The 72089-nt window shown below is 37.8% G+C and overlaps 1 long non-coding RNA gene across 1 annotated transcript; it reads right to left on the bottom strand.

The window, feature by feature from the left end:
• Positions 1–13020: 13020 nt before the first annotated feature.
• Positions 13021–38817, bottom strand: LOC119865300. The gene is made up of 3 exons (XR_005376703.1): positions 38566–38817; positions 14834–16132; positions 13021–13190 (listed from the first exon to the last, which is right to left on the bottom strand). It is a non-coding gene; the product is annotated as an uncharacterized LOC119865300 (long non-coding RNA).
• Positions 38818–72089: the final 33272 nt, after the last annotated feature.

Below are 72089 nucleotides of genomic sequence, written 5' to 3'. Positions count from 1 at the left end.
CTTCCTAAATGTGTAACATCGATCTTTAGTCACAGTGGTAAGTGAGATACCAAGCAACAAATCCAAGAACTAGCAGTGCTAAATAACTAATTGCTAAATGAAAGAATGATAAAGTGCTAAGTAAATGCAGGTCCTCATATTAATATAACTTTTATCTGTAATGTAAAATTTTCCTTAACAGGGCTCATGATTTTAGAACTAACTGCCCTGCCACACACACACACACACACACACACACACACACACTCACTCACTATGGTCATTTTTCCCAGACACTGTTTGAATATATTGTAAACTCCTAGAAAGCAAGGACAGTATTTTTCTGCATCTTTTGTTTCCAGAACACCTCACAAAGGGCTAGGCATAGGACTGCGTTAACAGCATTTTTTTTAAGTACTTTTTAATTTATGTCACTGAAAAGATTTACAGGCTTATCACATTAGGAATCCGTACTCAAATTGAGCACCTCTTGTGCTCTAGATGTTCTAGGTCCTGGGCAAAAAAGCATTTCTGAGATTAGGCAGTCAGAGTGTTAATATTCGCTTTTATCTGAAATGTGCAAATGAGTGACATTTTATCAATTGTTCTGGCCTAAAGTTGCAAGGTTATGTTAAATCATTTTCATATTCGATAATAGTGTTTCCTTGAAAATGAGGAATATTATGGATGTTAAGCCCTTGCAACGTGCTCTGCATTATGAATTCTCATTATTTAATTCTGTTCTTCTCATGATCATTTTTCATACATTTCCATGTATTAATTATGTTCACACTGATGTTCTGAAATCACCTCAGCCAAGCTCATTATATACTTTGATGGAAAAGCACTTAAATCTAAATGACAATTTACATTTACCTTTCTAAAATAGATTGGTAATGATGTTAAGGACTTTTCCCTAAGTAGACACTAATTTTGAAATTCTAATTGAATTTTATATTTTGTCCCACAAAAAATAAGCACATCATTATTTTGGCTGAAATTACTGGGTATCTTGCCCAATTATTCATTGCCTTGAAACACAAGTTGCTATTTCTTCTCCTTTTGTCAATGGTTGAAAACTTTCTTCCACAAATGCCATGACTTGTGGGTGAATACTGAAGAGACCCAGGCAATCTGAGGATACCTAAGGCTTATCTGTATTTGTGTGTGTAGAAAGTTCAAAGGCTGAAGGTATTAGAACATTAATTTGGATGTCAACATTTATTTCATATGGTAATAGGAAGGCACAAATCTGTGAACTTGCTTTGCTAATTATGCTCCAATTGGCCTGAGTCCCTTTTCTTCTGATTACTTTTCAGTAAAGCCTTTGAAGAGCTTTCTGTTATTCTAGTACAGTCTAAATTGCTAAAGGCTGCTCTGAAAGACCTATAGATTTTGGCCTCCTCCTAATTCCCCAGCCTTATCTTGCATCAGTCTCCCCACATCCCTGCATGCTCCAGACACATTGTCCTTCAGTGGCTCTGATGAATGCACCATGCTTCCCACTACTTTATACCAAGTGTGTTCCTATAACCATTCCTCCTCCCTACAATCTTCCCCCCTTGCTCTCCTTTATATGGCCAACTCTCTTCAGCTCATTAGTTCCTGCCTAAATAGTATTTCCTCCTCACCTCCCAGACCACATGAGTGTTTTCAAGGAGCCAGTGTTTCAGGTTTGAATTTCCAAACTTAACCGAACTTAAGACAGTTTTGTCTCAAGATGAGCTGAAAGCAAGAAGAAAGAGCAGAAGAGAAGATCTAGAACATGTGGATTCTTTAAATGCTTTTTATGTCCTTTCCCCAGTTCTAGTTTTCCAGAAAACGAAGCCAAAGAAACAGGAACTGAAAAGGCGAAAGCTCCAAGGATGGAATCTGCCACAGATGAGCCAACAAATCAAACAGCTTCTCTGGGGTCTTCTGAGTGAGATGAATATGGTGCTCAGGAACACACAGTGGAGAAATGGCCCATGAAACTATTCCATCCAGGCAAATTATCAGTCCTGCCTGTCTTTGAGGTCTCCCCAGACCCCTCTGAGAACTAGGCTCCTTGCTATAAGTCATGTTGCGTTTGGGCACACTTTGAGTCCTACTTATGCCTAACATTTTTAGGCAGTGCCCTTGTCTGTCTTCATTTTAAATAGCTTACAAAAGTGAAGAGAGTGTGTGCATGTATGTTTAGATTTTGATGACTATAAACATATTTCAAATTTGTAATTTTCATAAATATTCCATATTCACAAATGACATTTTCCTACTGCTTCTGAAATGTAACTGTGATATCCCCAGAGCCCCGTGAGTAGATGAGAGGAGATGCTGCTGTGTTGAAGACTGACCTCAAGCTACAGCTGCCTATCTACCATACATTGCAGGCTTTCCTTATTGGCAGTGTCCCAGCAATTAAGTATTTTTAAAAAATTATTTGATGTCTCCTCCCAATAGTCTGTATACTTCATGAAGTTTGGTATCCTCTTATTTGTTCATTGCTGGAAGAAAATTCAATTCATTCATTGAACATAACAGATACTCGGTAAATATTTACCAAATGAGCAAATGATAGACTCACGTGGGGGAAGGGAACAACAAAGCAAATTCTAATTTTGTTCCCATGCTAGCTCTGGGCCTCAACATTATGTGCTCCTGAAATGCCTCTTATTTTCTTCTCTTGCTCCTCATACTCGTGTGAATTTTAATTCCCTCATCATGTACTTATGTAAATGCTCTATAACAGAAGGAAATAAGGCACTTATTTTTGTGACTGTGGAGGAACCACTTTAAATTGTTCCAAGTTTTCACATTTGGTCAAATCTTTACTGAAACCTGTAGGGATACAAGATCTTTTAGAATAAGTTGTAGAATCTTTGATGTTGATGTCATTGTTCCCATCCAGGCCAGAAAAGGTGATTATGAGTAGTGATTCTTTTATTTGCATATAGTGAAAGAGTCATATCGTATACATTTCATAGAACACAGGTGCTCCTTTGAAATGTAGAGTAAAAAGTAAATATTGTCTTGGATTAGAAAAATTATTTGTAGTAATACACATGACTGCAGAGATTTACTTATGAGACTGCAGACTACACAATTGGGCTTCCTTTTGAGATGAGGAAAAGGGAAGCACAGATTGAGCAAACAGCAAATTGCAGCAGACTTCTGATTAGCTGAAGATAGAGAATAATGTTATAGCATTGGGCTCATTTTGAGGTAAGCTAGCCTAAAACTTAGAAAAGATAGTTAGTTTAAAACATTAGAATGAGGAGCCAAGAGACATTCTAGGAGAAGTCTAAAAACTAAGCGGAAGAGATGAGTGAACTGTGTGAGTGGCAGTGTTTGTTCCAGTTGACTGCTCCGTATGAGAAAAAGTGCTCCCTGTGAATGGACAAGAAAGGATCCAGACGGGTCAAGCAAGGGCTATGAGTCAGCTCCCACTCTCCTTCTCGGGTGGTCACCCTTGTGCAGTGCACAAACCATGCAACCATAAACTGCAGCTCTGCTTCCAGTTTTAGCAAGACATGAAATAAATGGACAGAGTTTGATGGGAAAGATCCCTGTTGTACCTTGATACTTTCTTTACACATTTTTCCTTTTAATTGTCATGAGAGGCACTTTAACAGAATGAACAAAGACTTGGAATTTGATGTGAGAGAGAAGAACAAGATAAATCCCAAGTTTATCACCCATGAGTTCAGTGACCTACTCTTCTTTCTGAGCCTGGATCACTTCAACTACAATATCGAAATGATAGTGTCTTCATTAGTAATCTATGGTAAGAGCTATATAAAATGAGGTCTGTATTGTGCTTAGAACACTCTTTCGTACACAAAAGGTGCTCCATAAATCATGTTGTTGCTGTATTATTTAGAATTTTGTTTTTGTTTTTTGTTTTTATGGTAGGATTTTATCAGGAGCTTTGTTTAAAGAAGGATGCTTATCTGGATCTGAGTAAAACCACACAGATTGTCTTGCTCCATGCAACCCTAACAATCGGTGGCAATATATCAACATGTCAAATTAATTAAGTTAAAACATTTTCTTGAATACTTAACTAAGAACAAATAATAATGACAATTGGATGAATTGAAGCTTTTGGCTGATCTTTGACAATACCAAAAGGTATAACAAATTGCCCCTATTCATGAAGCAACCTGGATATCAAATGATCATAAAAATGCAAAATATACTCAGTCTAGGAAGGGATAGAGACTGTGACCATAGAGATGTCCACTTGACTTACACAACTGAGCCAGTATTATGACTGCTTTTATTTAAAAGTGTATTTCATAAAAGTAAATAAAGTAAAAATGTATTTCATTGTTTCTTCATTTTTTTCATGACATGAAAAAGTTTGTTTCACACACACACACACACACACTGCTTGTGTGAAGATAGAACACACTGAATGCAGAGGTGAGGGGGTGTGGGGCTGGTACTTTAGATTTCAGTCCTAGCTTCACAAGCAGTTATTTGGCACATGAATTTCAAGAAATAATTACATTAATCAAAACTCTATTTAATCTTCTGCATCAGTATTGATTTCACCTACACTTACCAAATTTATATTCTGCCTCTTTAATTGCCTACCTCCTACTGCTTCTCACTGCCACGGCCAAGAGCACCTATGGATCTGCATATCTCAGATACACTGGGCCTTCATTTTTGGAATAAGATGTCCCTGAAACTTAGATACAAGAAGCAGGAATTAGATTCATTTTTTTCTTATCCTTGTTTCTCATCAGATACCCTCCTGACATTCTTTGGTTTATCCTTGTGTTTATTTACATTTGCTGGATAAGTAAGTAATGATTGCACTCTATTTAGTTCTCTGGAAATTGATAAATTACCTCATTCTTGGCATGACATTTTAGACTACAAAAGTTAAATGGCAACTCAGATCTTCAGCAGCAACTAAAAAGCTAATATTAAAATGGTATGAGATATCAATGCACTGTGTCTAATTCAAAGAGAGAAAATAAATAATAGATGTAATAAAGGCTAACATTTACAGGAGCCTGAGTAGAATGTAAATAGTAATTCTTGTACTATTTATTGAAATGTTGTTGTTAGTCTGAAATTATTTCAAAATTTTAAAAAGTTTAAAAGACAATGCCAGATAAGATTTTAATTAATGATGACCTGTGACCATGTAAGACGGGGACTATGTAGTGTGATTTTGCAGAATGGGTGTAATTAATGAGGCCCATGGGTAAAGTACACAGTATGATCCCATAGAGAACATCCTACACCAAAGCCAGTCATCTTTAAAACACATTCATCTCAGCTTAGCAAATCCGGGTCAAGATCTTAATCATTTCAAAAACCCAACACTAGTCTTCCAAGTCACCACCAGCAAAATAAAATAAGATAAAACACAAAACAAAATAAAATATGAAGGCTTTCAAATAAATTTTGCTTTGAACATAATTCCAGCTAATATTAAATATCCTTGCTTCCCATTACTGAAGAATAGACCAAAGAAAAGCAACCCAATTTGCAAGCCATATACTGGCAGCCTCATCCATATCATACTTGAGATCAAAGTTTTTTGTGTTTGTTTTGTTTTGTTTTCTCTAGTTACTGGGCATTTTAATTATCTCGGTGGTCTCTAGGAAACCCACTAGGCACCCAGCACCCACAGCACAGCCATCCATTCACTCTTCTCCCTGCAGAACAAAGACATCTGCATTGAAAACAGCATTGCACAGTAACGTGCTGGGGAAATGAGTGTGCCCTCTGCGGAGTCTCTTAATTCTTTATTCACTTCAGCATCATAGCATTTTATGGCTTCCCTCGAGGGACAGCTCCAATTATTCTCACACTTTATCTAGGTTTCTGGAAAAACCTGTTTGAAAGTTGCCTTCCTACCCCATTTCCCCTGATGGTAGGCTTACTGGGGAATTCATATTGCCTTTACATTTTTATTTCTGAGGAAAAACTGCTCACTAGACATTTGTTTTCCATGTGGTTCCCTGAGAGAGACACACACACAAACAGGAAGACTATAAAATAGAATAGGATAAATTGGGACACCAAGATAAACATGTACTTCAGTTCTGATATCCTGACCTATTTTTAAAAGCTAAGGAAAGAACAAGATCTGTTCCTCCTCCTAAGAAATTCCATGGGAATTCTCTCAGTGCTGGTGTAATAAAGAGCATAAAGTAGCTCTCTCTATTCCTGGAAGGGAAGTTCAGCATTTTAAATCTCTGAAAGAAATGACTGTCATTGCTCTTTACCTCTCAGCAACTACCTCTTTTTTGTAGCTCAGTGATGGCAACCATCAGAGCTTGGACTGAAGCATAAATGAAAGGTCACTAAATTTCCAAGATTCCTTAATTTTTGGAGTTTTCAATTCAGAATATTTTGGGGAAAAAAAAACCAAAAATAAAATAAAATTAAAAAGGAGTTTGAAAGGTCAAATGTCCATTGCCTGATTTTATAGAATGATTTCTTTTTGAGAACAGAAAATGGGAATCATTTGGAACATGATTTTATTATCCTGATAGGAATGCAATGAAATTTATTCCAAAGAACACATTGAACAGGAAACCGGTCAATTGTTGTCAATCCTAGATTGCCCATGAACACTGGGGATGGAGAGGACAAAGCCAGTGAGATTCCAGGATCATCTGAATCCTTCTTTTGCTCTTTTCTTCTTGCTCCCCATGTTCCTTTCTGCTATGAGGTCTTTGAATATGCTGTTCCCTACTGCACACAATAATGTTGTAGTCAAGTTTGCCTTTTCCTTATTTCTCTTCTTGTACCTGTATTTAAGTCTTACCAATAATCCAAAGGATTGAATCAACAGAAGGGACATTTACTAATTCAACAACTCTTTATGTAGCCAACAATGGGCAGCACTTTCTTGGCATTTGTATAGGAATGAATGAGATGGAAGGCCTTTCAGTCAGCAAAGGAGACATCCACAGACATGAACTGTATTCTAGCAGGGTCAGTGCTCTGGCAGAAACATGAATGGAATGGAAAGTGACCAAACATGGGAGTTAAGAACTGGTGTTCTGGAGTAACATGGCCTGAGCTGAGTGCTATTCTGTCACTTCCTAGCTGTGCGACCTTGGGCAAGTTATCTATCCTCTCTGGGTCTCCGTGTACTCATCTGAAAAATGCAGTTGATGGTAATACCATATCTACCTCAAAGGATCACTTTGGTGATTAGATGAAGTAATATATATATAATATGCTCAGATGAACACCAGCAGGTCGTAGAGTTTGTTCTTATTACCAATGCTACAGGAGTTCAGAGGAATACATGACTAAATCTACACAAGAGACTTTTTAGGAGACCTATCATTAAATTGCATTTTTAAGAGCACACCAACGTAGAAAGAATAGACTTCTCTTTCAAACATCTTGACAATACCAGAAGGTATTTCCAGATCGCAGAGTGCCAATTCATGACAGCTATGTAAGTTCTAAGTTTCAACCTAATACTCTTTGCCTCAAGTTCTTTTCCTTACTCTTTAAAGAAATCATTCTTTTCTGTTTTTGAACAAAAGCGACCAAATCGTCTCAGAATTCCCTCATGAATGATTCTAGTTTTGGAGAAAGTATTTTTAACCACAATAGCCAAAGGTATTTCAGTGTAAGACGTCTGGAACATGTGCCCTAAATTTCCCTGGACTATACCTGGGCTTCAAGGGAAAGGAAGGTAGTAATCTAACTCTGCTTGGAACATTCTGGAAGAGGTCACATTATCAAACTAGTTGGAGACACTTGCTGAGAATGAAATGTGTCTGGCTGGATTTACTCACCATTATTACTCCCTGTGCATACTTAGGTATCTCAGACCATCAGCAAATAATTGTAAGTGACTTTTGGTCACATTTAACCAAAAAGTCATACTTGTGTATCAAAAAAAAGATAAATTTCAAATTGGTGAGTTCTCTTTCTCCTGGACAGAATCTGTGCCATATGATACATGAGAGATTAAAAGAAAACATATTGAAGATTTGAGTTACCTTAAGTTTCTGTAGAATGTAAGCATGACAAAATAAACGGAAAATTCCAAATATTTAAAGCATCAAGTTTACATTGGGATTTAAAGAAATCGAAACTAAATGCATGCTTTGTTTGGCAGAATAAAGCAACCTTGAGACAAGAGGGAGAATTACATAAAGTGATCAACCCTAGGATGAGAGAATAAATGTGAACCTAATGTATTTCCTTATAGAAATATTCAAAAATCACAGCAATATCATGTACCTTTTATATTCTCATAAACTGATAGCCTTTGAAATTATTTCTGTACATTTATGAATTCCTCCCAAATATCATTTGGAATGTTTAAAAAAATAATTAAAATGTGGACCTGGGAATGGCAGCATAAAAGTGCATTAACTGTTTTGTGATAAAAAATAAAATAAAAGGAATTTGAGCTAGGTGTCAAGTAAATAAAGATACTTAGCTAGATAGAAAGTGCTCAACCCAGGGATCCATTTATTTTTCTTTCATTCAAGAAACACACTTATTCAGGGCCCACTATGGGGTAGGTTTTTTTTTTTTTATGTAAGGTAGATTTTTTAAAAAGATTTTATTTATCTTAGAGAGAGAAAGAATGTGAGCACAAACAGGGGGAGGAACAAAGGGGGCAGAGGGGGAGGGGTGGGGTGTAAGAATCTCAAGCAGACTTCCCACTGAGCACAGAACGGAATACAGGGGCTTAATCTCATGATCCTGATAGCATTACCTGAGCCGAAATTAAGAGTCAGTTGTTTAACCTACTGGGCTGCCTAGGTGCTGTGTAAGATAGATTTATTTTAGTCCTCAGGGAGTGTGCCAGGAGGCACATGATTAATAGATGGGTGTGATGCAACTTAGGAAATGCCAAGGTGGAGGCACTTATCAGGTGCTATGGGGACTTTGGGAGGGATCAAACTCAACTCAGGTGGAGTAGCAAGATGATGTGGAAAAAAGTCCCAGAGAATGCAATTCTGAGCACCTACTCAGCTTGCATGATGAAGCATCATAAGCAGAGGGGGGTCTCCAGGCATGAGGAAAAGAAAAGGAGCAAAGTCCCAGAGTAGTGATCCCAGGATACATTCTGGAAAGAAAAAGTTAAGTCTGCCGAGAGTGCAGTATGGAAATGCAGTATTAAATGCAGGGCTTGGGGCAGCCCCGGTGGCTTAGCAGTGTAGCCCTGCCTTCAGCCCAGGGCATGATCCTGGAGAACGGGGATCGAGTCCCACATCGGGCTCCCTGCATGGAGCCTGCTTCTCCCTCTGCCTCTCTCTCTCTCTCAAATAAATAAAATAATAAGTAAATAAATAAATAAATAAATAAATAAATAAATAAATAAATGCAGGCTTAGCCAGGCGGTGGAATTCTAGATCTAGCCTGAAGCTAGGGCTTTAAATATATTAAGGAATGTCGATTGCGTCCTTCAGAGCAATGGGGGACGTAGAAGAACCAAGGAAATAATGGGAGGAAATCAGAAAGATTCCTCTGGCTACAGTGAGAAAAAAAAAATTGGAGAACAGGACATGGAGATAAAAAACTGGAGACTTCCTCCTTTTAAAAAATAATTAATTAAAAAAGACTTTAATTTTTTTGACTTTGAAATAATTATATATTACAATAAGTGGCAAAAATACTACAAAGAACCCGTGTATCCTTAACCTAGCTTCTCTTAACAGTGACAACTTACTTAACTACAATACAGCACCAAAACCAGAAAACTGATATTGCACAATACTATTAACTAGACTATGATCCTTACTCAATTTTTTTTTTTTTTAATTGATGAGAGACCCAGAGAGAAGGTAGAAACATAGGCAGAGGGAGAAGCAGGCTCCTCGCGGGGAGGTTGATGTGGGACTCGATCCCAGAACTCCGGGATCATGCCCTGAGCTGAAGGCAGATGTTCAACCACTGAGCCACCCAGGCGTCCCAACCTTACTCAGATTTTATCAACTTTTGCTTATCTATAGTTTTGTGAAATTTTATCAAATATTTAGGTTCATATAATGGCCCCACTGTTAAGATCAAATCCAAGTGATTTTTGATAAGGACTTGACCAAAGAGGAGAGATTCAAAAAACAGAACACAAACTCTAATAGTTAACAGCATTGATTCTGGAGCCAGAATGCCTGAAGGCAGCATCCCAGCTCTAGCACTTTATAGCTTTGTGACTTGGGATCCTGCATTTCAGTTCTCTTGTCTGCGAAACAAGGATAATCATAGTAATTTCTAGAAATGTAGTGAGAAGTAAATAAATTCATGTTTGTAACAAGCATAGAACCCTGGTCAGCATATGGTAAATGCTATGAATGTGGTATCCATTACCATTAAGTATAATCTAGAAATGGATGGGATGCAGAGGTGAAGAAAAAGTCAAGAAAAAAACAGAACATGGGCTTAGTTACCTGGTAAATGGCACTGATATCCACTGAGATAAAAGGATAAGTTTGGGAAGGGTGGAGTGAGTAAAATTTAATGTGCCTTTTTTACCCAAGTAATGAAATACAAGGGTAAGTTCAGTATTCATATAGGATCTGAGGTTTAGTGTAATGTTTGTGTCAAATTTTTATCCCTTATGAAGTGTAGCATGCAGATCATCTAGAAAGAAATATGCCTTTCATTTGGTAAGAGGTACTTTTTCTCTTGTCTACATGGTTTATTCAGAGTATAACATAAGCATGGTCACATGCAGGAGACTACATGGAATACAGAATGTGATTTGGAAAACTCTCAGCAGGTATGTCTCAGGGGAATTTGGTCACCTTCCTTTATCCTTCAGCTTCTATATTTTTGGCTGATATTCTCAGGAATCTTGATGTCATTCTTTATTTTCTCAGGTGATTCATGCTCCAAGAAGTGAATGTTTCACACTCTCTTTCTGCAGATTTAGCTGCAGTTATTAATTTGGTCTTGGAATGGACCACTGGGAGGTTGGACATCAGGGAGAATTTATCCCGAAAATGGCTTCCCTTTGGTGTTCACACTGTGGAGGACTGGTATTTCTTCATTTCTTCATTGTGTTAGCCTATGTTGGGAGATGGCCAATCGACACTTAATACTACATTGCCCTGCAGGCAGTGATTGTCCAGAGGAGTGAGCATGGGGCCAGGCTCTGGCAATCCCAATCCCAATTTCCTTCTGGAAATTTAAATCACAAAGAAATAAAAAGGGGATAGATCAATACTCCCTTCTGGAAGAACTCTAGAGAGAGGAATGGCCCCCACCTTGGCCATTCAGTCTTTTCTTTGTATCTGTGAGCTACCTCAGCCTCCTTTTGCTATATCCTTTTTTTTTTTTTTTTTTCCATTAGTTGGCATTTTTTTTTGTTTCTTGCAGTGGAAGAATCTTAATTTTTAAATCAATATTGGCAAAGCTGTACTGTTGTTTGGGGACTAGTATGGTATAAACCTGGAAATACTAATTTGACACTATGCATCAGTATTTCAAGTATAAATAAATAAATAAATATATATATATATTTGACTCAGCAATGTTGCTTCTAGCGATCATACCAGAAAAAAATGGTCAGACCAGTTCAGAGAAATATATGCATCAGATTCTCATCAAAATAAAGACTTGAAACTAAATATCCAAGAAAATGATCATTTGCTGGAAAAAAAATATAGGGCACAGCATATTACTAGAATATTACACAACTATTAAAATGATAATATACGCACATTTACTAACTGGAAATGGATCCCATAAAATATTCAGTAGAAAAAACAAGTATAAAATATATAGTATTGATCCAATTTTCATAATGTAGCATGATTATATAAATGTGATTAGGTATGTAAACATGTGTGTATGTGGGTATATGTGTAGCTGGAGAAAGAAATTTGAAAGGGTATATGTCACATTCCAAAAAATGGAGATTATTTCTGGATGATGGAATCCTGCCTTATTTTTATTTTCATCTTTATTTTATATTGTCTATATAACCTCCCATACATATTATTTATAATCAGATTTTTTTGAAACATGAAGTATCTCCTTTTATGCAGAAGTCAATACGTATTTTCTTTTGCTGCATGGGCATACTTTTCCCACAGTTGTTTTATAAAGAGGAGAGACATTTGAATATATAATATGCTCAAATAAGTCTTGTATAGATTAAGAAGATTGAACCCAAGGTCTTAAATGTGTCATAATTAGAGAAATAGCATATGTATTAGTTTTCTATGGTGGCAGTAACAAATTATCACAAACTTAGTGGCTTAAAACAACAGAAACTTATTCTCTCATAGTTTCAGAAGTCCAAAGCCACTAATACTGGGCTGAATTCAAGATATCCACAGAGTTGCACTCCCTCCTAAAGTTCTAGAGGGGGATTCGTTTCTTGGCTCTTCCAGCTTCTGGTGGCCCTCCAACATTCCTTGGCTTGTGGCCACCTTCCTGCTTCTAAGGTCACATCTCCTACTCCTCTTCTGTCTATAGTAAAAATCTCTCTTTCTCTCTCTCTCTCTCTCTTATATGGTTATTTGTGATTACAGAGTCCACCAAGATAATCCAGGATACTCTCTCTATCTCTGGATCATTAACTTAATTCCAGATACAAGGACCCTTTCTCAATATAAAGCAAAATTTACAGATATCAGGGATTAGAACATGATGTCTCAGGGACACATTTTTTATCCTACCACAATATGATATCCTAAAAATAAGAATCCCACCCTGAATTTGACAGGATTATTGATTATTATTAATGAAAATAAGATGCTGTTGCCACCACCATGCTGATATGCATATGGCCTATGAGCTAGCCTAAATGTTTAATGCAAGAGACAGATCTGATACCTGATTTATAAACCCAGTGCTTCTCATGTCCAAGAGAGGCTTTAGCCTCTTCCTTTCCTGAAGTCCCTATTATATTAAAAAATTAAGAAATACCAAAGAGCATTAGAAAAAATGACACATTGTACACATATCCCATGCTCCTCCTAAGAAGTCCGGTAGGAACTCTGTACGTTTGGAATTGACCATCCAGCTTTTGGACCATTATCTTACTCACAACCCTGTGCAGTGAGCATTTTCTTTTGGTCCAGTTAAATGTCATCTATAGCCACGGCTGGCACGATGCCATTTCACATCATAACTAACCTGGCCATTGTGCATCTCCAAGATGTCACAGCTGTCTAGAATCTGGGAGATGAAACCATAAACAGGTGAAACTGTGTCCAAGGAATTCTAAATGTAGAGTTGAATGAGTACATCAGGAAGCTGAGGAGAAGCCAGGCCTAAGAGAGATGAAAGGACAGAGTATGTATGAGGTCTAGGCTGTCACAGAAACTAAGATCAAGTCAACAGAACCTAGACATTAGAGCAGAGCTGTCAGCTCAGGATGTGGCAATAAGAGGCAGAACCTGAAGAAAGTCCCTGGAGCTGAAATATTGAGCAGTATTTCCTTTTTATCCATCCCTGTGGCTCAGTGCTTTATATTCATTCTATCACTGAACCTTAAACAACTTTGCAAGACAGACATTACCATCTTGATATTACAGATGATAAAACTGAGGCTTAGAGAGGTAAAGTAAACTTTCCAAAGTCATCTTAGGGCAGGGACTAACCCATGAGTGGAGAGGGAGATATTCGGGAGTGCCAAGTTGGCTCCAATAATCAGAATACTTTCAACTCCTTTCCTTGGGCCTCCCTAAATTTATGTTCAAATTACTACCCAGTCATGCAAAATGGGTAATAATTGGCCATCACATGGTTGGGAGAAAAGCAAATAAATGACAAATTAGCTAATTTTGTATCTGAGAATAGAAACAAGCTCTAATTGTGAGCTGTCTAGGTTTGTCCTGGCTCTTTGTCTCCATAGACACAGACTATACTTTCCAACTCTTAACCCAAAGCAATCGTATGCACCACTTCCCTGTGGTTTTCCTGCCAATAAAACTGTAGATATTCCTAGAGTGTGTACCCTTCTCTAAATATTTCTGTTTAATCTCCCCACAGCTCTACTCTCTTGTTTTTCTCAAGCTTCTGATTTGATATGGTTCTCTCAGCCGTGCCAGCATCAACCCTTCCAGGTAGGATTCTACTCTCTCTTTCTGGGCCTCAGGACCCCACATTCAGCTCTGTCCTGTTTTAAACACCCAAACCAGCAATCTAGTCCTTTTTCAGGAAGGGAAACCTATTAAGAACTATCATGGTAGAAAACAGTCCCCATCTCTTTTCCAAAGCAATAGGAATCTCTGCACTCACTCACTGGTCTGGCAAGCAGAAGAGCCAATTCTCATCTGTGATGTGTGGTAGAAAGAGGAACTAATTGCTACAACCCTGCTGCTGGACAGCAAAAACAAGGGAGATTCTAAAAAGTCATGTCTGCATTTAAATGGGCTGAAAGCAAAAATGATTCCAAAACCCAGACCAAGGGCACAGGACAAGTAAGAAATGGCAAGTGGGTCTCGAAACAACACCTGAGACACAAACAGAGGGCTTTGTGTGTAGTGTTTGAGAACAAGCCTGTGTGTAGGGATGGGGGTAGTTAAGGTCACTGTGCTGATTTGGACAATGAGAAATCTAGGGCCAACACTAATGCAAACTTCTTGAGTGACTTCATTCTGAGGTCTGCGGTCTGAGTCTGCATGGCCTTCCTGCACACCTCCTTGCTGTTCATCTCTTCTTGGAGGTGCATGCAATAAAGTTACAGAAATTCTTTACAGAAGCAGAATTGCTACTCCAGGCAAGTGCATGATGAAGTAACCCTTCTAGGAGGTGTATATTGTGTATATTGTAGGCTTTTTGCCAATCCCTGAAGTATTTTAGCTATAGAACATTCACTGGGGCCACAAGAATGTGTCTGGCTAAGGCCCATTAAAACAGAAAAAAAAAAAAAAAAAGACCTCCCCCCCACCAAAAAAAAAACTTAGAGTACCTGATCCTCTGAATAATTTCTTTAACAGACAGAACAGTCTACTAGAAGGAGAGTAGACCCATTCAAAGCCACCTTTGGTAAATCCTTTTGCAGTTTCCTTGTTTCTAATCCAACCAATGGACACCATCACATCTTGTTTTTTATATTTGTTGGCTTATGGAAAAGTACGCCGGCTCACTGACTGCATGTCTAGTGGATATAATTTTGACCAGCCTGTCTTCTTTCTTCCTTAACACAAGCCTGAAGATTGACTTTTTGCCTTTTTAAGTCCAGACATTTTTTAAGATGCTGTCACGCTGCTAGAGAAAGTCTAGAGGAAACAGTTCCCTGGAGAGGCATGCATGTCCTCCACTCAGGGAGGCAGAGCAGTCTCCTCGGAGCGTTTGTCCTCTTTGATCGGCCGAGAACTTCTCTGTGGTCAGGAAGAGAGGGCAGAGGTCTGAGACCATGGGGCCACCACTAATTCAGAGTAGGAAAAGGAAATGGTTTTCTAGCAGAGATCTGGCTGAGAAGTCTCAATCCGAGTCAGGTCAATGGCCACCACTTTTTTATCCTCTAAATGCCTTCCTTCTTAATTCCCTTCCCTTTTCAAAGAAGACGAAAAACAGTATTATGTTTCTGCTTGTAATTTCAAATTTAAAAGAACACCTGGCCCTTCTGCTGAGCTTGATTCAGACATCTGGTACAGCCATCAAGAAGCAGTGCCAGGGGCTGGCGGGATTCCAGTCCTCGTTCCCTTCTCAGCTTACTCCACACTTTCTAGGGGTTATCAGAGCATCCCCACGAGTGAAGAACAGTATGCACTTTCTTCACCCTTATGAAGTGCTTACTGTGGTTTCTGCAAGTGGCAAATAAAAGAGCAAGTATTTTAAAAAGCATTTTATGTTTATAAATTTCTTAGGTTGAAGTCTCTAATAAGGTAATATCATGATGGCAGCGTGGATCTCCCGGGGCTGCCAACGGTCTGCTTCAATCTCAGAGGCACAGTTGTGATTTGGGATAGATACCTTCATCCCTAGGTTTCGTCACTTAAACATAGTCCTGGAGCATTGAAAGGAATTCTGTTTGGAAAGAGTTCTTGATTCCTTTCACTTCCTGTTTTTCTAAGGTCTGAAACAACCAGTAATTAAAAGGAAAAAAAAAAAAAAAAAGCTTCAGTTTCTACTTAAGATGGAAATGATGGCTTCCTCAAGTTCCTGCCACAGAGAATATACTTGTGAGATCAGCAGGCTGATGTGTGTCAGTTTTTCCGGGAGTTTTGAAGAGTGGAATAAACCTTCCAAGACAATACCCAGGTTCCTGTATTTTGAGAAAAAAGATAATTTATTATAGAGCTTCTCATACTAATGAAGTTGAATTGTTATCTGCATATTTCATCTCAGCACTCCCCATGGATGAAGAGACCCCAGAGGGCAGGACTGTTGGTCACTTGGTTCATAGGTCAAAATGGTATGTAGAGCCTAGGGCATGGCAGATGGCCATGAATGTTGTTAAATAAATTTGGAGGGGAGTTGAAGAAAATATCTCTGGAAACATCTTAAATGTACATGTTTTCTGGGAAGATGGAGGCAATTGAAATGAATTAAATCAGGGATCAGCAAACTACAATCTGAGAACCAAATCCAGTAGCTACCTTTATCTTAAACAAAGTTTTATTGGCACACAGCCATGCTCATTTATTTACATAATGACTATGGCCACTTTCACACCATCACAACAGTTGGGTGGTTGTGACAGGGACTGTATGGGGACTAAGACAAACTTAATATCTGGCCTTTGATTTAAAAAAAAAATTACTAGCCCCTGACTTAAGTGAAAAAATGAATGTAGCACACAAGTAAATAAGCAACAAGTAATTAATGAATGCTTGTCCTGTGCTTAATATTATCACAGGATTTGCAATAGACACGGCAAGATGTATCTTCTCTGAGTAACAGGTACTTTAACCATTTGAGGGCACCAATTTTTAGCAGCTGAGCCAGTGATGAAGGGAAGGTGTCATCCACAAGTTGGAGGGAAATGGACCTCATTGAGATGTAGCAGCTGGTAAATCAAAGAGGGGGTGAGCAGAAGGAACCAAAGCAAGTGCAAAAGTGGAAATTACTTTGAAGGTGGCATTGACAATAGCAACCAAAAGAACGCAATCATCATCCAATCTTTCCCATTCTTATTTTCCTGGAAGGTTCCTGGGGAAGGCATTGCATTCTGCATTCACGGTATAAAGTTCCAGAGTATAAAAAAAAAAAAAAAAAAAAAAAGTTCCATAGTATAAAGATTGGAACTATTTTCCTTGGGTATTGAATTCAAACGTGATTTCAGAAGGGTGAAAAAACTCAGTGACAGGTTGTTGATATTTGATCTCAACTGTATGTAGTTATTACCTTTCTAAATTTTATTGAAGACCTACTATGAATAAAAGTGTTGTGCTAGGTGCTTTACACATATTGTTTAAATGGATTATAGTTTGTGTGAGAAGCCTTATTATTTCTGTTGTATAGCATCAACACCTTCATAGAAACCTCTGAAGCCACACAGTATACGAGTCAGAATAGGCCAGATGATGCTTCAGTAACAAACGGTTCCCACATCTCAATGGTTTAACACAAACACAAATATTTGTTTATTTCTTGTTTATGTTACATGTTCTCTGTAGGTCAGGCAGGGGTCACTGCCTCCTGTAGTAACTCAAGAAACCAAGCTGGCGGAGACCACCATACATTGGCAAAGAGTATTAGAGCACCTCCTATTGTCTATAGTAAGCTTTGTCCAGAAGTGGCACAAATCATTTTTACTCACATTGCATTATCAGGACAGAAACCCACTTCTTTCTGACTCCAATACCCTTTATCTTTCTACTAGCATTCATAGCTACATAATATGCCCTTATTAATATGATAGTGTGTCTCATAGATCTTTTTCACCCAAACTCAAGCTTTACACATGCATGTGCCAACACTTACTAGTTTAAGAAATATTTACTGATGCCTCCTATGAGCCATACACTATCTTAGCTACTAGGAATATAGAAAAAAAAAAACAAAATGGACACAGCAATCTTACATTCTACCAGGGAGGGAAAATTAACACATTAAACAGATGACTTAGTAAGTAAAACATAATAAAACATGTATAACGGTAGGTGATAAGTTGATAAGTGCTATGGAGAAAGTAAGACCTGTCAAGAGGTAAACAAGGCTGGAGGCTGGGAGCTGACATGCTCCCTGACCCCACAGAGCCCTTTTAGCATTTATGCCTGAGCATGCCATATGCCCTAGGGATCCTGGAAATCTGCTGCTTGATGGAAACTGGCATAAGAGTCAGATTTGTATTATTTCTGGCGGTCTGCAGTCCAATACACAGTGGGAATCTGAAAGTGGTAGAGAATCTGGGTGGGGTGGGGGGTGGAGGATGGAGGGGTAGTGGTTTGGCCAGGACGATCTAGTTTTCTGAGGCCCTTTCAGATGGAGTTGAGGAGGTTGTTGGCGGAGGGGGGGCAGCTTAAAAACTTGGATTCATCTATGCCTCCTTAAATATAATATAATTGTGGCCAAGAAAATAAGGGTCCTTAAAACAAGTCTTCATGGGAAATGCCAAAGGGAGGAGGAGGGGTCTGGTATTAAAAAAAAAAAAAAATCTGATCATGTGCCTTAGGTACGTGTGAACAGGTTAGATCTACGCCTGTTTGGCCTTGGCTGGTAGAGGATTGCAACGTTTCTCTTCATTTGTAATGAGTGACATGTTTATAATGAATTTTACTCACCCAAATTTGGGTCCCTGTTTCCCTTTTCCTAAAATTAACTCTATTTTCTCCTGTTCCACTACAGTGCCCTCTGGCCCTTTCAGTAGGTCCCACTGATAGCTCATGAGGTGTTTTAAAACCAAATTATTCTTCTTACATTCAGCAATGCCTTTCTCTTTTCCCCTGCAATTTTTCCAACTTGCTATCAATCTTCATGTTAAGGTTTTCAGTAAAGTGTGTGGATAAAGAATATCCCCTTTATAAGTGGTTTTTTCTATTAACCTGGCTCATCCCACCTTGTCAAAACACTTAGCTGCGAGATAGTAACTCCCTCAAAGTCCTGGTTCAGATTTCAATTTACCAGTGACCTTGGGTGGATGAATCACTTTGCCATTGTGACAAAGAAGGCTCCTTGGGGAATATAAGATTATTCATTTTTTGCTCCGCTACAGAGTCAGAATTTGAGGATTTCTTAATATTTGAACAGTTCAAAAGAGTGATACAGACATCCTATTTGACTACCTTGATCAGTTGGTGATATGGGGGAAGCTGCTGTCCAGAACACTCTCAGAGCTCAGGATTGCTTCCAAAGACCAGAGTACCATTGTGGTTTATCAACTTTACCCTGTTCTTAAGCCAGCATCCCACCCTACCCCCACCCACAACCTGACTACCTCCTTCTCTCCATGCCCTTTTCAATCTACCCCACAGTAAAAATATGAATCATCTCTTACTGAATGCTTACAGTGTGCCAACCATTGTGCCATGTTGCATAAATAGTCACAATTATTCACACCTCTAGGTTTCCAAGACCTTTGCCACATGACTTTGCCCTTCCTCTTTTGGAGGCAGAACGTCTTTCCTCCATTGATATTGGGTTTGGTCATATGATTTGCTTTGATGGATAGAATAGGGTGTTAGTAATGTACCACTTCCATGCCTAGTTCTCAAGAAGTCCCAAATTTATTCACCTTATCCCTTAAACCTCTGTGTCAGCTATGAGAACAAGACTGAGCCAAGCACCTGGAAGATAAGAGGTATGTGGCCCAGTTACCTGAATCACTTTAAAAGCCAGCCAAAATCTGGTAAATCTCCTGGCTTGTGAATGAGGCCATCTAGACCAGCCAGCCTCCAGCTGACTACAGATATGTGTGTGAGCTAAGTGACATCAACCAACCTTGGTACAGGTAGTGGCAATGTTGAGATTGCCCACAGTCTAAGGAGAAATAAGAACTAATTTTTCTTTTAATCCATGAGTATTGGGATGTTTGTCATGCAGTAATAGCTAGCTGGCAAGCATTTTATAAATATTAGTTTACTTAATCCTAATAATGATCTTAAACAGTAGATTCTATTACTATTCCCATTTTATAGAAGAGGAAACTGAGACTCAGAAAGTTTTAGGATCACACAGCCATGAAGTAGCAGAGTTAGGATTGCAAATCCAAATATCTAATAATTCAAAATCTGACGTGTTTCATAATATATCCCTGTGAACACCCCTCTCCTTGCTTATTTTGTTCTTGTTCATTTTGGAGGGGAAGGGTTCAATTCTAAGCAATTGAAATTTGCTAAAACTCAGGCTTTTCTTTTATAGATGAAGAATTCCTTTTCCTTTTCCTTTTTTATTTTTTAATTTTTTTTGAATTCCTTTTCCTTAGACTCAAAGTGAAAGCTTCAGTAAATGACTTTTCTTGGAGTCTCTGTTGTAAAGTTTTTCTGAAGCAGGTGTCAGTAAAGAAAAAGACACAGATTATTTCTGAACAGGTATAGAAACACATTTTATGGTAATAACTTATTTATGCAAATAACAGCAGTGTGTACGCTAAAATTTCCTAATGTACTTTCCTCATAAGTTAACATAATTGGTGGATCCTATCACTCAGTCAGAAATATGTTTGTTCCTGTGCAGAATAAGTAATTGAAGAGGTCGATACATACATGCATGCTTATAGGGGACAGCTTTGTGAGAAGGGAGAAATGAAGCCTCACTGGAAAGTGCTTAAATTTCATGGAGGCAGTGGCATAAATCGTGGCACATTGCTTCTCTGCAAAGTTGCCCTCAATCCATGCACCTTTCCTGGAATAGAATAATGAAATGATTATTCTTTATTCTAGTATGATACACATAAGAAACGCTTACACTCTCTAGAAAGATGAATTGGTTTTATTCTTAAGGAGATTTCAATAAATAACCTGTTCTCTTAAGCACTCATCTGTTGTTAATTTGCTCTTATTTGCAAAGTTCAGTATGAAGACTTCCTTTCTTTCAAGCTGTTTTTGTTTTAAACATGCCATGGTCGCTATTCCATCTTGTTTGAACGTTTTGTAAAAGTGCAGATGAGAAGTTTCAACATTTCTAGTGTGTCATGGAGCTTTTCTACGGCTTAAAGAGAATGAGGAAAACAGCTACTATCTTTCTGCTCACAGCCAGTAAATCTGTTCTATTACACACTGCTATAATTACTTTCCAAACACACAGCTGAGAGTGCGAAAAAGTTGAATGCCTGTGATTCAGAATCATTCAGAGCCCTCGTGTTTGTTCTGTTGGCAATGACAATTGCATGACTTTTTTCTGATTTTCCATTCTATAAAAAGTTGGATAAGTTGACATTCTTCTTCTTTTTTTTTGACATTCTTCTTTTGACTCATTCTCACAAAATGGGAACAATTCCTCAATAGGACTTCTTGGCAGACTTAGGGCCTAAGTATAATTAAATAAGTGAAAATTCAATACAATTCTTTAAAAAGAAATACAATTATTAAAAGATATCTTGTCTAATTTGTTTTAAAGATTTTATTTATTTATGAGAGACACAGAGAGAGAGGCAGAGACATAAACAGAGGGAGAAGCAGGCTCCTCACAGGGAGCCCAATGTAGGACTGAATCCCAGGACCCCAGGACCATGCCCTGAGCCAAAGGCAGATGCTCAACTGCTGAGCCACCCAGGTGTCCCTATCTTGTTTAAGGTCGTGAATACTAAATACCAAATACTTCTAGAATGATTGAAAACATGAAGTAATTTAGATCTTATTTTTCTGCCTCACATTATTACTTAACTTTTATAAATATATTTTGATTCAAAAAGAATATAACAGTATTTCTAAGTTATTTATCTAATGTACTTCCTCATAGTAGTAGTATTTTCTGACATTTTCCATTCATTTAATTATTTAAAAGTTCTCAGTAATAGTTGGCATACCACGTTAGCAATTTCCAAAATCATTATTAATTATTGTAGCATTTTATGCTTGAAATAATAAATGTACATTTATATGCAAATAACTGCTATATTTTATCATATGTAAAGCATGTGAGAAGATTTTTCACTTCAAGGTACATCTAAAATATGTACTTACATTTGAAAGTGAATATTCACATAGGAACAGTGAATCGGAATGTACTGCCTTGCTTGTTTTCCTGCTTTGGTTTTGCTCTTTAGGGATGATGGTAACCTTGTCATCATATCAGTCTACCACATGTTTAAGGATACCAGGAAAGGTATGAAATTGCACATGAATCTTCAGCCTGAATCTTTCAAAGGCCAGTGCTGAGACTGAGGCTAACAAGTACATTTTGGCTGAATATCTAGGTCAGAGCTAAACTCTGATGCATCCCTAAATAGTTTCCATTGGGAGATGAATAAATTTTAAGATATAAGAAGGTATATTTTCCCAGAACATTTTGGATTTTTATTTTGTATTTGGGTGCAGTTCAGAAAACATAAGAATCTTCTTCCAGTCACTTCTGCCAAATTTAAAAGGCAGCAGTTAGCATATACTCACTGTGATTCGGTCTAGTAAATCAAACCCTTTGCTTATGGGTAAAATGACTGACTTTCAGAGAAAGAACAAAAAGAATGACATAGAATGGAGCATGAAAAACACTCAGAAATGAAGTAATTAAGGACAGGATAAAATGGTGAAGCAAGGCCGACAGCTCATCCTTCAGGATCCAGAGTCTAGAAGAATTTGGGCCATGAGTCATTTGCAATCCAGGGCCACTATTTGGTCTTAAGATGGATATTGTCTGTGCTGAAGGTTGGCAAATGGAAATAGACCAGATTTGACCCCAATTCTGCCTCCTTGAGCTTGATAAAATCTAGATAAAGGGTACTATCTAGAACCAAACACTATAGAAACACACAAAGAGGCATTTAGTACCATTCTGAAGAGTTAGAAAGATTCTGAAGAAAGCATCTTTATTGTAGCCTGACATTTTTGTCTGTGGGCAAGACCAGTAACTAAGTCCTGATGTGGACACAGATAAAGGAAACCATCTGGCCATTCAATATTCTCCTTTAAACTTTAGAAATTAATATATTTTGTGAATATCTGGGAGTCCAAGTGACTAATTGATTTACCGCCTCCAGAACTGAAGCCCATGTTGATCTCACTCAAATTGTCACTGAAATAAGTACCCTATATTATAAATCAAGATGGGATCAAACAGAATCTCATATATCTGACTCGATAGCTTTTAGATTGTGCCCAAATTATTGAGATTCCTTTAATTTCAGTATTGTCTGCTCTAAAAAGAGAATAGTAATAGAGTTTTTAGAATGGTAAAATGAGATAAGGCATGAAAAGGAGGATCACAGTTTAGTGCAATACAACCTGAAATGTACATGGAGTTTAGATTCTCTATTTCTATAACAAATACAATTTTTTTTGCCATTCTTATTTCCACTGATGACAGAAATAATGGCAAACTTTTCAATTCCAAGTAATAAAGTTTCACCTATTGTAAGCAGTATCATTTGGGGGTAAAGTAAGGTTTGTATTTCTTTCTGAAAGAGTTCTTCCTCTCCTACCTTCTTCCAAAGATGGCATCTAGAGAAAAGAGAGTTCATATAGCCTCAGAGAGTCTTCTTTCTCCATGGCTTCTTTTTTTTTTAATTTTTATTTATTTATGATAGTCACCCAGAGAGAGAGAGAGGCAGAGACATAGGCAGAGGGAGAAGCAGGCTCCATGCACCGGGAACCCGACATGGGATTCGATCCCGGGTCTCCAGGATCGCGCCCTAGGCCAAAGGCAGGCGCCAAACTGCTGCGCCACCCAGGGTTCCCTCTCCATGGCTTCTATTGACTGACAGGTGAAGTGTAGCTCCTTGAGCCTGTTCTCTAGCCATTGGGCTCTACCTTCCTTGCATCCACTAAAGAAGTGTTCCCAGATGCTGTAACTCATGGTCTGGCCTCTTGGCACAGTAAAGACTGGGTTTCCCCACATCACTGCCTTGGCACCATTTCAGCTCTTTCTTATAGTACAGACTGTCAGGGACTTATCAGTCACATCCCTTCTCACCATGGCCATCCTCTCAGCCACTGCCCATCTTGTCCTTGGTTTACTTCTCAATGTACCTGGAGCCTACGAGAGGGAGCATTCTATTACTGAGTCTCAGGCTTTATCCTTACTTCATATTGATCCTTCCGAATCTCTTCTCTCCTTCATCTGAACAGGTGCTATTTGCTTTTTCTCTCCGAGAACTCTCCCTACATAATACTTGGAATTCTTTAGGGTTAACTCTCTTTTCTTTTCTTGGCATGAGTGTATTCATGACTTAGGTGTAAATTTGCAAAGAGGTGCAGAAGGGAATAAAAAGGATTATCAAAAATCCATCAAGAGATATTGCATAAATATTACTCCATTATATGCAAAAAGTACTGAGAACATTAAAATATAGTGAATAATGAATAGCAGCAGTTATTTACTTAAGATTAAAATAGCATAGTAAAGCCAGACCTCAGAATCTTCCTTTTCTTATAGCCCAAGAGGAAAAAGCAAGCAAACAAAAATATCCAGCTAAGATAGACTAGTAGCAATCATAAAAATATAGAGTAAGTTGGTTGTCAGTTGAACATATTAATAATTGGCAAGGCTGAGTGTGGTAGACGATTATAAAAGCCCCCCGCCCAACTCCCAGCCCCTTATGTACACATGTACATGCCTTATATAATGACCCTGGGCCCCTTAAGTAAGTATGGGTAGATCCTATAAATATGGTGGAATAGCACACTTGTGTTTAGGTTACTAACCAGTTGACTTAGAGTTAACCAAAAGAGATTTTCCAAGGTTGGACTGATTTAATCAAGTAGGAGAAAGTGAAGTATCAGGAAGGAGAGCTCCTGGTGGCCTGAAGAAAAGGAGCAGCCATATTGTAAACTGCGTACAGAGCTTGGGGGCAAGCCCCTGAGAATAGCTTCTGGTTGCTAAGAGTGGTCCCTGGATGGGAGCTAGTAAAAAAAGGGGAACTCAGTCCTACAATCACAAAGAAATGAAGTCTGCTAATTTATTAATAAAATAACAACATTTTCCAAGCTCACCAGTGGTGAGCAGAGGATCCAGCAAAGCCCTGGTTCCTGGCCCCTGGACACTGTAAGAAAACAAGCATGTATGTTTGTAGGAATTTGTTATTTAGTAATTGAAAGCTAATATACTGGGCTTGGCAAACATTCAAGCAATTTTAAAGCCTGCCTTCCACGGAAGCCATGCAAGGGGCAATGTAAGAAAGGAAAGTAAACATGTCCCTCCCTCTTCCCCTGACACACACGTCCACATTCACACAGACACACAAAACTCTTAAGATACATATCCAACTTGGAAAGAAGTGGAAGGACAGCTACTGTCATCAGTTCCAGAAGGAGAAGTAACAATTTCCACTAAAACTCCACCCGGACCACCTCTGAGTCTAAGCAGAGCCAAGCACAAGCTTTGGAAGTCTTAGTTTTAGAGAAAAGAGAGGAAAATAGGAAGACAAAAGGATTATTAACTTCCCAATCTAGTTGTCCCCAGCAGTTATAGAGAGAGATTTAGACAGAGATGACAAGAAGGAGAAAAAGGAGAGGAAGAAGGAGAAGGAGGAGGAGAAGAGGGAGGAGGAGAAGGGGGAGGAGGACTACAGTAAAATCAGAGTTGCAGGCAGCAAGGGGGAAGAAACATTCATGAAGTTCTTCCTTTATCATGTGGAGAGCAGGGTAAGGAGAAAAAGTAGTAATGATCACTGAAGACATAGTATTGAAAATGGGGTAAAAGAACAACCTGGCTGACTCACTAACTGAATGGAAAGCTCCAGTGCCTGAAGGTACATTGGGAAAAAAAAAATATTTCAGTCCTAAAAGTATCCTTCCATGGGAGCAAGAGGCTATGGCTAATATCCAGTGGTTCTGTTTTGATTAGGGAGCACTTGTCTTTCAAGTTGTTAAATATTTTGAGTATTACCCTAGGATATAGACCAACAGAGGAGAATAAACTTGGCCATGAGAAACAAGATTAACCTTCAGGTTCACTAATAAAGGTGCATCTAACCATATATATATATATGGGAAATATATACATATATACATACATATATGTGTATATTTAAAATAATTTCTATAATATATAAAATAAATATTAATAAAATTTGTACTAATATAAAGGATATATAAGACACATAATAAAAATAATACATTTATGGGGTGCCTGAGTGACTCAGTCAGTTAAGGATCCCTTGATTTCAGCTCAGGTCATGATATCAGAGTTGTGAGATGAAGCTCTACACAGGCTCTGTGCTCATAGGGAGTCTTTCCCTCTGCCCCTCCCAACCACTTGTACATGCTCTTTCTCTCTCTCTAAAATAAAGAAATAAATCTTTAAAAAAATAAAAATGATAAATTTACAATTATTATTTATAAGTAATAATAAATTATGCCATGTATTCCATAGAGTCAATTGATTCTCACAGTATATTTTTGTTGAATTTTGCTGAGTATATTTTGCTGAACTCTTGACCTGTGACCAAATTAATGGTTGCAATTTATAAATTAATATAGTTCCCACATGAATGTTCGTTATATTTTTCTTTATTTTATTAAAAAGAAATAAAGTACAATCACAAAGATGTTTGTCATTTGTAAATAAGGTGAACAACTTCTGTCTGAATGAGATAGTATTTTCCAAATACTGAATATGCGTTTCCTCAATTATCTGTGCTAATCACAATGTAATGGCAAAAGGCACAACACATTTTTTTTTTAAGATTTTATTTATTTATTCATGAAAGACACAGAGAGAGAGAGAGAGAGGCAGAGACACAGGCAGAGAAGAGAAGCAAGCTCCATGCAGAGAGCCCAATGTGGGACTTGATCCCAGGACTCCCAGATCACACCCCGGGGCTGAAGGCATGTGTTCAACCACTGTGCCACCCAGGCATCCCAAGACACAGTGGGTGCCTTTAAATTTCACCTGTGTTATTAATATTCTCTCCATCACCTTATTGAGTTCAGACTGTCAACAAAACAATAAGTCAGCGACTGATTTGTAGCATTTGCCAATTTCCATAATGTAAAAACTCTGAGCATGGCCAATTTTAAGCAATGAATGTGAGGTTATTGAATGCAAAATAACCTCAATAGCATGGGTAATAGTAAAATAGAGTCAAGTCATCTTTTAGGAAAGATGTAATGTATTTATATATAAACTAACATAATTTAATTTTTAGTAATGGTCATATTTTCTTAACAACTGTTTCATAAAAATACTGAAAATGTAATAACCTATTCTCATGGTTGGTATGAGCAAGTGCCAGCACCCCACTGCTTCGTATGCTATTCTACCCCATCGGCTACATAAACAATATCATTAGATTTTAATTCATAAAAAAATAAAAACATTTTTCAACTGTATTGGAAATTGAGTCAATTAGAATTCACCTACTCTGTTTTAAACTCAAACACTACTATCCAGTATAAAAGAGAGGGAAAAAAAGAGAGTGGGTATAATGCATCTCTCCAAGCATGTGCAGTAAAATAATGAAGAAGAGACCTATGGTATTGCAAAAATAGATGAAGAATCTGTTCTGGAAGGAAATATAAGCCTTCATAAAAAAGGAAAAGTTCCTAGAAGTTGTTCAGGCTACAAATAAACTAAATAAAACCATGAATTTAAGAAATAAGGTTCAAAGATAAGATGAAAATACGGAGAAAGTAAAAGTGAACAAGATAAGATTGAGAGCCCACTGTTAAAGAGAAACATCAAGGAAAAAATTTCACAATTACAAATAATTTTCATACATATATTTAGACAAAGAAAAAATAAGCATGGATGACAACCAAACTGCTGACAAAGAGAAAAAAGATAAAAGAAGATAAAATATAGAATACAGAGACAAAAAGAATGATATAGTAATATAATTACAGAAAAGAAAATAGGTATCATAGTGGATAAAGGTGTCAACCAAAAATATAACTGGCCCTTAAAAAAGAAAACCCCTTAAAACGAAAGGGAAAATATCATCAGTGTCATAATAGAATGTTCCTGAAATAAATGGAAAACTAAATAAGCAAATTGAAAGGAAAATTGATATGAGCAACTGACATGAGGACATGTTCTAGACAAATATTGACAACATCAAACGCTGGTGAGGATGTGAGCAACTAGAATTCTCATTCATTGCTGGTAAGAATACAAAATGGTATAGTTACTTTGAAGACAGTTTGGTAGTTTCTTATAAAACTAAAGATGTTCTTACACAATCCAGCAGTTTCTCTCCTTGGTATTTACCCAAATGACTTGAGAACTAATATCCATACAAAAACCTGCACCTGGATGTTTATGAAAGTTTTATTCATAGTTGCCAAAACTTGGAAGGAACAAAGATATCCTTCAGTGGGTGAGCTGATAAACTGTGGAATGTCCAGACAATGAAATCTTTTTCAGCACTAAAAACAAATGAGCTGTCAAGATAAGAAAAGACATGGAAGAAACTTAAATACATATTACTAAGTGAAAAAAAGTCGATCATAAAAGGCTATTCACTATATGATTCCAACCATATGATATTCTGGAAAAGGTGCACCATTGACTGTGAAAATACAGTTATTGCCAAGAGTTAGAGGGAGGGAGGCAGGGATGAAGAGAAAGATTTTTAGAGGAGTGAGACTGTTCTACATGATACTACAATAGGGAAATATGTCATTATGCATTTGTCAAAACCCACAGTTTATACAACACCAAGAGTGAACGCTTATATAAACTATGGACTTTGGGTGATAATGACGTGTCAGTGTAGGTTCATAGATTGTACAATGTACCCCTGTAGAGCATGATGTTGATAATGGGGTAGGCAATACTTTTCTGCTCAATGTTGCTAAGAACCTAAAACTGCTCTAAAAATAATCTACTTTTAGAACAAAACAAAACACAATTATAAGCATAGATATATTATTGAGATATTCATTCTCTCAGATCATGAACTGATTTGGGCCAAAAGTGAGAATAAGATGTTTTTATGAATTGCAGAAAATAATATATTACATAGTTCACCAAAAGACAAATTGACTCTTATGAGTGATAATGGATGTACAAATGAACTCTCCTTTTAATAAATGCATTTTTTTAATAAATGCATTTTAGGAGTAAAGGACACAGCAATTTGCCTTTGGTATTGGATGCTATCTGCACTGTCTTCCGCATTGGACCTTTAATTTCTCTTTATTGGTTTAACGATACAAAAGTTTATGCTCCTCGAGATTGAACCTATTACAGACTTATATATTTAGAAACAATTCCAAGGAGTTTTATTCTATATAGAAATGACTATTTCCAGATAATGTTAAGAATTATACATCCTTACTCAAATAAGAGATTCTTAATAAGACAATTCCATATTAAGAAGGAAATGTAAGTACTAGTACACTGAGCAGGGGTTTGGAATAGTGTGGCTCAAGTTCTAGGACCATCCTTAAGAAATGTTCTCAGGTTTATTTTTTTCTTTTGTCTTTCTTTTTAATAAAGATTTTATTTATTTATTCATGAGAGACAGACAGACAGAGAGAGGCAGAGACATAGGCAGAGGGAGAAGCAGGCTCCTTGTGGGGAGCCTGAGGCAGAACTCGATCCTAGGACCCTGGGATCACGACCTGAGTCAGAGTCAGATGCTTAACCACTGAGCCACCCAGATGCCCCATGTTCTCAGATTTAGAGTGATCATCATATCTCTATATAAGAAGTTTCATTTACTGTAACATGAAAGTATTAGTACCTCCTCTCCACTTGTGTGAATAATATGGTAGCAGCTAAAGTCTAATTTAAATTACAAAAACTCCGCTTTATTGATTTGTTTCTAAGTGTGAGGCATCGTGCTAAGAACTTTATAGATGTTTATACTATTTAATTCTCTTAACCTCCAAATTAGTAATTAATCTCAATCCTTCTTTCTAAATGAGCATACCACAGATCAGAGATGCTAAGTAACTTGTCTGGGTTTGCACAACAAGTATGTGGAAGATTCATGATTTGAAACCAGTTGTGCCTAAATCAAAAATATGTGTTCCTAACTTTTTCACTTTTCTACTTCTCTTGATATCACCTCCTTAGGATATTTCATTAAAGGTAGAGAGAGATGAAAACATTTCTAGAGTGTTCATTTGATGTGTTAGATTCTTTTTCTGTGTGTGTGTTTTTTTTTTTTTTTTAATTTCACCCACACAATAATTTAGTGAGAAAATTTTATCATTTCTGATTTACAGCTGAAAAAAAATCTATTAGGCTTAGAGGTTGACTAAGTGCAATTTGTCTGAGATAATTTTCCATGTGATTTGAACTGGGCCTTGCTTGATTCCAAATCTCTTGTTTATTCTTACTACTAAATATTGTTTCACATCATGTGAAAAAGGGTGACACTAAATTTCAAGCTAAGACATGTAATTTCCAAGGCCAAGGTGCTAACATGGGACTTACTAAATAATTTATTGTCTTGCTATGCCAGAAAAGGTATTTTTTTCTCTTCTGCCTGTAAAATCCAGGGACAAATGAGCAATTTTAATATAAAGTGCCCCCAGGAACCAGCACAAAAACTCCTATTTAAGGACTGTCAGAAGTTTGAAAATGGTGACAGGCTGGCAAAATGCAATTCTTTTAAAATCTTAGTTCAGGGTCTAAGAAATTCTTCACAACTTTGAAACCATCAAGAGAAGATGCTTTGAGGAACAGCAATATCTTTTCAACTGTGGCAAGGCTGTTACTTCCCTGTCATCATACCCCCTTCCAAAATGAAGGGCTTTACAGATGTAATGAAGATTCTCTCCGTCTTGCTGCTTTAGACTCTAGCACAGACTTGAAAATAATTAGTGAACCACCCTAGTGGTGATGTGCTACTTTCTGCCAGCAAAGCTCTTCAGAGGCAATAATTTGCCTCTCCTCAGGAACATTGAAGTCTTCAATTGAATAATGATGGCCTGGAAATACATGGGTCTGAACTAGATCAGTGAGAATCAGATTCTTGAAACCTGCAATCCCATTTTATTGCTTAGAAAGCAAAATGTCTATGAGAGCGATGAGTCCATGGGCCATGGCCCTGATACCCTCTTCACGCAGCAAAAGTGCAGGAACTGACATTCAGGCCTCATTCGACAGCTGGACCTCTCTGGCTCTGAACTCTCTTCTGCTCCCTTTACCCTACTGGCAAATATATCCTACTGTCCTATACTCCTCCTTGCTAGTGGCCTGTACTTTGGAATTTCTGGAAATCACTTTCTTTATTAATATGTGACACCTAAGCTGTTAGGTAAACTATCCTTTTGTCAACTTTGCATTATGTAGCAATTATTATTTTTTTTAAGATTTTATTTATTTATTTGACAGAGAGAGAGCATGAGCAGGGGGAAGGGGCATCGGGAGAGAGAGAGAAGCAGGCTCCCTGCTGAGCAAGGAGACCTATGTGGGTCTCCATCCCAGGACTCCAGAATCATGACCTGAGCTGAAAGCAGATACTTAATTGACTGAGCCACCTAGGTATCCCTTATACAGAAATTATTAAAACAATCCTTGTTCACTGTAGAAAATTCTGAAAGTATGAACACAAATATATAGAGGTAAAACATTGCCTGATATGAGAAGAATCAGAAAGTAGCCTTCTCAGGAGGGGTGTAGAGGAATGTAGGAGTAGTATTAACAAAAAGAGACAAAATGGAAACCTCTGGGTTGCTCAAGATGTTTTATATTTTGACCTGGATGATGGTGACATGGAGAACACATATTAAAAAGTGAATTAAGTGATACAGTTTAAACACTTTCCTATGTACTGTACCTCAATAAAAAATGAAAGCATTTAAAATCAGTCATCGGGATCCCTGCGTGGCGCAGTGGTTTGGCGCCTGCCTTTGGCCCAGGGCGCGATCCTGGAGACCCGGGATCGAATCCCACGTCGGGCTCCCGGTGCATGGAGCCTGCTCCTCCCTCTGCCTGTGTCTCTGCCTCTCTCTCTCTCTCTGTGACTATCATAAATAAATAAAAATTTAAAAAAATTAAAAAAAAATAAAATCAGTCATCACCTCAAAACTTAGAGCCACCTTCACATTGGGATATTTCCTTCATATCTATTTATGATATGAATTTTAAAAAATTTGATATGATATGGATTTAAAAATTTTTAAAAAAATTAAAAAAAAAATAAAATCAGTCATCACCTCAAAACTTAGAGCCACCTTCACATTGGGATATTTCCTTCATATCTATTTCCTTCATATATATACACATATATGATATATAGCATGTGTTCATGCACTTGGTCTGGAATTCTTCATTTTTACCTAAAATATGTCCCTCTACTTAATAACTTTCAACTTGCAAATATTCATAGATAAAACAAAGCTACATGCAGAACAAATGGATACCACCTCTGCTCCCATCAAGGGGTGCTATTAGCTCTCTTGCTCCATGATTCTATTCTAGGCAGCTCTTTTTTATTTCTCTTTTTTTTCTCTTTTTCTTTCTTTCTTTCTTTCTTTCTTTCTTTCTTTCTTTCTTTCTTTCGTTTCTCTCTCTCTCTCTCTCTCTCTCTTTCTTTCTTTCTTTCTTTCTTCTTTCTTTCTGTCTGAAAGATCTCTGCTATGGTTGTGTTTATTTCTGAAGTATTCCACAAAGTCTGTGACTCTATTTTTTCCAATAATTCAAAAGCCATTGAGAGTGTTGAAATTATCAGCAGGAAGAAGCGAATGATGTGGGTGGAAGGAAAAGACGAAAAACACATGGAAGTGAGACTGCTGCAGAGACAGTTGGCCAGGCTTCACTTTCTCAGGACTTGGAATTGGGGTTCAAGCCGAGTTATTCTAATTTCCCTGTGCCATGGGCTCCAGGTGACACCTGGATTGTGTAAGCAGTTAACTTTTCTTCCTAGCCTGTATCTTTATGTAGAAATCCCTAAGTTAGTAACATAAAAATGAATGAGATTTTGTGGGAGCATCCAGATTTTGTGGCAGAATGGGATTTCTTTTGAAATTGACATTGACTTATCCAGCGATCCCCAACTTTGGATTCTTAGCAGTGGGAACATTCCAATGTCATCAGATCACCCCCCAGCCCATTCTAAACATGCCTCTCCCTGGTGCATGTTTGTGTCCGGTCCAGTTCTCTAGATGCAGCCTTTTAGACATGGACTTGTGTGCTAGTGGCTTATTAAGGAAGCTCCTAGGAGAAACTAGTAAGGATAGGAGGAAGAAGGGCAGGGGAAGGAAGAGTCCATGTGAGCCTGTGACTTCAGGCAAAGCCTCAGCCTCACTGAGCCTGCAGGAACCCTGGAGACCTAGTTACACACCACCACTGGCTGGCCTCAAGGCAGGAGGGGCAGGCTTTCAGACAACTGCAGGAGTCAATCCTAGGATGGGGGTCTTCCCTAGATGTTACCCTCTCCCAAGCAAGATTTCCATGCGAAGTGAAAAAGTGGCACCATTTGCCTAGGGAGCATCCTCTGAAGGGAGCTATAGAAACACCCCCATTGAGAACAAAGATGCATAGAAGCTGCAGCGAAGATACAGAGTAGAAGGGATCCTGCAGATTGGGTGGAGTGTGCGGTGTCTGCTGCAGTGACTGTGACACTCCCTTGTCTTAACTCTGTGCCACAACTTGCCCCAAGGGATCTGCCCTCCCTTCAGTAACCTCTCTTTTGTTCGCTCATTTTCAATGACCAAGTCACGTCATCATTTCCATGATTGATTTTACCTCCAGGTCAAGGGAATGTTGCTATTCTTAAAAGCCTTAATTAAGTCTGTAGAACAACCTGGAGGAGGCTTGAGAAGTGAGTGTTCTCATTTTCATTTACAGCTGAAAGAAACCAAGTTTCACATATGAAAACCAATCCTTGTGTTCTCAGTCTGCATGTTGGAGAGAGACACCTGGGGATGCCACCTGCAGTGTTGATTGAGTTCCATGTCATCCCTGGGGGCCCCATCCCCCCAGACTGTGCTGTGCATGGTGCCCCTTGAAGGTTCATAAGTCTGCATGTTCATACTCCCAAACTGCCAGCATCATTATGGGGTTTCTTTGGGAAGAGGTAAGATGAACTTTTGATTCTTTGGCGCTATTTATTTCTTTTCATTTTTGAAGCTACAAAACATCTTGATCAATACTTCAACTGATTTAAACTATATCCACAATTAAAAGCCCTCAGACTTCCCCTCTCCCAATCTTATGATATGGCCTCCTAAAGGGACTATATACTTGTTTCAAAATCATTGTGTCTTCTCTGACTCTCCATCAAGGAGATATTTTGTATTATTTTAGAAAGCATTTTGGGGGCACTGCATCTTTTTCCACATACTTTGAATATATATTATAAAACTACACACTTTTTACCAATGAAACACTTAGATGTTTCCTCTCCTAATACTTTTGAGACTTTATGAAGTAGACAGATTCTGTTTTCTTTCTTTCTTTCTTCTTCTTTTTGAGATTTTATTTATTTATTTGAGACAGAGAGAGAGCACAAGCAGGCAGAAGGGTCAGAGGGAGATGGAGAAGCAGACCCTCCGCTAAGCGAGGAGCCTGATGCAGAACTCGATCCAAGGACCTGAGATGATGACCTGAACCAAAGGCAGATGTTTAACCTACTGAGCCACCCAGGCACCCCGAGATCCTGTTTCCTATGTCATATCCTAGCATGTACTCTAAGAGCTCCTTTAGTAACTGTCTTATCTGAGTCATAATGATGGAAAATTAGACAGTATGATGATAAATGTATATTTAAAAAATTGAAATTGGAGGGACCCCTGGGTGATACAGTCAATTAATCATGAGACTCTTGATTTCAGCTCAGTCATGATCTCTGGGTCATGAGATTGAGCCCTGCTCAGGCTCCACACTCAGTGTGAAGTCAGCTTGAGTTTTTCTGTGTCCCCCTCCCACTCATTCTCTCTCTCTCAAATATATAAATAAATCTTAAAAAAAAAAAAGAAATTTGATAATTTTGGAGATGCCTTCAGAAAGCATGCTACATGCCACAGAGTACTCAGAGCTTTGTTTTCTTAACACAGGACACCCCCTTGCAAGCCCACCTCTGCCAGAGTGTGAGATAACCTGTGGCACGGACTCAAGTTTCTCTATTTCAGTTTCCTTATCTGCAGAATAGGAGAAGAATGTCTATTTCTGAGGGTTCATAAAAAGCCTCATGTGATCACGTTTGTGAGGTACTTTGTGAAACTATAACTCACTGCCTACATGTAAAATAATCGTCATGCATGTACATTTGTATGCGTGATGTATAGCCTAGGCACACTGCACTAGGAACCAGGGATCCTATGTTCTGCCGCCAGCTCTACTTATAAGGAGCTTGCCATGAACACAAATAAGCCCTTTTCATCTCTGGATTACAATTTCCTCATCTATAACATAACATGGTTTGGTGAGCTTACCATAAGGTTTCTTCATGACCCAAAAACTTTTACTCATGCTTCCACAGATGGAAGTGTCCATTCTCCCTCAGCGATGTCCTTCACCTCAAAATGAACAACTGGAGGATAAGTATATCTAAATAAAATCTCAGCTTCCTTGTTCTATGGCCAATGATCATTAAAAAAAATAGGTATATTTCCTCCCAAATGACCAGAAGCAATCCAGAGTACGTGATTCCAAAGTCTTACTATCTTGACAATGTTGTTAAGGTAGCAGAAACCACATAAAAATGTTGAAGCAATTTAATAGAGACAGATTTAAGTAAGAAGCATCACTGCTACTGGCAACATTGAATTTGAGAAAGGAGTCTTACCTAGACATAGATATATTTACCACTATTGACAATGTTATACTATTACAGATTTTAGTAGGCCGCTAGATACACACTTACATGTGCATGCCCAAGGCAAGAAATAGCTCATGGCATGCCAGATAAATGTTTATTATTAATTTTTATTTACTTTATCATCGACCCTCTATTTTGAGCTCCTTGAGGGTGACTACGTCTCTCACCTCTATAAAAAATATTTACTATCTACTGGGGCTATATACATTTATTAACTTATTTTACCTGTACAACACAGAATAGAAATACAAAGAAGGCTTGTACAAATGCTCTACTGCAGGGACACCAGGAATCTGGGAGCATTCTATCTTTCTGGGAGCTTTACTTTCCTAGTGTGTGGAAGGTCATAACATGGTTCAGTAAGGCTGCTAGAGTTCCAGCTATTATGCTCATTTTCCAGAAGGGAAGAGAAAGGGGATATAACTCTCAACTGGGTCAAAAACTTTACTTTTTTTTTTTTAAGATTTAATTAATTAACTTATTTATTTGAGAGAGAGAGAAAAAGCATGAGTTGGGGAGAAGCAGAGGGAAAAGCAGACTCCTGCTGAGCAAGGAGCTGGATACAAGGCTTAATCCCAGGACCCTGAGATCATGACATGTGTCAATGGCAGATGCTTAACCATCTGAGACACCAAGGCACCCCAGTTTCAGGAATTTTAAAGAAACTTTTCAGAAGTTAGAAGGAACACTTAGGCTAAAATCTTATTGGTAAGAACTTAGTTACAAGAAGACTGAGGAACACATTTATTCTGGAGAAAATGTCCTGGCCTAGAAATTGAGAGCCTGTAACCAAAGAAGAGAAGACTGATATGTAATAGGCAACTGATGTCAGTGTCATCTCCATGTTACCGATGCAGACATTAAGGCTTACAGTGGGTAAAAAATTGTGCACAATCATAAGATACTGCAGCTAGTGATTTACCTCTTACTTAAGCCAATACACTTTTCACAATGTAACGCTGCAGTCACAATTACCTTGCAGAGTGGCCATGTGGTAGATATTCAATACCCATTTGTGCAGTGAAGAAGTAAATGAGCACCATGGACCAGCAGCAATAAAATGGTGAAAAGCATGGGCTCTTGAGCTGTTCTTGTCAAACTTTAACATGTACCTAATTTTCCTGCACATCTTGTTAAAAGAAAGATTCTGATTCAGTGGAAGTGGGGTAGGTCTGAGAGCCCACATTTCTAATTAGCTTGTGGATGATAACTATGCTGCTGGTCCATGGGACACTCTTTGAGATCAGAGACTTACATTATCCAATAATCTTGAAATATTCTGAATTGAGATGTACTGTGCAGTAAATGTAAAGTACACATTTACTAGTTTCAAAGATTTAGTATGAAAAAAGAATACAAAATATCTCATTAATATTTTATATAGATTTCATATTAAAATTATAGCATTTGGTCATACTGGATTAAATAAGATACACTATTAAAATTAAATTAACTTTACTTATTTCTTTTTACTTTTTAAATGTGGCTACTAGAAAACATAAAATTACATATGTGGCTCACATTCTATTTTTATTGGACAGTGCTGATCTAGATTGGGTAATGCTACTTTGTTCAAATTCTGAATCCCTATGTACTAAGAAAAAGATTATAATCAGATTAACTTCATTAAATTCAGTTTTCCATTATAAACTGGGAGCAATAAAAGTGTTTTCTTCCTAGAGTTGTTGTGATGATTGAATAAGAGAACCAAATAAAATGCTTAACACATGTTAACTCTTTGAAACTGAGCTGTAACACAGGGATTTCAGCAAGGACCACCAAATAAAAAAACAAAAAAAGCATATAATGCTTCATATTTTAATTTTTTTTTTAATTTTTACTTTTTTAGAGAAAGGTAATGTGTGGAGGAGTGGGGCAGGGAAAGAGGGAGAGAGAGTGAGAATCCCAAGCAGGCTCCACTCCCAGTGCAGAGCCCTATGTGGGCCTTGATCTCATGACCCCAGGATCATGACCTGAACTAAAATCAAGAGTCAGACGCTTAACTGACTGAGCCACCCAGGCATCTCTGATGTTTCATATTTTTAAAATATGCCAAACATAGTAATTAAGCACTTTAATAATCTTTGTTGCCAGTTATTTGAAAATAACGAATTTGGTCATACACATCACAGAAACTTTGCCAGCCTCATTCTTCTTATTTCCTAAATTCAATGAATTTGATGAGTTTCCCAATGAACACAGAGCTATAAGTCATGTTTGATTATCAATGTTGGACATAACTAGAGTGTGTATATTTCCAGGTGGGGATCAACTGAGTCATGCCACTATTGCTCACACAGAACTATAGTTTACTGTAGATCCTCAGAGAAATTTGCATACAAAAAAATTAATCTCTTCCAAGTTCCATGTCTTCACCAGTCTATCTGTTCTCAGAACACCCAGGGTCTAGATGAATTCACTAGAAGGCAATTTGCTGAGTAGACAATTTGCCTAAAACCAATTAGTCAAAAGGCTAATTCACCAAATGACTGATACATCAACTTTACTTATTGCTTTCAACTATTTAGCTGTGGTTCATAGGTTTTGATTTTGTTCTTATTGTAACATTTTAAGGCATGCTTAATTTGTTTTTGTCGCGGTCACCATTGCTCTTGTTGAAGCCAAAGGGCAAAGAGAGGAAGAGGCCAAAGAAACAGCAGAAAATGAGAGCTGAGGAGGAAGGCCATGAGACAGAAAAGAAAAACACTGTAGAGGTACAAGGCACATAATTACAAGACTATATTCTCAAATATGGAGCATTCTTATGAATATACTTTTCAAGAACATATCATTAATCATGCAAGCAGACAATGGTAATAGTTCCTGATATGCAAGAAAAATGTTCCAGAACATATTTTTTTGAGTACGTGGAGAATCCTTATCAATATAATTTCCTTGGGCATAATAAAATATTCATAGCCATTTTCATATTCAATAATTACCATGTGAAATATCTTCCTTATGCCCCAGTCTCCGTGTCTCTGTTTCTCTCAGTCTCCAACTGGTAGCAACAGGAAGCAGGGGAAAAAAATGAAAAATAGTTCTTCAAAAATAGTTTTGAAAATGGAAGCTTGGTGGATCAGTCACACTGAACACAGTGAATCAGCTACTGGACGCTGGCTTGCTTCTGGATGTACCAAGAAAATTGACAATGGGTGAGTTAAGAGGGATAAGGGAAGCCCAAAAAACTAAAGATGTAGGTCCACTTTCATAAGAAAAACATTTTAGGCAAACAATTATCAGAAATATTTTTTTTTCTTTTACTTTAAGTGCCCAGGCTGTAGTGCCCTAAAGCAGTGTCAACAAATGTATGGCCCCCAGCCACCACCCTGAGCCCTGCCCAGCTCCTCACCCACCCATCACTTATCAACCATGCTTCTCCTTCCTGCTTAAGTCGATGTGGTTTGAGAACCTTCTTACATAATCCTTAGTCATTGCACTTTTAGGAATGTGAATAATAAGAAATCTAATTGCCATCTTAAGTCACCCAACTATATTAACACATAAGTGTGAACAGAGGTGTGCTTTCCAAAAAAATAGATTAGAAAAGAAATATACCGCTATCTTAATGAGAGATCATAATGCAAAAACCAGTGAAGCATACCTAGACCCAGACTGAAGGTCTTAGTATAACATAAGAACGTGTCAGGAAGCAGGGGTGCAGAGAGATCTGAAAGGTAACACTGTCAGTGCTCACCTCAGATCAAGAATGCCCCTGCTGTTTGTCTCCACCTATGTGGTCCTGGATGCAGGTATATTCATCTCCTGAGATGGGAACCTCAGGTCATCAAACCTGCCATATGTAAAAATTGCATACTGGATTTGATTGTCTCTACTCCTCTATGTTTGCACAACAACGTTTCTCAGTAATTTGGTTCCTGTGAGTTACAAGTTAGAAGTTTCTGAGCCTCTTAGCAGATATTGTTTTTTTCTATAAATTCTGCTTTGTAATCATTCTCAGGATAATCAAAGCCACCATTTTTATACCATCTTATCTGCTATAGGTATGTATGTATATGTTAGGCTATTAGGGCTTTATAACTGTGTTATGAGATAGATATTTGGATCCTCGCTTGTAAAGGCAATAACAAAATCTCAAATGTGTAAGGAATATACTCAGGATATTACAGCTAGACAAAACACTTGGACTAATAACTTTGACACCAAATTCCCTGGAGCCCAACCTTTGCAGGCTATAGTCTTTGAAGAGTCGCTAACCCATCACTCTTGGCAGGTGATAGATAGATTATCTAAGCCTGATTCTGAATTATAGAAAATCTCTACTTACTCAGGCAGTCTTTTCTGAACAATAACATCACAATCACATCAACTACTTGTAAGTTCCTGGTTTTATCATTTTGAAAGGTAAATTATTATGAATAATAAGAGCTATATACATGTGCTTTCTATTTTTCTCATGTTTAATTTATATTTTGATTATTGAACTAGAAAACAGCTGGTACCGTTTTATTGTCTATGAAACACCCATTAACTTCTCACAAAGTAAGAGCAGTCTCAGGTAAACACATGAGATATACTGATAAAGTGACTAGGCTCTAGAGATAAATCCTTTGGGTCAGGATCAGCTTTTGGCTGAGGTAAGGAGTTATACCTTACCACCACCAAAAAAAGGTAATACAAATAAGACCGACCAAAAACTGAGTAGCATAGGAGTCCAGACAATAGTGAAAACCAGAAATGTTAGAGCTGACATCAAGATGAAAATCAAAAGCGAAAAAAAAAAAAAAAAAAAAAAAAAGGTGGGGAGGTGTCAAAGCTGAAATAGCTCTAGGATTAACACATGAGAATAATCTTAAGGGGCACTGGGTGGCTCAATTGGTTAAGCATCCGCCTTCAGCTGCGGTCATGATCCCAAGATCAAACCCTGGATTGGGTTCTCTGGTCAGTGGGGAGCTTGCTTCTCCCTCTCCCCTTGCCTGCTGCTCTGCCTGTTTGTGCTATCTGTCTCTCTCTCTGTCAAATAAATTTAAAAAATAAAAAGATTTAAATAAATAAATATTTATTTAAATAAAGATTTAGATAAATTTAAAACCTTAAAAAACCTCAATCATCGAAATTTCCTCCTTTTCCCTTATGATATAAAGCTTTGTCTTTCACAATTTGTGAATCCTTGAGTTAATAGTTGGATCCCTTGGAAGGCAGTGAAGACAGATCAAGGGTTTACCCCTTTCTCAGTGCAGAGAGTAGAAGGCTTCACAATGGGAACCTTGATAGGTACATATGATAATTCTCAGAATATTAAGTTTATCAGGACATCCTGTTCTTTGGTAAAATAAGGCTTTCCTGACACAAATACTCCTGACCTTGGGAAAGTATTTATGATTGTTATGTACAAAAGGATGTGTTTTTGTGTTTGCATCTGTGAAATGAGAGCAATGAATGATGCTAAGAAATTGTGGGAACACAATTCAGTGGGAGCACTTCCAATATTTTAAAAGGCTCAAATTGGCATTAGAGGATAACATGAGAATTTACCTTAACACCACTTAAGCCTTAACAAAGGAAGAATGACAGCTAACATAAGAAAAAGGAGTTTCTTTCAGAACACAGGAAACTGAGTCAGAAAAAAAAAAAACCTGGACCTCAGATTCCACATTCCAATTTTGGCGTGAATGAGGTCATTAGGAAGTAAGGGCATGTGAATGGCAAACTTTCATTTGAGGGAAAGGTAGTGATAAGATAGGTAAATGCAGCCCAAATAATTTAACCAACAATCTCACTTGCTATTGAAGTCCCAAGAAAGAAAGAAAAAAAAAGAGAAAAGAGAGAAAAGGAAAGAAGAAAAGAAAAGAAAAGAAAAGAAAAGAAAAGGAAAAGGAAAAGAAAGAAAGAGATGGATTTAAAAAGCAAGCAAAATATCCAGTAAACAGACAAAAAATGGAAAACCATGTAAAGGCATGGTCCTAGACATAGGGTAGGATCAAAATAACCCTCAAGATATTCCTTGGCAGGCAATGAAGAAACAAGAACATGGTAGTAGGTGAAAATCCTGAGACCTATAAGAACATATCTTGGACTACTACTCAGCCATCAAAAAAAAAAAAAAAAAAAAAAGAAATCTTGTCATTTGCAACAATGTGGATGGAACTAGAGGATATTATGCTAAGCAAAATAAATCAATCAGAGAAAGACAAGTATCATATGATCTCACTCATATGTGGAATTTAAGAAACAAAACAAAAGATCATAGGGGAAGAGATGGCAAAATAAAACAAGACGAAATCATAGAGGGAGACAAAACTTAGGAGACTCTTAATAATAGGAAACAAACTGAGGGTCGCTGGGGGAGAGGAGCAACTAGGTGATGGGCAGTAAAGAGGGCACATGGGGCGCCTGGGTGGGTCAGTCAGGTTAACCATCTGCCTTCAGCTCAGGTCATGACCTAGGGTCCTGGGATTGAGCCCCAACTGGCTCCTGCTCAGTGGGGAGCCTGCTCCTCTGTCCCTCTTTGCCTGCTGCTCCCCTTGCTTGTGCTGTCTCTCTGTCTCTGTCAAATAAATAAAATCTTTAAAAAAAAAAGAATAAAAATAGTGTATGTGATGTGATAAGCACTGGATATTATATAAGACTGTTGAATTACTGACCTCTACCTCTGAAAACAATAATACATTATATATTAATTAACTGAATTTGAATAAATAAAAAAAATATATAAGATAGAAAAAGAACTTAAAGGATACATACCAAACTGTAAAGAGATAATTCTTGTGGAAAAAGATGTAGGAGAGGAAAGATGTACATTTGTTGCTAATATTATATAAAATTGTAGATAATTTAAAATTTATTCATTGATATTATATTTCTTATATTTAAAAAAGATCTCTTTCTCAAACTTCTAATTATTTAAAGGAAAAGTCATGGTTTCACTAGTTTATATTTGATGTTTTGTAGATGACATGTCATTACAAAAGGAAAATACAGTATTATATTTTTATTTAAAAAAATCATACTTACAAAAGCATCAGTCAAATGTGAGCTTCCCTGGGTACATATTGACTGTGACCCAGCTAGATTCTTTTGACTTAGAAATGGCAAATTAATGATAAATGCTTTATAATTATTCTGTTTTACATTTAATTTCCTAAAAATATATTGTTTGTATTAAGCTAGTTGTGCCATTCAAAACCATCTTGCTTTTTTTGGTCAACATCAGTAACTTCCAATTGTTGGTGGTATTCTTTCCCCACTATCATGACCAAGTTACAATAAAAACAAATCTAGGAACAAACTCTTGCATACATAAGAACATTTATTATCAAACAGGTGTAATGGTTTATAAACTAGTGAATAAACTCAAGAAGTGTCAGCCCTCTGCCTTCCTAAGTGCTCTGACAGTACACTACAGGGAAGGTCCCCTGAGGACAAAGGCAACAATGTTTCACTAGTAGGAGTCAGGCAACAGGAAAATCTAGGAATCTATGGCTGTACTTGGGCTATTTGGGAATCTATCTATCTATCTATCTATCTATCTATCTATCTATCTATCATCTATTTATCTTTTTGAATCTAAAGTTCCATTCTGAAGCATATGATCTAGGTTTATTAGATTCTTGTAGCCTATGCATATAAGCTTGGAAATGCCTATAAAATGTGACATATACTAAGATGGAGAATAAAGGCACCTAATGCAAAAGTATATATACCATACTACCTCACCTGAAGTGCTTTATAGTAAATTATAAACCACACTGGAAATAACTCAAATGTCCATCAACAACAGAGTAGGTAAAATGTATTATATTCATGTAAAGGAATACCCCAGGAATGAAAACAACAGATGACCAATACCTGCAACAACATGGATGAATCTCAAAAACACTGCATAGAACTAAGAAAGCCAAAAAAAGAAAAAGTGCTTACTGTATCATTCCATCTACATGGTAGTTCACGAATAGGCAAATTAGTTCACAGGGATACAAATCAGAATAGTGTTTGAATCCAGAGAAGAAGACCACAGACTGGAAAGAAATCAAGGGGATTTTTTTGGGTGATGGTAATACTCTATATCTTGATTGGAGCATTGGCTACATGGCTATCTGTCTATCTATTCAACTATCATCTACCTATGTACCTATCTACATATGTGTATATGTCTTAGTCCATTCAGGCTGCTACAACAAAATACTACAGACTGGATGTCTCATAAACAACAGCACTCTATTGCTCACAGTTTCAAGGCTCAAAGTCTGAGGTCAGAAAGTTGGCTCCTGAGTTGTAGACTTCTGGTTGTATCCCAGAGGATTCAAGAGGCTAGGAAGCTCTGTGGGGTCTCTTTAGCACTAATTCCATTTATGATGGCTCCACTCTCATGATCTAATCACTCCTATTGGCCTTCTTACAAATGCCATCATCTTTGAGGCTAGGATTTCACCATATGAATTTGGGGGATAGAGCACAAGTATTCTGACCATAATAATACACACACTTGTGTGTGTGTGTGTGTGTGTGTGTGTAATATATATATATAGTGTGTGTGTGTGTGTGTAACATATATGCATATTATATGCTGAACACTGAAGTGTATTTAACAGTGGGTAATTTTATCTTGATTAAAAAAATTACAAACAACATAACGGGTTAGTAAAACCTCTGGATAGCTTAGAGGTTACGATTTTATTAAGGAAGAAAATATTCATTTGGTCTCTTGAAAGTAATAGCAAGAATTCTTGTCCCTTAATAAGAGCTTCCAACAGGACAGGCACTATGCTAGCTAATTGCCATATGTAATTTGAATCACTGAATCTTCTCAACAACTTCACAGCGTTGGATTTATCATTATTCTCATTTTGTCAGTGATGAAATTTATGCCAGAGAGGTTTTGTATTTTGCCCAATGTCACCGTCTAGCAGGTGGCAGTATAGGTCATCAGAACCAGGTATTCGGTTTTTTTTTTTTTTAAACTCCAGAGTTTTCCTGGTGCCATCATCAGAGCTCTGCAATGCCTCCTGTGTTGCTAAAGCAAGAGGAGGAAACTGTTAGAGAAAAGTTGTTAAGAGGTAGACCAAGAGATGAAATAAAGGGCAAAGGTAGAAAAGAATGGCACTCATTTCCTGTGATAGACCTTTATCAAATGTATCCCTTTCCATGGGAGCCCGGAAGAATTTAATTGCTGTCAAACCCAAACTAAAATTGTGAAACAGATTCTCTCTTCTTTCCTGTATTGTAATAAATGACCTCTCCTGCCAATTTCCAACTGCTAGACAATATTTTTTATTATTTAGAAGGATGTCAATTCTGATAGGAGATGACTCAGCTAATTGAGTCACCATGATTTTACCCTGTTCAGTTTAATTACAGTTTTGTTCTTTCTCAAGATGTCTTACCAAAACTACTGTTAAAATCTCTGGTTAATATTAACATTCAGTCTATAAAAATAAAATCAAGTTCACTTCTTTTTACGAAGTAGGGTGAATTTCTTTTAAATAGTAGAACACAGGAAAATATCCAAATAAAAGAAAGATCTCATCATCATTTCCTTGTTTTATTTTCATTTCATATGTACTAAACCAGCTTCGTTTTGAATGAATTCCCAAGAAACTAAACAAGTAAGCACACTGCTTAGACCAGTCCTGGCATGCCCAGCTCTGTGTGAGCCAATGGCAATCCGTAGGTAAATAACTTGGTTCCACACTTCTCTAAGGAAAAGATTATAACTAGAATATTACAGTGGCAGCATATGTTTGTGATGGTTTTGAAAATATCTTTTCAAAAAGTTTGGATTTTATGGCTAGGCTCAAAGACAGTTGCCTTTCTCTGAGTTTCTTTGCCTTCTCTTCCACTCTCCCCTTCTTGTACATACAAATCAAATGCTCACACACACCCCCACACATATTCAACATTCTGAACCAAACTGCATGTCCATAGGGACAACTGAACAGTATCGGAAGCTTTGCTGTCCCCTCTCCAACGTGCAGTGTTGAATTGACAATTTATGCCTGCAGGTGGCTGCTTGCAAATGCAATTAGGCCCTGCTCCCACTGGGAGGGCTCAAGTGCACCTCATTAACTGGGCCAAGACTGTATTAATACTAGTAATTTTCCACCTGCAAAAAAAATAGACAGCTTACGCCAAAGGAAGTGAAATATATGGTCAGGTGTCTAGGCCATGTAGCCAGTGTAATTTTGTTAAGATCCCTTATGTTTACATCGAGTTGGATCATCCTAGGCTTGTTAACAAAGATCTTTCTTAACAGGAAAAGAAACTCCTGTTCCTGCTTGGAATTTTGAAAAATACAGCGTGTGGTCCTTCCAAAGTAAGGTGTTTACAGTTTAGTAGAAGGAACACAGGCTTTGTTTAGAGTAAGATTGACCTGCGTTCTGATCATATCTTGAAGATGTTAGCCTACTGATGAGTAACAGAATCAGATTTTGAACATGGATTGCTTCATGCTTGTCTCGCTTTTTCTTAAAACAAATACGCAGGATCCAGGACACAAAATGAAATGAGTAAATGTCATGTCCTAGGAAATTAATAACTAAACCCTTGGTCAGTTTCAATTAACCATTCAGAAAACACAAGTTCATAATGGCAGGTTAAGTTATTTTGAAATAATTTCTTAGAAGACCTTTCTGGGATTATGATTCACTAAGACATCATTCTCAGATGCAACATAAAGCATGTTTATTATGATTTGTGGATTGTTGAAGTTGTATGTTTCTGTTAGTCAGAAAACAAAACTTGAAATAAAAATTGCTGGGATACTAATCTCAGATGATTCCTAAAGTGAGTCAGAAAAAAAAACAAAACAAAACAAAAACAGGTGGCTTTGAGGGTAAAAGCTGGGGCAAAAATTACGTTCTTAGGGCTTAGTAACCAGAGGGAAGGAAAGGGCTCCAGAGATAATGAGGAGAGCATGGAAGGGAGAAGAGAGATGGTGACTCACTCTAGTCCATAACCACACCCAGGATGTGAGTGTGCTGGGTGACAAATTAGCAGTCATCGCTTGGGCCAGTGCACATTTCAGATCTATCTGCATTAGAATAATAGGCTATCAAGCTTTCTGTTATGGTGGCATATTAGCACATAAAAGAGTTCAGTCTCCAGATTTAGACTGTCAGGACTTGAGTCTTTGTCCCATCACCTACTATGTCTTTTGCAAGTTACCTGACCCATCGAAGCCTCAAATAGATACATTAATATTACCTTGCTTGTAGGTTGATTGCAGAGGTTAAATGGGAAAGTCCATGCACAGTGCCTGGCAAAGAGTAGGTACTCAATTTCTCAGCTCTGATTATTAGATCTTGGACATAACTCTCATCCTTTGCTCTGATCTATAGCGTGGCTTACAAAAACTACCTTAGGCAGTATTCCAACATCTTCCAAAACAAGAAAAAGATGATAAAAAAAATACCTATAAAAAATGAAACAAGAGTTCTCAGTCCAGCCAATGCAATGTGTTCCTTTAAACCAGTTTATCCATCTCTTATCTCCTTTCTACTTATCCTTCAAGACTCAACTCAATTCAACTCGACCTTAACAAAGCTCCAATTCCCTAAATCAGAGAGATCATTTCTCCTTTCTCTAAATTCCTAAGTGCACTGTGTCTATCCCTGCTGCATCAGTTGGTTCTTTCTGCTTTGTATTGTGGCGAATGACTGTCTCACCAACTAATTTAGGGAATTCTTGAGGACTCATCTCTGATTCCAAATGAAGCCTAATGCTTTCATGATAGATAATGCTATCAATGCCTATTTAATTAATATTGAGACCAGAAAATATTTTCATGGACAATTAAGACACTGAACACACACACACACACTCACATAACTTATTATAATTCACCAATCTTGTCTGAAAAGTGAAAATGTACACATAGCCTCACTGGACAATGCAATATTTGGAGGGGAACAATGCGTTATTCTAATCAATGAAAGATCCAGAGGCAACTCCACCCTTTTCTCAGCTTCGTAGCTTTAATTAACCCCACAGAAAAGATCAAGGAAGGAAAACAGACCAATAGTCCTGCACATAGAAATGTACTATTGAGAGAAAAAATTGTGTAGCTTTTTGTTGCTTTCTGTAATGAATGAAAGAAAGATGGAAACCCATCTGAGAAAGACAGTTGGAATGCAGAGTTAGTGACAGATTTCCTTGTAATTGCAAATACATATACATTTTTAACACATATGGTTATATTAAATATCGAATGTAGATATGTATATATTTTTTAAACTTCTTTCTCCAGTGGGCCTGAGTCTAGCCCCCGCCCCATATAAATAATTCCTATACAGAGATATTTATTTATTTATTTATTTATTTATTTATTTATTATTTCCATTATTGAGGCATGGTTAACATAAAGGTTACTTAGTTTCAGGTGTACAACAGAGTGATTCAGCAATATTGCACATTACTCAGTACTCACCATGATAAGCAGTCACCATCTGTCACCATGCCACATTATTACAATATTCCCTATGCTGTGCTTTTCAGTCCTGTGACTTATTTATAACTGGAAGTTTCGCCCCTTAATCCCCTTCATCTATTTGTCCACCCCACCTCCCACTTTCCCTCTGGCAACCACCAATTTGTTCTCTGTATTTAAGTCTCTTTGAGAGATAATTTTTAATTAAATTGCATTTAAGTACCCATTAGAGTTTCTTATCAAAACCCTGAGCACCTTAACCATACCTACAAATTCCCAGGTTACTTAAAACAAGAAATGTAGGTCTGGTATTTGAAAAATATTTCAAATTCTTCCCCCCATTCCCTCTCTCTCTCTCTCTCTCTCTCTCTCACACACATACACACACACATACACACACATACACACACACACACTATATTTTGAGTGCACATAGTGATCCAAATTGCACCACCAATCACCACCAATATAGTTCTTTCTCTTGCTGTGTAAGAGGAATTTAGATTATTTTTTTAAGTCACTGCTTGGATCCAGAAAGGCTTTTCTTTTCAGTCTCAAGGAACACAATAATCAATTCCTTTAAGAGAGAAAAATGTGTTTTTCCCAAATATGTTGCACAGAAAAGATAAGGCGCCTTCTCCCTGGGGAGATGGGAAGAACAAACAGTGTTGTCAACACAGGAAGACTGCTGCAGAGGTGGACACATCCCCCTGCCACCCTGATTAGAGAAAGCCAGGAAGTAAGGGCTGTTTACTTGGGAACTGCCATGAGAACCAGGCTGCAGCCCCCACCCCAAGGGGGGAAGGGGAGAACCAGCCCAATCTGGGAAATGCTGTGATCCTGACAGAGCATTCTTCTCCCATCCTCTGCAGTGCGATCTGTTTTTAAACCTGGGACTGCAGTGCCAAAGAAGAAGCGACCATGCCTGCCCTCTCCAAGACAGAACTGGGAATAGAGCCAGAGGAAGCTGACAAGGATTTAGGATGGGAAGAAGAACCATAAGACTCTTACTTCAGACTGTCTTTAGGGAAAAATGAGTTTGGGTGGATAATCTACATGTCACATTGATGCTGTGTCAATTCAGCTAAGCAGGAACTGGGTTTTTCAGGGTTCCTTTCACTGCATCATTCCACGTTAGCATGGGCCATGAGAAACATACATGGTGGTGGCATGTAGAAATTAAGCATAAATCATATTACTTTAAAGCTCTGAAGGTTAGTGGATGCATATGAGGGCATGGGCAAAAGCTAGGCAACACAGGTTCTTTGGCTCCCCACGGATGGTGCCCTCCTGGGGTCCTAGGTCCCAAGCCAGCACATGCCCACTTGGCACCATGATAAAGCACACATTTCTCCTGCAGGTCACTCACATCACTGAAGTTAGAGGGTTTAAGACCCAGGCTGCTGGGCCTTCCAGTTTGTCCATGTGGGTTCAGATCATCTTCCTGTATTTGTTTGTTTCTTTCTCTCTCTCTCTCTCTCTCTCTCTTGCTTCACATCTGCTTTCCTTCTTGACCACCTGCCTTGTGCCCTGCTGACTTCACACTCCAGCTTTAGTTTTAGAGACAACAGCCATGCATAAACCCCTTAACCAGCTCCCATGACTGTGAAAGGTAAAATGTCTGTAAACAGACAGTTTATTCTGTATCAGTTCTGGTGTTTCTCTTTCCCTGGTCAAACTGCCTGATTGATTCCATCTAAATTCCAGAAGAAAATTTGCCAGCGTTCTTGGTGCTGAGGTCGACACAGTTATTTACCAGCTGATTTGATATAAGACAGGATGGACCTCTTGAGATGTCTGACAAAATTAACTCATGAAAATATCATTGTAGAGTTGAAGAATGGGATAGGAACAGATGGTAGTAAATACCATTCTAAAGCAATGAAACTGACAGCTGAAAACCTTGAGAATTCTGGATCAGATAATGTTTCAAGGCATGTATGTATGTTCATTTTATATGCATAGACCTGTATATATTTATATATATGCATGAGTGTATATATACATAGAAAATTAGAAAAATAACATGTTAACTAGCAAACACCTCCATGGGTCTCATTTCTGTAAATATGAATTGATAGGCTACCAAAGGAATACTGAAATGTGAACCTTTAATCTAGGTTGGTTTGGAGAAAATAATATTGCTCTCTATGAGAAATAAAAATGATTGGCTATAGTGTTTCATATATTACTTCTTTACACTTCAACTCATTTCCAAAAGTGTTTGAGGCAGCTTGCAAAATATGTACAATAAAATAAAATAAAATAAAATAAAATAAAATAAAATAAATTGGGCAGATAATGAAAGTGGAACCAAGAAGAAAAATAGGACTCAAAATATAAAACAGAGCTAGTCTGAAGCGAATTCAGGAAAACATACAAATTTAAAAGAATACAAGCAATTAATTCCTGTGCAGTTGAGTGTAACAGGTAACAGCAGCATGAAGACCTGAAAAACTAATGTAGTGTTAAACCAAATTAATCAAGATCTAGTATTCTGTATATGGAAACTGATCATTTAATTTTACCCTATACTAATCAGGTCCTTTCTATGATATTTATTCAATTTATGGTTCCATGACCTAAAAGATTTAGACAATCAGGAAAACCTTCAGTCAAGATTAACAAAATGGTGAAAAGACTTAAAATAATGCCTTGGGAAGAATGGTTGAAGGAGCTGAACAATTTTAACCTAAAGAAGAAAGATTTTATGAGACAGAATAACTGTTTTCAATATAAAGAGCTCCTACGTTGAATAGGACACATTTGAAATATATTGCCTGGGGATAAATATAAAGTCAAGAGTTAAAGGTAGAGGAAATAAATGTAAACTGAGTGTAATATTCATATCCATACAAATGTAAATATGAAATAAAGTGTTTTGAGTGGTTTTGAGCCAAGGTCTTCAAGGAAGTAAGGCTCCTCCTTGTTGGGGATGTCACCCAGAAGAGGCAAACACTGGGCGTGAGGCTGGAAAGAGATGATGTCAACAGTCATTTCCCGTCTTAATCCATATCATAAACACCATCCCAGGACTGGTGGTACGTGCTTTTTCCAAAAATCAAAGGTCAAGTCCTTGCAGCATAAGAAATAGAACAGAGCCCTAAAATGTGAATACTTGGGTGCTTTGTTCATTCTCCTGGGGAGCTGACAAGTGAAAAATAGCCATACCTGAAACACATGTATTACTCAGTGATACACTCTCCATCCTCCTTGAGTGCTGCTTCTACATTTTATAATCTTTCCAATCTCCTCCCTTCTGAGATTATAAACCAGAGATTACAGGAACCAGTTCCAGTCAACAGATAGACATGTTTAACCCTATGTGGAGTTTAAATTTTAAAATTAGTTTCCAACACGTAAAAACAAGGAAAATTCATACGAAATGCCAGACTGACAACTGGTCTTGAAAAATAGAAAGATCTGGGACTACTGAGCCCCTCTTTCCTGCATGGCATTTTTATGACCGAAGCTAAATTTTATTTCCCCTCTTAAGATGAAACCTAGGTCTCCAGTTTGCCACCATGTTTCATTGTCTCCTGCATTTATGTTAGCTATCTGCCCCGTGATGAATTTGCAATCCTCACCATGTATTCTGAGCACACTAACTGGTAGACAATTTTTTTTTTTTGACTAGGAAACTTTTAGTAAATGTTTATATGTATTCTTAAGCAGGTCTTAGCTGAGTTCTCTAGAGATTAGAGCCTGAGGCAAGGATTAAGTGCTGGTGCTTTATTTGGGAGTTGCAAACCTAGGGCAACAAGAGTGCAAGAAGAGGTAAGTGAGAGGAAATCAGAGGAATCAATTGCTAGGAGATGTATGTTGCTGAGTATAGCACTGTACTTGGCAAGAGCAAACACTCATCCAAGTAGGATGTCTCAAGACAGTTTGTAAAAGAAACTGTGTTACCCTGGACAGATTGGTCGGCTGGTTTCCATTGGACCAAGTTTGCCCCTTTGGAAGTTAACCTCTCCATGCTTCTAGGTTGCATGATCTAGTCCCTTCCATGGCTTCCATGATGTCAGACTTACACTCTAAAGTGCAGGGTTTTTACGTTATTCTCAAAATGGGAGGAGGAGACAAAAGTTCCAAGCGTGTGACTGGTGAGACTAGCTGTACAATGGAAGTGAAGGGCAGTGCAAGTAGGTGCTCAACCCCTGGCATCAGTAGAACTTGCCATGGACAGGTGTGAATGGAATCAGTGAGTACTGAGGAAAAGCAAGTGAATGAGAGGCATTGGTAATGACGTTGAAGGAGTCTAAGGCAGGCATCAGGCCCCTATGGCCTGCAAGCCCAATCTGGTCTGCCGCTTGTTTTTGTATAACTCATGAGCTAAAAATGATTTTACATTTTCTAGGTGGTTAAAAAAAATCAAAGGAAGAATAATATTTTGGAACACATACAAAGTATATAAAATCACAACATCAGGGACTATAAATAAAGTTTTATTAAAGCACAGCCACGGTCAATCATTATGGATTTTCTATGCCTGCTCTCTCGAAACAGACACTGCACAGCCTGCAAACCATAAAATATTTACCAACAGGCTTTTCCGAAAATGTTTGCCAATCTCTGGTCTAAGGAAGCCCATTTAGTGTATCGGAATCAAGAGCCAAAATGAAACATTCTCAGCAAAATGCAATAGGGCTATAATTGCTCAAAAATTACCTTAAAAGCTACTACAATTTACACACACCTACTTATGTTCTCATAACTGTGAGTGTAATTGCACTCCCATGTGCAGTCCAAATCCATGGTTAATGTCCCATGATCTATTTATGGAATAACCTACAAAAAGACAAAATAACTTTTTTTGGTTTTAACCCAAATAGCAACATAGTAACTCTATTCCAGATGAAAATAATCTCGGAGCATTATTTTGACATACGGAGAGCAGGAAAGACAAGTAGTATTATTAATTAAGTTTCTAATTCGAGTTGCATGTTCTGAATTTAAAAATCCTACTTAGAAAAAATGCACACCTAGAGAAGTGACAGCCCTGAGCACATCCTTCTGTGTACACTAACAGGCACACTATTTCCTGGGGTTATCATTTGAGATGAGTTGAAGGTCCCCAGTTTGCCAATTCTGTGCCAGGTGAAAGGATATGCAGCCACACTAATAATAGCACCAATTTTGCTGACAGCTAGAACCATAGAAGCAGTCTGTGTGACTGACTATATTAAGAACTCTGGACAAAGTAAGATTTTGAGCATTTAGAGGATATCTTTTATTTGGGGATTAACTAAATGCTATTTATTTATTCACTCGAAAAGCATCTGCTAAGAGCCTATTACGTACTAAGTGCTAGGTGCAATGCTAAGGATACTTGCACAAACAGGACACAGTTCTTGTCCTGGTACTTGGGATATGATCAACCGACGCTCCAGCCCCCATGACCTGGATGCTGTAAACTATGCATTCCCTCCCAGAATAGCCCTCTCCAGGGACCTGAGCTCCCAGTGGAACAGCATCTAACTATTCTTGGCTCCTCTTCCCAAGACGAGCCTGACCTTTCATGGCAGCTAAAGAGCATGAGTGGCTAGAGTCATGCAAGCCTCTCCCAGGACATGTATCCTCAAGCCAAACTTCTGCAGGGTCTGGGTTCCAGGAAGCCTCTTCTGCATGGTCTGCCCCTCAGAAGCCGGCCTAGTTGAGGATAACCAAGCATTCTTCTGATCTGTTTAAATGTGGGTTTTCCTTGGGAGACCTAGAGGATCTTGGAATATGAAGCTGGGCTTGACTTACTTATGTGCTTCAGAAGCACTGAGCTTCTTCCTTTCAGATGGCACTGACTAGGCATGGGGAGGGGATTCTTTGAAACAGCCACTTGACCCCACTCTGTGTATATGATAAAATGTTCTCAATACTGACTCCTAGGAAACAGAGTTTTTAAAAAGTAGTTCAATATGAGGTAGCATGGGGTAGAAGAACATACATGCTCTTTGATTACTTTCCACCATTTGTGGCCATTACACCTACGTCTTCATACCGCTCTGCCATAAAGGTGTAGGAAAGCTGTAGGAGGAACTAGAGTAAGAATTCTGTTGCTTGAATGCACTGAAAGCAGTTTATCTTGTTATTTCATAACCTTAAAAAAGTTACGGTAGTGATCTTCTGGAAAAGGCAAAACTATGGAGATGATAAAAACATCAGTGGTGGCCAGGGGTTAGGGATGCCTCTGCGGATGCAGAGGCAAAGCACAGAGGAGTTTTAAGACAGTGAAAAAAATCTGCAGGATAGTGTAATGGTGGATAGATGCCATTATATGGGTTTGTCCAAACCCACAGGATGTACACCAGGGGTGAATTTTCATGAAACTTTGGACTTCAGGTGATGATGATGTCTCAGTGTGAGGTCAACAGTTATAACAAATGCATCACCAGGAGGGGGAAGTGGAGGAGGCTGTGCACATGTGGGGGTAGGGAGTACATGGGAAAATCTCCATACACCTTCTCAATTATGCTGTGAACCTAAAACTGCTCTAAAAAAAAAAAAAATCAGGGCACCTGGATGGTTCAGATGGTTAAGTGTCTGCCTTCCGCTCAGGTAATGATCCCAGCATCTGGGGACTGAGCCAGCAGGGAGTCTGCTTTTCCCTCTCCCTTTACTTGCCACTCCCCCTGCTTGTGCTGTCTCTCTCTCTCTCTCATTCTTTCTCACTTTCTCTCTCTCTCTCTCTGTCAAATAAATAGATAAAATCTTAACATATAAAAATTTAAAAAATAAAAATTTAAAAAGTCTTTTAAAAATGGTGATAACAAAAAAAATGGTGATAACAGAGAACACTTGATGATATTGAAGAAATGTAAACAGATGACTCCATGTAGAAATATAAAAACAAAATCCTTCTAGAAAACAAAATCTTCAGGTGTGCATTGGTATCCTATGTATAACTGGACAAGTTTTGGCCAACTTGGGCTTCAGGGTTTTTATTTCTAAAATGACAAGGTAGGACAAGGCTACTTGTCTACGAATTTTTGAAAGCTAGAAGAGTGTCTGGTGTATAGAAGGCATTAAACTATTAAAGTTGACTTATTGTTAATTGAATTTATTGAACTTAATCCAGTTCTAATCTTCTATGACTGGTCTTTATTTGAGTCCAGAATAATTGAAACTAAGCTAGATTGTTCTCTCAGTTGACCATTGTGTGCAGCTCGCCTGTTAGACTCAACGCTTGTCTTTTTGTATCTCTGTCTTACTTGCTCTGTGGTTTGCTGCAGTCCCAGCTCACCAGGCTTCTGACCCATCCCAGATGCAGAATTTCAGACAAGGCCACAGTCTTGAGCCTGAAGAAAACATTTTGAAGAAAACATTTCCTGGTGTTTTATAATGATTCTACACATATTCTGCATCCTGCTGAGTGAAGCTTTAGCACACAAACCCCTGAGACCACGAGGACCCTGAAAGGAGAAAGGGGGAATCATCATTCTTTCCCACACCATGCCATAAGAGTGTGTAAGTAAAAGCCTAAAAATATTCATATTTTATACCAAGTGCTCTAAACAATAAGACAAAAACTGGGATGCCTGAGTGGTTCAGCAGTTGAGCATCTGCCTTTGGCTCAGGTCATGATTCCAGTTCAGGGATCAAGTCCCACATCAGCCTCCCTGTGAGGAGCCTGCTTCTCCCTCTGCCTGTGCCTCTGCCTCTCTCTCTCTCTCTCTCTCTCTCTCTCTCTCTCTCTCTCTGTGTGTGTCTCCCATGAATAAATAAATAAAATCTTTTTAAAAATGTCAAAAAAAAAAAAGACAAAAACTATGCGTAGTCAAAATAACAGTAGAACGTACTACAAGATTTCTCATAGCTTCTAGTGTCATATAAATTCAACAGATGCCCTCCATCCCAGCTGTTTCTTCCCCAACACTGAAAAAAATAATAATAATTCTGTCTTCAGTAGAATGCCAGAGGAGACAATTGGCTTGCATTTAGGGGCTGGGTGATATATAAATATATATATTATTTTAAGAAGCGGAGTCATAATTAGTACATAATTAGTACAACAATATGTTCACACTACGTATAGGATGGTTTTACACTTATTTAGTGGAATGGTGAATGAAAAATGAGCTGTTTTCCTCATTTACTTTTTCTTTTTTTTTAATAATAAATTTATATTTTATTGGTGTTCAATTTGCCAACATACAGAATAACATCCAGTGCTCATCCCGTCAAGTGCCCCCCTCAGTGCCTGTCACCCATTCACCCCCACCCCCCACCCTCCTCCCCTTCCACCACCCCTAGTTCGTTTCCCAGAGTCAGGAGTCTTTATGTTCTGTCTCCTTTTCTGATATTTCCTACCCATTTCTTCTCCCTTCCCTTCTATTCCCTTTCACTATTATTTATATTCCCCAAATGAATGAGAACATTTTATTTTTCTTTGTTGATCTCTAATAGTTGGGGTTTTGTGTTAGATGTTCATATTACGGCACTCCCGTGTACTTAATGGGAAACCCAACATCCAGCCTAACCAGGGTCAGTACACAGAATCAATTGGGAGGAAATGTGTCCAGGGCACCCTGAGAGTAGACAGAAACTTCACAGTATGGTAGGTTCCAAGAGTTGGAGAAAGAGGTTGCTGAGGCAGGAGATAATCAATGATGGGTGCTGGGCTCATAATTTGAGAGAGTATAGGTCACTGCTTCGGAAGGTCTGGTATTGGATGTAAGAAGCCGTGACACCGACCCTGGGGTAAGAGAAGGAGGGTCCTCGGACGCCTGGGTGGCTCAGTGGTGTAGCACCTGCCTTTGGCTCAGGGCATGATCCTGGGGTCCGGGGATCGAGCCCCACATCAGGCTCCCTGCATGGAGCCTGCTTCTCCCTCTACTTGTGTCTCTGCCTCTCTCTGTGTGTCTCTCATGAATAAATAAATAAATCTTTAAAAAAAGAGAGAGAGAGAGTGAGAAGGAGAGTCCCTAACCCCAGAGAACTGTAAGTATAAGAGATGTGCGGGCCCCATGGCTCCACAGAACATCCTTAAGTGAATCAGAACAAGGTACTCATATGGCCGGCAGCCCTGCCCCAGGGCACATGACTTAGTACTGGCCTGTGGACTGAACTCCTGCCCCACCTCTCCACTCCTGCCCACCATTTTTGTATGGTGCTCAGACTGTGCAACAGAGTGACCCAGATGAGGAAAGCCACATCCAAGGGAGAGTGATGGTCAAGATCTCTTTTAATCCTCCCGCTTTGTGAAACCAAGTTGGTCTCAGGGCATGGGGCACCTCAACAGGTGGGGGCTGCAGAACTCCAAGGCAGGCAGCCAGGTCTCTCATTCTGTGTGCAGGGCTCCAGAACAATCCTTTAATCCTACCAACAATCCCTGCAACAAGAAACACTGATTCTCCTTTTATTTAATTAGAGGACGGTTTTCTCATGAGCATTATGCCTGATTTATGAGTACCTATTGTTCGCCATGTAATTGCACATTCAGCACTGCTCAATGGAATCAGAACCATGTGGGCTAGTCCTGCTTGCTTTACATTTTTAAAATCTTTTACTTAAGTGTATATGATTCATTTTATTATGATGCATAAAATCAAGGCATTCCAGGAGGCACTTTGTGATTATGGGGGTTGTTTTTGATAGTTGTTAAGACACGTGGAAAAGACTGCACCAAACCAGTCACAACACCCCTGGGGCTGACTCAAAAGTCTTGCAATTTGGAGCGATGACCAGGCAAAGGTGCAGTCTCTAAGATGCCTGCAAGCTTCAGACATTTACCCAATGAACAGTAAATCCATTTTGAATGAGTGAATGATTGAATTGTACTTTCAAGCGTTCAGTACTTGTACTACAGCAATCAGATACTTTTTTCCACAGATAACTTGATGTTCTCTAGACACCCAGATAACATCTTAGAGAAAATTTTGCAGATTTGGGGAAAACTGTACACGCACTACCATGAGGCCAGTTCATTTCATTGGCCTTCACTGTGACATCAGGAACTAGAACACGTAGGCATGTGGGAGCTCAAATGAAAGCTCTAGAGTCATTGTTTGATGTTTAATGTCACTCATTCATCATATGCTAACTTTATGATTTCTACCATCCTCCACCATTAACTCACTCCCTTCCCCCCACCCCTGCCCTTCAGTCAAAAGGAACTCCTTACTCACTCTTCTCCACACATAGCCAGGCTATTCCACACCCTTGCCTTTGGCTGTGTTGTTTTTTTCTACCTCATCTCTGTTCCCAAGGCAACAAGAATGACAAAAATGTCCAGAAGGCTAAGACTTATTTACAATTGCAACACTGCATTTAATAGACATGAAGTAAGAGTGTCGGCCACACCCTAGTAAGATCACCATCCTCTCCTCTCAGAGAGCAAAATATTCAAATATATATTTACCCTTTCTCAACAGCTATTTACCTGGCACCTATTATGCCCTAGACATTGTTCTGAGTACCAGACATACAGCAGTAAACACAAACTAAAACCCCTTCATTCATGAAGGATCCCAAAGAAATCTCAACCGTTTTACTCTCAGAAATACATTTGGTTCCCGATTATAACTCAAAAAAAGTACATAAAGTTACACAATTAACCTGAAATTATTCTAATAGCCAGAAACTATTTATAGTTGGCATTCTCTTCATATTGTCTCTTCATATTCATATACATATATATTTGTGTATATTTATATACATATATTTTATATATGCATATTTATATATGTGTATTTATATATGTATATTTTATGTACATATACATACATATACATGTACATATTTATATATGTGTGTATATATACATATATATATTTATATTAGGCAAAGAGGGTGTTTGTAGAATGTTCTACAAAGTTCTAGTTGAATAGTTAACATTCCTTTCCATCATTTGTAGGATAATTCATATACTTTTAATTAAAAAATATTTTGATATTTTGATTCTAAACTGAGTTTTAGAATATTTTTCACTTAAAACTTTTAAATTAAAGTTTTAATGTTAGTTTTTTTAATAAAACACATATACAGAAAGGTATACAGAACATGATTGTGAAGTTCAGTGAATCCAATAATGAATTTCTCAGAGCAAATATCCATGTTACCACCACTCAGATGTAGAAAGCGAATATTACCAACATCCCCAGAAATATTGCTTGTCTTTTATCAGTCAAAACACCCACCCTTTCCCCCAAAGTTAACCATGATCCTAACTTGTAATACTCTTGTTAAATTTTACTTAATTTTGAACTCCATTTAAATGGAATTTAAAAATATGTATTCTTACATGTCTGGCTTCTTTCTTTGACTCAACATGATATTTGTGAGATTCATTCATATTATGGTATGTGGTTGTATGCCATTGTGTGAATATACCACAATTGATTTACCTGTTCTACTCTTAATGAAATTTTCTGCTTCACCCTAATGCTTCATTATAGAGAATTCCTCTTTCAAACTCAAAATCTACATGAAGACCCATTTTCATTATTTTGTTCATATTCTAATCTCTTGATTACTTTAGTCAAAGATTCTAGACTGTCAACTATACCTCCATACCAGGATGAATTCATGAAAATAGTGTGCGCAAATGTATGCTAACTACCCCTAGATAAGATACTTTACCAATTATTTTTCTTAAATATAGTAAATTTTCTTCATCATCACATCTTATACTTCTCAAAGGCCTAGTCCTATGCTAAGTAAGTATTCAAATTGATTTGAAATATGCTTCCACCTGAAAAGGGGTCCCATTTGTGGTTTCTAGATGTCATTGATTCTCCTCCTTTCTTTTAAAGACCTCTTGCTCTTGTCGGGTGGCCGATCACTAATATTCCACATGTGTTCTGTTTTCATAATGTTACCATCTACAGATCATCTTTTGTTAGATGAATTTTTGCCTGGTCAGCACTCAGCAGAAAGTAAAAAAGAAAAAAACAAAATTCACCTCAACAGGCTAATGATTAAACACTGGATAGTCATTAGTCAGCCATGCCTGCCAAGGCCACTGGAGTGGATTTCTGAGACCTTGACAAAGGTCATTGCCTCTTTATGAAGCACCCTGAAGGAGAAGTCCCTGTCAGAGCTTTGTTCCAAAATCAGCTATACTTTCCCTGAGCAACTAGTCTGTTTTTTAATTTGAATTTAATACACACATGTAATATCGTAATATCAGATCTCTCTCTCTCTCTCTCTCTCTCTCTCTCTTCTCTCACACACACACACACACACACACACACACACACAAACAACACTTTAATACAGGATTGATGTCACTTTACAATCACCATGAACCAAAGGGCAGACACGCTATACTTCTTTTTAAAATTTTGTTTAAATTCAATTAATTAACATGTAATGTATTATTGGTTTCAGAGGTAGAGGTCAGTGATTCCTCAGTCATATATAATATCCAGTGCTCATCACATCACATGCCCTCCTTAATGCCCATCACCCAGTTACCCCATTCCCCCACTTCCCCACCTCCAGCAACCCTCAGTTTGTTTCCAATAATTAAGAGTCTTTCATGGTTTGCCTCCCTCTCTGATTTCATGTTGTTTTAGCTTTTCCTCTCACGATTAGTCTGTTTTTATCTTAAAGAGTTCAAAGATAAATAAATATGTTTTCAGAATATGCAAAGCCAGATTTGTGACTCAACGGTGCATTTTCCATCTTATCCCTGCCTACATCTTAACTTAAATGTTATGTCTTATCTCTCTTCTTTTGCCCAATTTATTTTCTTTTGCCTAATTTTTAACTTACAATATTATGTGGCATTGTTACCTGAAATAATATCTGAAACAAAGTAGAGTATATAGTTACTAACACATGAATTGTCTCTGTTACTGGTTTCGTTACTGACTGATTTTGTGATTTAGAGCACCACCATTTTGATCAGGCCACACATGTGAGTAATGGAAAAGCCATATTCTATTTGTCAAATTTATCATGGTCTTTTGGGTTTAAAAGATGCTATAATTATTTCCTGAATTTATCACAATCTTTCAAGTTTTAAAATTCCATTTTTTCCCCCTTTTAGGGATTACTTGATAACTTAGGAGAAAAATTACTGAGAAGCAATTTTTCTGGAAACATTTTAATGTTTCTGCCTATCACTCCATATTGTTGTCTGATACAGAAAGATCTTTAAGATATTCTATATAAAAAAGAAAAATAAGACCCTGTATTTTTATTGCCTTGAATAAGCATAAAGTATTTTTAGGAAGATACATAAGTAACTGATAACAGAGGTTACCTCTTTGGGGGTTGGTAATGGAGTGAATGGAAAAACAGATAAAGGTGAAATATTTCATTGATTTTGTATTTGTTGAATTTTGGCACAGGTTGACATGTTACAAAATCAAGAACTTTTTTTTATTTTTTAAAATTTATTTATGATAGTTAGAGAGAGAGAGAGAGGCAGAGACATAGGCAGAGGGAGAAGCAGGCTCCATGCACCGGGGGCCCGACGTGGGACTCGATCCTGGGTCTCCAGGATCGCGCCCTGGGCCAAAGGCAGGTGCTAAACCGCTGCGCCACCCAGGGATCCCCAAAATCAAGAACTTAAATAAACAAACAAAAAAATCATACATGAAAAAGTTTTCAAAACAAAAGTGACTCTACCCCAATAAAATGAAGACAATTATCATAAACTGTTTTTTATATAGTAATGGTAATGAGGGTTGAGAAGTAAATCAAGTGCAATTACACCAACATGCCAAAAATCTAATAGTAGAGTAAATTTATCTATATATGCATGTATATGTATGTATACATATATATATGTATAAATTTTACTGTGATCTTCAAAGGGAAGGGGACAAATTTGCTGCTGGCCACTATGGAACAAATAGGACTAGATTGAGCACCATAAAAACTAGAAAACTGGAAAAAATACATTTAACATCTTTTAAACATTGGGCTACAGAGCAAAGTAGGGTATTTTCCTTGAGATAAGGAAACTAATGAAGGTCACCCTAGAATCACTCCAGTTTTCTTCCTCAATGCATATTCAAGAGAGGGCAGGAAGGGAGACCATGTATAGCATGGCATTTAAATTTAGCTAAGGAATCAGAGATCAGAGCCCCTAGAGTTTGGGGCAACTAGAATTTGCGAAACAGAATGGAAAGGAGGAAGCTACATAGAGAAATAGCTCCAGAGGTCTACATTACGGTCTTGAGTGTGTTGTTGAATTCTGAGCCACATAATAATATAGGATGAAAATCCATGAGGCTGGGGAGAAATGATTGGAGATCTGTAAACTGACCATTTTCCAGACATCTCACAGAACTGGAAGAAGTTTCCCTTCTGGAAAGCCAGTGGGGAGACTCTGACTCCTTCTCAGCAAATGCAAGGCAGTCAGTAGAGACACAGAATAGTAAACAGTATGGTAATAGAACCAGAGCAGTCCTACAGTAAAAGCTACTTGAAGTCTGCTCTGTCTTACAGAACTTGCTACACTTATAGAAATGGATTGTATTTGTGTTGTGCAAGACACTTGCCACAAGACACATGTGGTTTCTGAGTACTGAAAACATGGCTAGTATGACTAAGGAAATTAACTTCTAATTGTCTTTAGCATTTACTTGCAAGTTTAAATAGCCACATTGGCTAAGGGCTACATGTTAGCCACAACTTTAGACTCACTATAGCAACATTAAAAAACTTGAAAACAAGCCCCAGAAGGATCAAGCTGGTTCTGAAGTCCTTAACTGCCTTTGAGAATAAAGTCTAACACTCTTAAAAAAGAAAACAAGGGGTATCTAGGTGGCTCAGTTAGTTAAGCATATGCATGACTCTTGACCTCAGCTCAGATCTCAGTCTCAGGGTTGTGAGTTCAAACTCCGCGTGTTGGGCTCCATGCTGGGTGTAGAGCATACATAGAAAAAAGAAAAGAGAAAAGAAAGAAAAGAAAAGAAAAAAAAAAGAAAGAAAAGAAAAGGAAAGGAAAGGAAAGAAAAGAAAAGAAAAAAAGAAAAGAAAAGAGAAAAAAGAGAAATAAAAGAGAAAAAAGAGAAAGAAGAAAAGGAAAAAAAAAGAAAAAGAAAAAAATATTTGATCTGACTCAACTGTGTGACAAATAGGACACTATAGAAGTAATAGTGTTTGGCCTCTAAGGCTAGATCAGAAAGGCATTGGAGCTTCCATCTTAAGTCTCTTAAACATCGTTAAGAAAAGCCATCTACCATGGTGGAGAAACTGAAATCCCCACCCCAAAAGCCGCACCAACTTGCCAGCCATGTGGGGGAGCTATGTTGGAAACCAATCGTCTGATCCCTCTCACACCATCAGACAACTGCAGCATCAGGGACTTCTAACCACAACCTGATGAAAATCTCTGAACCAGAACTAGTCAAGCCACTCCTGAATTCCTGGATTGCAGACACCATTAGAGGTATAAAAAATATATCCTTGATGTTTTAAGCCACCATGTTTGAAGACAAGATAACTAAGGTGACTAGGAATTATTTAATGACAATAAATTTGCCAACACAAATGAAAATATACAAATTCCTCCAAACATAAAAATTATCACCACTGACACAAGAAAAATAGAATATATGAGGAGCTTGATATCTATTAAAGAAGCAGAATTTGTAATTAAAATGTTCCCACAAAGAAATTACAGGCTCTGATGACTCACTTTACTATTGAATTCTATCAAAGTGTTAAGAGGAAATAAAATTATATGAATTCCCCCAAACTCTTCCAGAAAATAGAGGACAAAAAAAAAAAAAAAAAAACATATTTTCAATGAGTTTCACTCATTCTACAAGGCCAGCATAACTCAGCTACCACATCCAGGAAAGACATTAAAGGAAAGAAAGCCACAGACTAATATTCCTCATGAACATAAATTCAAATATCCTTAAGAAAATATTAGCAAATTGAATCTATTTATAAATAAAATAATGCATCATGACCAAGTGAAATTTTTCCCGGGAATACAAAATTGGATTATCATTTAAAAATCAATTAATGGAAAATGTTCTGAAATTAGATTTTAGTAATGGTTGCAAAACCTAATGAATATACTAAAAATCACTGAATTGTATATTTGAAAATGATGAACTTTAATGGTATATGAGTTATACCCCAATAAACCTATTATAAAACTTTCAATTATTGTAAATCATCAAATTAACAAAAAAAGAAAGAAAACTCATGATTATCTTAAAAGATGAATAAGAAGTATTTAGCAAAATTCATCTTCCATTCATGATAAAAACTCAGGGAAAGCTACAATTAGAAGCCCAATCTGATAAAGAAAATCTAAGAAAGCAAACTATAGATAACATCATCCTTGAAGGTGAAATGCTGAATGCTTTCTTCCTAAGATCAGGAACAAGGCAAGGATATCCACTCTCACCATTTCTATTCATCATTGTGCTGGAGATCATAGATAAGGCAAGAAAAATAAATAAAAGCACAAAGTAAAACTGTCTTTATTCACTGACAACATGATGGTCTATAGAAAAAGCCCTAATATAATCTACAAAAAATAAAAGCTACTATAACTAATAACTGCGTTTAGCTATTTTGCAAAATAAAAAGCCAACTCACAAAAATCTATTGAATTTTTAATATATTAGCAGTGAACAACTGGAAATTGAAATTGAAAAATAAAACAATTTTGTTTACAACAGCAAAGACATCCACTTTTAGCCAAGATGGGATAACAGGGACCAGATGTACCCTTCTGGCTGAAACAGTTTGTTTTTTTTTTTTTTTTTTAAAGGACAAAATACATGAAACAAAAGTTTTCAAGATACTAGACATCAGATAAAGAAGGCCAGTGATTCCTGAGAGACAGAAAACAAATGAGATGAATCATCTGATTGCTTCATCTTACTGTCACGAGACAGTTTCCAGGCTGTGGTGAAGGGAGGAGGAAGGATGGGGGGCGGGGGCAAGGAAAGGACTCTCTGAGTTGAGGAGATGGAATTAGGCATCTACAAGGACCATGGCAGACTGAATTTACTAGACAGCCTACTGAAGAGGAGATAACGTGGGATTCCTGCAGGGTATATAACTGAATACTCCTCAGTGCATGAGTGTGAGGAAACTACCAAACCCAGGAGAGAGCCACAGAAAGAATTTGAGGTAATAGCTCCCAGTGCTTGCACAGGTCTAGAAACCATGCCAGTTCCCACCTGCGGGAGTGGAAACCCTCTTAATTCATAAGGCAGGAGGTAGATGGCCAATGGGTCTTGTCCCAGTAGTGCCCAACAAAACTTGAAAACAAGAATCTGAAAGATCAAACTGTTTCCAGGCAACTTCACTGCAACCCTAGTGCCAAGCTTAAGGATATTTATAGGAATACAAAACTGTCCAGGTCTAACAACACAAATTTTACAGCAGTGGAAGGTCAATAAAAAATTACCAACCATAACATAAGGGAGCACTATGCAGCTGTGAAAAAATTTAAAGATGAGGAGAATCTCTGAAATAATTATGGAGTGATTTTCATGACACAGCTTTAAGTGAAAAAATGCTAAGCCCTCAAAAATTGTCTATAGTATGTCACACTTAATGTAAGAAAGAAATATAAGATCATACATCCATATCTGCTCATTTATCTAACAATGACATTCCTGAAGAAGGAATTCTGGAGAGACAAACCAGAGACTAAGGAGATGATTAGCTGCAAGGGTTTGTGGGGGAAAGTTTGGGAATAGAGAGATGAGGGAATAGGGTATCAGAGTTGAAGGAGGAGTGATACTTCCTTGAATATAGCTTTTGGTATAATTCTGACTCCTAGAACCATAGTAATGTTTCATACATCCCTTACATACCCCAAGATTAAACAAATAATTAAAAGCAATCAGGACATGCGAGTAACTCAAAATGGAATAGAAACACTAGCAAATGAACCTGACTCTATTACAGATAAATAATATATCCACACCTAAGGGCATGGGAAAAGAACTCTCCAAAGTAGCTCTGGGAACCTGTACCTTGACTTGATACTATAAGGCTAAAGACAAAAAATAACTGTACCTAAAAATTATAATCTAGTTAGTAACAAAATTTTTGCTTTTTTTAAATTTTTTTTTATTTTTTATTTTTTTGCTTTTGTTTTTAAACAAGGGTAAGGTCTAGTAGTTCTGAAATTATGTTTATTGTGAAAAAAGTGAATAGGTCATAGATAATGAGAGCAGGGTTTCTTAATGTTAGAAATAGAATTTATAAATAAGGAAAAAAAGAAGCCTAAAATAAACTCCATGGTATAAGATTAGAATCAGAGATAGCAGTATTAACTCATGATATTTTTTTAGTATTGACTCATAATTTTAATATGTGTCCATATAAATACAAAAATATATGTACATATGGATTAGTGTACATACATAAAATAACTAGTTCTGCTTGCTTAAAGGTCAGAGCAATGATACCCCAATAGCGATGAGAATACCTAACACCCAGATACTGGCTCTAAACACTACATTCAAATAAAAGGAACCAAGGTTGCTTTGAGAAGTGAATAATTCTAGGGCTGGAACATCCCAAATATAAAGTGAACAGGGGTGGGGGAGATATAAATAAATAGATAGATGATAGATGATAGATAGAGAGATAGATAGATAAAATAAAGTGATCCTAGGAACATCATGTGATGTCCAAAGTAAGAAAATGCTCAAAAAGTTGGGGGTAGTCTTGGTAAAAGAACACAGGAACACACCTGAAGGAGGCATTAATGGCCAAAACTGGAAAAATGTTAGCAACAAAGTTTTAGGAACAAATCTGGATTTTAATCCATGAATAAACATCCATGAGTCCATAATGATATAGATAATGAAATAAATAAATACAGGAGAAAAGATAGTTCTTCCTCACAATAGTTTTCAAGTTAATAAATGGAGAAAGAAGGAATCATTATTACAGAAACACCATAAAAATAAATGATGCAGACAAGATTTGGGGAATATTCGTTACTACTTACCTGGTATAATTTGCATGCAATAAAATGCTCCGTTTTATCTTTATGGCTTGGTGACTTTTGACAAATATAAACACTTATGTAGCCATCACAAAAATCATGATTCAGAATACCTCTCTCATGGGAAAAAGTTCCTAGCATGCCCCTTGCAGTTAATCTGTCCCATCCCTGGGTCAAAACAATCACTGATCTGTTCTCTGTTGCTATACATTCGTTTGGCTTTCTCTAGAATTTTATATTATATTACTCTAAAAGCATTTGACCTAAACTGTAAAGTCAATCAACAAACTCTAAAGAGATAATACAAAGTTTTTCTTGCCTTTTTTTTTTTTTTTTTTTTTATGTTCTCTGAAATCATACCATATAATATCTAGGTCTCAGCGGAGCTTCATTTGGAACAAAATTCTCCCTGTATTATTGAGGGCCCAGGGAGGAAATGGAACAAAATTCTCCCTGTATTTCCCTCCCTAGTGAGGGCCCAGGGAGGAAAAAACAGAACATACATCGTGTGTTCAACAGATGAAATTTAATATTGGACATATCAGCTGCTACCAGCACTAGAGCTGGAAGGACAATAGGAGGAGATGTTGTAGCACAGCTGGCTTGAAACCTCATCCATCCAAAGCTAGAGTTGCCTGGAGAGACTAGAACCATCAGGGAGCTCCTGATGCTCCTGAGCTCCCCTCTCCCACCCTTCAGTCCCTCCTGTGTCTCCTGTTGGTTGAGCATCAGTGGAAGCAGGTGGCAGAGGAGCCTGGGAAAGGTGGTGTGGCTGAAGCAGTCCCTGCAGCACTAAGTAAAGCAGGGGAAGGCCAGGAAAGGAGTTTCAGGGCAGGCAGGCAAATGCCCAGTCCACTCCCAATGTGAAAGGCTTCTTTACTTTCCGTTTTGAAACAAGCGAAGGGAAAAATGGGCTGGTATGGAAGGTTTGAAGTTCTAAATATTTTATCTTGACCTTCTCGAGTAAGGTGAAAGGGGACAAATCATTTTGTTTCAAAACACTTCCCAGGGGCGTTTTGTAAAATAATGAAAATATGCCAAGAACTTATCACAGAACCAGTGCCAGATGAACACGAAGTAATCTCTGTGCTTTCAAATCTTACCTTGGAGGGTCATTCCATTTTGAGTAGAAAATGAAACAAATCGTAAGTGAAAAGAGAGCAAATATTTTAACATCTGAGCATTCCTCTTTGTAAAATTAAATAAAGCAGAGCGACTGATAGAACAACAGCCAAGGCATTTATCTTTTAGAAATGCTGAAGTATCACTAAGCAAATAATAAGCCAGAGAAAGCAAACATTCGTTTTCCTGCTATTTCAGGGTGTGATCCTAATTCCTTCAATTCAGCATATTTGTGAACTGCCTTGCCCTCTTTCCTGCATTCTCTCGAGTCTTCCGTCCTTGCAGGATGCTGTTCTTTCACACATGTTGTTCTTTCTTAATAAAGTAAGAGCCGACACAATCTGCCCTCTACAGCGTAATTATGTTAGCCTGTTGTTATTGATTTTGTTGCTAAGGTCTGAGAATCTGCTAATGCTCCACTGGGGGAGTAGTAGGAAGTGGGGGAGGGAAGAGCATGTTCTTATAATTTTCCCATAAACCAGATGTTTTCTTTAACTCTTACATCTTTAAAATATTTTCTCTTGAGGGAGAAAAAAAAAGGATTAGAACAAGTTTCGGATGCCAATTCTTATTTTCTCAGCATACCATAAGCACACACCCAGATAACTGAGTGTGCAGATTTCATGCCTGTGGGTACTTGTATATCTGCTCCTCATTTGATAAGCTACACGTGTAACGCAAGTAAAACCTGTCTCTTGGGTTAGCTATATAATTCTTCTCATTTCCCAGTAATTCTGTTTCAAGTGCCATTACCGTATTAATACACCTCCCCACTAACTTGGGGGAACACAGCAATTTTATTATTTCACAGGTTTTGTGGGTTGAGAATTTGGCTGAGACTCAGGGGAGGCTATCGTCTGGGCTCATCTGGGATGGTTACCCAGAATACCACCTCTCCAGCATGGAAGTTTCATGGTAGTTAGATTTCCATAGCAATTGGTTTCTCCCAGAACAAGAATCCCAAGAAAATTAGAATGCTGAGTGACCTTTGAAGTCCTGTAACTTCATTTCCACCATACTCTATTACAGGGGCTCTCAATCAGAGGCAGTTTTGCTCCCCACAGAAAGTTTTCCAACATCTGAACATGCTTTTGGTTTGTACAACTGGGGAATGGTGGAGGATGGACTAGAGCTTCAAGCCCCAGTGCTGCTGAATAGTCTACAATGCACAGGACGGCCCCCAACAGCAAAGAATCTGTGACCCAAAGTGCCAACATTACTGAGTTTGAGAAACTCTGCTCCATTGGTCGAGGCAGCTGAAACCTGCCAGAGTAGAGAGAGATCACGGGTCTTGACTCTCAGTTTTAAAAACTGCCACAAAGTTGTTAGTTTGTTTTCTGAGAGACCAAGTTTTCTAATAATTCGATTCATTGGAGGTAAATTCTAAAATGAGAAAAGAAAGCTGAAATTGGCTTAAAACTGTAAATTCAAATGCCAATTTCGAGATCAAGTGACCCACAGCCAAATAGGGAAGACTTGGCCCAGCTACCAGTTCTATAATCTGATGTCCCCAAGACATTATTTGCTCTTGACTTTCATGTTTCTACTTATTTTCACTCATTCCAATATTGTCCAGCTTTAGATGAATATTATATTTAGACATGAGTGTGGTTATATTTAAACACAATTTCAAACTGACCTGCCTGAAATGTAGAGCACATTTTTAAGCCCTAGGGCTCCAGGAGGGGAAAACACCATCTCTGGATGGCAGGGGGATGCATGTCCCAGACATCAGTAGCTTAACAAGCCATGGAAAGTTTCTCTCTCTGTCCCTTCTTGTAGAAGAATGGCTGGCTCAGCGAGGAGAGAGTCTCCCTGGAGACTGTTCCCTAGAACCAGGGTAACGTGTGTGGCAGTGGCAATTGGAGGCAGCAGATACCATTGAGCTTGCTGACTGGTTTCATATCATGGGAAATAAAGGTTTAAGAAAACTAATTGTGGGGGCGCCTGGGTGGCTCAGTCGGTTAGGAAGCCAACTCTTGATCTCAGGGTTGTGAGTCGAGCCATGTATTAGGCTCCATGCTGGGTATGTAGCCTCCTTAAAGAAAAAAGAGAGAGAAGGAGAATGCTTTAATCACACCAGCAGCTTTGCTTTTTTGTTGTTTTCCTTTCCTCTCTCTTCTAAACGTGTGTATGGACGTTCCTTTACTTGTTCTGTCTTTCCTACTGTCTTCAGATAAAGCACCTGACTTCTTGTCTCACTTTCTTCAGATGATAAAAGAGGGAGATAATCTGGTTTAATTCATCAGATATTTCTGGAGCAACTCCTCTGTTCCATGTTCTGTGCTGAGTATTACAAAGTGCAAGAGTGGACAGACAGACCCAAACTTGCTGGCAGAGCCCCAGGGGGCCATTGGCCCTAACGTTGTCTACTGGGAGATAAGCCCAACTGATACTTATATATAATAATATACATATTGTATCAGATGTATAACTCAAACACAAATTCATATTTGTATGAATAACAAATAAGGAAAGAATCTATTGATGCTTAAATTGTGCAGAAGCCTTCCTGGAAACAAACAAATCTAAATCAAAAATGACTTAGATGCGAAACAGTTGGGGTGAAGCAGAGAGTAGGGAGAAAGCAAAGTAGATCAAGTCCTCTTTTTAGGTTCAGCATTGCTGTTTTTGTTTTTTGATCTGTTATTGGGTTTTCTACCTGTTTCTATACAGCTTTAAGATGGTAGACACAAATTCATAAAGCTTTATACAAAGGTGGCAAGTAGTTTAGAACCAGCTGTGGGTATTTGCTCCATACATCTTTATTTTCCTGCATGTGGATATGTGCTATTATAATATTACATCCTTTTTATCTGTCTTACCCTATTTATACATTTATACATTACATATATATATAAATGTATACATTTATTATACATTTATACATTTATGTATTTTGTATACAACCCAAGAAAAGTTCATTTTATCCCTCTTCATTTCGGGTGATGTTTTGTTTCTTTGTTTGTTTGTTTGTTTATTTTTAAGGTCGAACCTTAGATCATGCTCATCACTTACCAGTTTCTTTAACCAAGCTCCTGAAGCAGACCCCATGCCATAAACAGTTAGCTCTCACTTCTAACAGTTTAGTATTTGCCTCAAAAAAGCCACAAAGCTGTTTTAGTTTTCAGCTCCGGATAGTCTTCTGAATAACAAACACATTTGTTAGTAATGTGAACAATGGCAAGTTTGCTAATTGCCTTCACTATTCAAGCACTGCCTGATTGAACTGGGCTTTGTTTTCCAGAAAAATGGATTCTCTACCTTTTTGCCATATTTAATAAAATGCTCCAAACTGGCTTGTTTATAATGCCAGTTATACAGAGACAGTCCTCCAAACTGCAGACGTCAGTGCTTTGTGGATCATCATAAAAGAAGGAAGGTTTTAAATAAGAAGGAAAGATACAACTTGACTCTAAAAAAATAATCAGAGTTTTCAAAATACCTCTCCTTCGTCTCCCTACCCAAGCAAGTAGACTGAGAATCAGTAATGGCCTAGGTAAAAGCCCAGTTTGGGGGGCCACATGGTCTAGCCCAGTGTTATTCCTCTACACTCTCTTCCATAGTTGCTCACAGACCACAGTCTTTTATCTGAGCTCTGAGCTCCCACCACATTCTCCCTCTCATGCCCTCTCTAATTTTAATTTTTATCCTCCTGACTTCTGATCTTATTTTTTGCTCCGCTTTTTTTTTTTTTTTTTTTTTTTTGCCCTTACCTCAAGTTCTCAACTTGACTGATTACAATGTAATCATAGCTACAGATTTGGTTTAATGACTATCAAATCTATCATGGCCTCAGGCTATTTAGAGTACTCATTATTTGACCCCAGGGACTTCTGTTCCTAAGACTGCCTCAAGCAAAGGTAGAGTCTTAATAGTCTCACGTGGACCACCAAAGTGGAAATTTATCCGGAAACAATATAATGCCTTGATAAAGATTGCGGAATATAGAGACAGACATACTTGGATTTAAATAACAGATCCATGAATTACCAATTATGTGACATTTACAGGCTTAGTTACAATCCTTTAGATTTAATTTCTTCATTAAGTGTCGATGTTGATGGTATCTA

Source organism: Canis lupus, chromosome 23, assembly GCF_011100685.1.
Source record: "Canis lupus familiaris isolate Mischka breed German Shepherd chromosome 23, alternate assembly UU_Cfam_GSD_1.0, whole genome shotgun sequence".
NCBI lineage: Eukaryota > Metazoa > Chordata > Mammalia > Carnivora > Canidae > Canis > Canis lupus.
Note: the sequence above shows the minus strand (reverse complement) of the source record. Positions and strands in the feature narration are given on the sequence as shown.